Below are 60948 nucleotides of genomic sequence, written 5' to 3'. Positions count from 1 at the left end.
AGCTCTATGACTCCCTGACATGCATAAATACAAATGTTTATAACGTCAAACATGCACAAGTAAAGATGTTTATAACGTTAAACATGCATAAATATAAATGTTTATGAAGTTAAACAAATAAAACGTCATAAAACAAACAGTCCTCTCGGCTCTGCAGACACATATATTATTGGCTCTCGTAATGCGGATGTCTCCTCCCGTCCTCCAGGGGGCGACAACCTCCTGAGCCAACAGAGGACAAGAGCGTTGTGAGGCAAAACAAAAATGGCGTTGATAGTTTACCATAGTTGTTTGGATACAGTCAGCTAACTTTAGAAGGGGCTGTGTGTATAGTAGCATGGGGACTAATTTACTGATTGCGGGGCCACCTTACGGCCATGTTTTTTCCAGTGAAAAGTGGAGAAGTTCGTCACTCATTGAAGGCTTAAAAGGTAATGAAAGTAAAACAGCTCCGTATGTTTCATAGCAGCTCCAGTCTTTAATGCGCCTTGCTATGTCTACAGAATGTGATGTAACCACACGTGTAAGATTTAGATATTTTAAAGAAAAAAAGTCGCCCAGCAGAGGCTAAACAAGAACAATAGATTATTTAGGAATGGAAGAAGGATTAGTTGTAGCCCTACAACTTCAGTAGATGTTTGTAACTGGGCAGGCATAACTAGGGGTTATCGTTAAGATTTAGCAGCTCTTGGCCTCTTTATTTTGAAGTCCCATATGGCGAAAATCGGTTTTTCTAGTTTTTTGTTTTTGCATGTTTTATAAATGTTGAGATGTAAAATAACAGCCGGGAGATTATCGAGATGACAGTGTAAACTTGAAGAGCAATCTGAAACCAATAAATAGGGACAGGGTGGGTTTCTGTGTTTTCATGTCAACTGATGTTCTTAAACTTCAGTCTGTGTTTACATCTGTTTGCTTCTCTTCTGCTCTCTGTGATCATATATACTGTATTGTAATAGAGTTGAATTCCCAATAAAGCTGTTCTCAGTTATATATTTTTCTGTTTCAGGTGTCAAACAACAGAACAAATGTAAAATAGTGACTGAAATGCAGCCCAGTAACACTACATGTTAACCAGTAGTCACTTCACTTCAATTTCCAACCTTTTGCTCTGCTCTAAACATACATCAGTTACACACGAGAGCTGTGCTGAGAACACGGTGAAATGACCACACAGAGAGAAAGTATTATGCCGCAGAATGTCTTGGTCTCACATGCTCATTTATGTCTTTATTTGCATCTCTGCTCACAAAGAAAGTTTTTAAAGTTTGCTATCTGCAAAAGGAGGTAGGCCACAACAACAGAAAAAGTCTATGTTCATGTGTTCATCTTTATTCAGAGATGAAGAATTTTACAGACTCGGTGTAGAGAAGAAGCTCTTCTTAACATCCTCTCTTTTTGCTGTAGGTGGAGGTGTGAAGATCCTGTTTGAGAATGAACTCGGTGTGGTCGATTTTTACCTGTCCAACAAAAGCACCATCCTGTATGTGTCTGAGTGCGACATCATAGCAGGAAACGGCTACAAAAGGAAGTTGGTTCGCTACAGAAATGTAAGTTTAATTAGTGAGATCCAAGACAAAATAGTTTTGTTGTTCTGTCTGATACCAACTGTTTTGCTTGTGTTTTTAAGACCAGCAACAGCTTCCAGGAGCTGGTGTTGGTGGAGAAGACCAAGCTCAGCGAGCAGTACTTCCCTGCTGTGCAGAAGTTTGTGGTTTTTGACCTGGGTCTGTCTCTGCTGCCAGTCAGCGGACAGACTGGCGCCTCACAACTCATTACTCATATGGTAAGTATTTAATATTGTTCAACACAGTGGACCTTTAACAAATCCAAGATTCATCTGTTAAAACTGTCAAAAGTGTTGATTCAGCCCAGTCATCATTACTCTCTTATTTTGAGATTGTAGTTTATTAAAGAAATGTCCTGTTCCCTGTGTTTTATTCTGTATCTCCTCCTGTTCTTATTATCTGGGCAAGATTATCCAACCAGCATGGTTTAAAATTAGTTTTGGAATTCAACTGCTTACACTTAGCTCAGTTTGTGTTTTGATATTGATATTCTAATGCAATAGTTCCCAAATAAGGTATGGTCAGGGTTGATGGCAGATGTCTCAATCTGCAGGTCAAGTGTAGACATTGACTGTTCATTTATCTAACCTGAGTCCCATTCAGCTGTCTATTTGTGCATAAAAGAGTCAAACATAGACCCTTTGAGTGAAAAGGATTTTGCATGTAGCAACAGACTTTGTCTCTCATGCTGATTGTACAATGTGCTGTCATTGTCTCTAGGTTCTCCGTGAGAGTCAGGAGAACCCCTTTAGAAGGAGGAGTGAGTGTTGTCTGTTAGACCCGTTGGTCATGGGTGTGGTCCAGAAGGTCCCTGGGGTGGGCAGAGTCCGAGCTCAGGCCCTGCTGCAGAACTTCTCAAGCATCCAGCAGTTGTGCAATGCCACCCCTGCTGAACTGGCGCTTATCGTGGGCAAGGCTTGTGCTCAGCGGATCCACAGCTTCTTCCACAGACACACTGCTACTGGAAGTTAAAGGAGCTGTAACTTTTTCAATGACAGCTGGGCCAGCATCAGAAACTTGCAGAAACACTTTGACTCACATGGACACACTTGGTTTGAATTTTTGGGTTAAATTCCAACTTGACAGTTTTATTTAAAATGTACAAATATTAAGAAATGATATATTTTACTTTTAACTATTTGAACAGACATGTTGTCAAAACTGTGAAAATTATTTTATTTAAAGACCCTCTTCAGTGAAAATATTTATTTATTCCTATGTTAACATATCCATGTAGAGTTTTTATGTTCCGAAAGATGCATCATGAGCAAAAAAAAAAAAATGCAGTCAATGACATTGCTGATTTTTCCACCTTGAAACTGCAACATAGTGATGACAGTCTCAAAAACACGGATTCATACGCTACAAACGTAAGCAATCAATCCTGTCACCTGCAGGGTAGGACTTTCTGTACCTTAATTTTTCAGAGTTGGTTGCCAGTTTAAACATGTTTGGCTGAATTACTCCAATATCATAACTTCCTAGTTGAAGTGGTGTGCTTAAGCTGCAGCGAGTTCCAAGGGGTGGGTGAAGAGTGAGACAAGAACTTCATAGACCTCCATTTTCTAGAGGACATCTATTTGAGGATGAATACTGGGTGTTAGTTTTGCAGGTATTTGGTCATAAACCAAACTGGACAAAATGTGAGTTTGATCAAGTGATGCAACCAGATGAAAAGGCACGTGATCACTCAGCTTCTTGCAATTCATCCTGAGATAAATATAAATGTCTGTATACAATTTTACAGCAATCTGTGAAAAAGTCATTATTAGGTAGTTATTATTTTTTGTTTTTTTTTTTAAAAAAAGGAAAAGTCAGTCATATGCTATACATGCACTACCATTCAGAAGTTTGGGGTCACATAGAAATGTCCTTGGAAGAAACACGTTTTTTTTTTTTCAATGAAGTTAACATTAAATGAATCAGAAATACAGTCTAGACATTGTTCATGTGGTAAGTGACTATTCTAGCAGGAAACAGCTGATTTTTAATGGAATATCTCCATAGGGGTACAGAGGAACATTTCCAGCAACCATCACTCCTGTGTTCTAATGCTACATTATGTTAGCTAATGGTGTTGAAAGGCTAATTGATGATTAGAAAACCCTTGTGCAGTTATGTTAGTACATAAAAGTGAGTTTTCATGGAAAGCATGAATTGTCTGGGTGACCCCAAATGTTTGAGCAGTAGTGTATGTTGGATGATTTTTGCAATATGCACTAACATTTCTTATTGTGACAAATTTTTCATATTTGTACTCTGGAATAAATAAACTTCAATCATCTGTAGCCTCAGATCTCGGAATTTGTTCCTGTCATCTGTGTTTAGGTTCTTTTTTTTAGCTGGCAAACAGATATTTGTAGTAGAGTTTTCCCTCATCTGTTAATAATGCCCATAAAATCAATTTATGATTAATATTCATGAATAGGAATGTACACTTAGTCTACATTCGTAGTTATCAGAAGCCGCAGAATCACGATACATGACCATACAGTAACTTTGCTGTTCTTCATTCAGTATTAATGTCAGTGACTGACTGAAAGCTGTACTAAATGTGATTTGTTTTTATTCCAAGACTCAGCTAATATGTTGTTGTTTGAACCATTTTTCCAAGTAGAATATGACTTCAATTGATGATGTAAAGGAGACTCCCTGGAAATCAGTTTCCGGACTACTTGGCCTTGTCCTGTGTCATTTTAACATCTACCTGCCCTGGGACTACAGATGAAAATTAGCCCTCGAGGCTAAATCTGGCATATTTACATGTGGACATTTCTTGACTCATGTTGATTAATATGCACTGTCCCATCTTAAATAAATAAATACTTAGAGAAAAGTTTTCCTTTCTCTGGTTAGTCCCAGTAATAGAAATCCTAAAATCCCAAGACATTTTTGACTTTAACCTTTATGAAACACCTGCACATTATAACGCTACATGAATTTTACATGTAAAATAGTCCATTAAAATTTTAATGGAATGATATCACAAACATGTTTTTTTTTTTTTTGTTTTTTTTTTAAAGTTATTTTTTTGGCCTTTTTGTCAGCTTTATTAGATAGGCGCAGTGAGAGAGAGACAGGAAACAGGGGAGAGAAGAGTCGGGGGAAGACATGCAGCAAAGGGCCGCGAGCGGGAATCGAACCCGGGCCAGCTGCATCGGGGACCAGCCCCTGTACATGGGTCACCCGCTCAACGCGTTGAACTATACGGGCGCCCCACAAACATGTTTTTTGAGGAATAGCTGGAAAATTAAACGATAAAAACTTTTCTTTACAAACATTGCAAGAAAAACGACTTCAATGGGGCATTGACACAACTGATGCATTTAAGGGTTAATAAACTATGTTGACCTACTGTTGAGAGATGCTAAACATATTTACATTGTGCTGTTGCAAACTTTAATCAACCACGGATGATGCAAGGATTGGATGCATTTTACCCATCTTTTGAACTAACACAAGATTCCGTCTCGAATGGACACTTGGACCTTTGAGCTCCTCTCGACCTGCAGAGAGTAATCCGGACTGTTCGTGAACGCCTCATGGTGAGTCCTGGGTATTTAACATTCTACCCTGGACAGCGGCAGGTTGTTGCGCAAGCGCAGCCCATTCAGTCTGTGTGAATGCGGAGTGAGGAGAGGACAGGAGCACTGGGAGTACTGGGACTGGGAGCGACACAGTGGACTGGACGGACCGGACGGACCCGGGCAGGCGGACATGGATGGACAGAACGGCAGCAGCAGCATCTGCCCCCGGCCGCGCAGCGCCGCGACGGCCGGGAAGAAGAAGAAGAAAATTCCCGACAGAGTGACTCTGAAGAAGGAGATCGGGCTGCTGAGCGCCTGCACCATCATCATAGGTGAGGCAGGAAAACAAGAGAGCTGCCACTGGGGATCAGTTCTGCCTTGCACTTTATTACTGAGGAACTTTTCAAAACATCTTAGTCTGCTTTGACTTCTTCGACTGCCGCAGGGCTGATTTACTGACAAGTGCTAAAGTAAAACCCACCTTCCCCTGTGGTTCGGTGATAAATTGAATGATCAGAGGAAAAACATAGTTTGTGGCATGTGGCTCCAGATCAAACTGAGTTGTAGTGCTTACGTGGCTAAAATATATGTAGTCCAGAAGCAGGCTAGTGGTCAAGCAGAAGAACATTGTCTGCTGGAGCAGAAGAGCAGCAGGGACCTTTAAACACACCTAAGCACAGTAAATACGAGCATCATCCAGGCTGGACGGAGGGGGAGGCCTGCTCAGAGTCAGCTGCTGGCTGTTCAGCTCTGCTCACTCTCAGGTTCACACGTTTAAAGTCTGTCCTTAAACAGCTGTCCGGTTCAAACAGTCTGTTATTGTTCCTCATTATCAAGTAAGCGTCCATTTAACGAACCAAGTGGGCTGTGCAAAAACTATATTCAAAAGTTTATCTGAAGTCAACATGAGGCATCCAAATTAGTTTAGTAAATAGATACTCTTTAAAATTAAAGCCTTTTTAGTAGTGATGCACAATGCTGGATTTTTGCCCACTGGGTAAAGTGGGCCATCATGACAGAAAACTACTTTAACTTACATATACAACATGCCACATTAGTTTTAGGTAAGATTTTCAAACAGACTTGCGAAATGTTTGCCTACAAGAAGCAATAATATTTACTTTTAAAGCCTTCATTGTCAGATACTAAGAGTGATGCTGATATGATTACTTTTTTATGATACTTTTTAGTATACAATTTCCTCTTTTTTTGTTATTCCTGCCTTGCAACTAAAACACAAAGGCAGTGTTTCATATTAAAAAGAAACATGGAAGGGTTAAGCCCCCTGTGAGCTTTTCATTCATCCCCCGTCACATCCATTGAAACTTCATTCATTAGAAACAGTTTTATGTCCAGTGTAAACAGAAGGAAAGATTACAGCAAGCAAACCTGTTCGAGTGTTCATCTGAGCACTTTTGAACTTGCTAACCTGTCCTTTAAATGCACTTCACTGTGCAGGAACACAATGGAGAAGACTCAGAGTAAATACAAAAGACTGTAGGATAGAGTGGTACAGTCAGAGTGGCGCTGAAGTGATCAGGTGGCATGGCTGACTCCATGAAAAATGTGTTGCTTTAAAATCACAGACAGACAGTTGTTGGTTGTGTCCACAGCATTCACCTGTGGGGACCTCTGATGAGGCTAAAGAGGAAAATCTGCATTGTGTTTAGTTTTTTCTTCAGCAGCAGCAAAGCAAACATTATTATGAAATTTGCTTCAGATATTATGAAATCCTGCGAGGTGAATCCTCATGATATTTGGCACCTTGACTTCCTGGCTTTTTATCTATATTTGTACAATACTTTAGTGTATGAAAGGAAAACTTCCAAAAGACCAAAGTCAACACTTTGGTAAATCCCTGGAAGGGCAGGTCACTGCACAGATTTACTGGGGACAGTTTTCAGCAGCAGATTAATACACATTTGGTGTTGTAGTGAGAATTTGTGGCAACACAATGTTTTATGTGGGTTTTTAGGTAAAAATACTACTGTGTATGTTTATGGCAATGTACACTGTCACCCAGGGCAACAGTGGTCTGTATGTCCACTCAAGCTGAAAAGTCAGTTTTCAAACAATTAAAGCTGAGTCTGATAGATAGATAGATAGATAGATAGATAGATAGATAGATAGATAGATAGATAGATAGATACATAGATAGATAGATAGATAGATAGATAGATAGATAGATAGATAGATAGATAGATAGATAGATAGAAAACAGGTAGGTTAGTAACCAGATTATTATTAACATTAAAGGTTAGTATATACTCTAAAACACTTATGCCACATTCAGCCACACTATTCATTCTGTCCAATAATGATGAAGTAAATAAAATAAAGAAAAAACATCTGTTAACTGGGGTTGCACCTGTGCCTAATACTCATTTACAGTCGTGGCAGACTACTTATTTCGAGCCAGGCTAATATTAGGCTTATATTTTGTAGTCTGAACCTGACATTAGATGTTCTGACATGTCCGCTAAACAGAGTGTAAACCCTGTATATACAAAGAAAAACTGGATAGTAAGTAATGGATTTCAAGTTATGCCTTCTAGAAATTCAATTTCAGATCCCAGTTAGAATTCTGTTTATTCTGCTGTTTCAGTGTTTGTGATGCTTTGAAGCGTTTGCTCATCATTTTACAGCTGTTTGTTTTGTTATCACTGTGGATGGTGAAAGGTTTGTTGGGTCAGTGTGACTTACATTTTACTTCAATACTGACTGTGGCACCCACAGTTGCAAAAGCCCTGGTTTAGGTGACAGTACGTAACATCGAATAACACGTTTACAAGACTTTTTCCCAACCAGTGTTAAGAATCCAGGGATCGAAAGACAATCAAATCTAGAAATTTTATTGTCTGGTATGCAGTGAGGTTTACATATGTGTTAGGTTACTAGTGGGACCTTTGGAGGAATCTGTGGTTTACAACATGGAACAGTTTATTTCATACACTACCATTTAAAAATTTGGAGTCACTTAGAAATGTCCTTATTTTTGAAAGAAAAACATTTTTTTTCAAAGAAGATAACATTAAATGAATCAGAAATACAGTCTAGACATTGTTCATGTGGTAAATGACTATTCTAGGTGGAAACGGCTGGTTTTTAATGGAATTTCTCCATAGGGGTACAGAGGAACATTTCCAGCAACCATCACTCCTGTGTTCTAATGGTACATTGTGTTAGCTAATCATGTTGAAAGGCTAATTGATGATTAGAAAACCCTTGTACAATTATGTTAACACATGAATCAAAGAGTGAGTTTTCATGGAAAACATGAAATTGTCTGGGTGACCCCAAACTTTTGAGCGGTAGTGTAAATACATGGTTAGTGGTTCTAATCCCAGCTCTGCATGTCAAAGTATTGTTGAGCTATACAGAGAAGTTCACTGACATCTGTAGTAAGTGGCTAATTCTGCTTAGAAACCACATTACAGTGGCCTTTCTGATGTCTGACCTGTGACCGTCTTGGTTTTTGGTACTGGACCTCCTCCACAGTTGGCTTTTTTTGAGAATATCCTTCTCCAGAACAAGAAAAAGTCTTGTGTGCAGAATGCTGAAGCACCTTTCCATTCACAGAGAACAAGCTGGCTGCTCGGCACACAGGACCAGGCTCAGCAGCAGAAGTCATTTGTCTAAACCTAAATCTTTTTTCTGGACCATAATAGCTCCAACACAGTTACATTTTTTGTGTGTGTTAGAGGAAGCTGCAGAAACAAACAGTTGCAAAAGGTGAGTCGGTCACAGCCGACCTCTGCAGACTGGAGTGGATAATTTATGTCTGGTTATGTAATGGCTGTGTGTGCCACTTGGCTGCCTTCTGCTGTGCTACTGGTAGCGTTGTACTCTGAATGTGTTGGATCTGCTGGTACTCTACACTGCATACTGAGGCTCTGGGCAGGAGGGATTGTCCCCATCCTGAGTAATGGCCTTTACATCCTTCTCTAACTCCCTCTGCTATAGAGCTCTTTGTGTTTTAATGCCCTCTGTATAAACTCAGGGAGAACAGTTAGGATTGTGTAATTGAGGTTGCTCAAGAGTCTCACTGGTGTTTTTAGAGTGCAGCAGTAGAAATGTTTGAGATGTTCTGTGTGGTGTGTAGCATGTGAAAACTGAAAACTCCTCATAACAAGTCACATGTGGACAGCATGTATCTGCTCGGACATCTACAGTACTGCACTAGGAGGGCGGCGGTGTGTGGTCTACAAGAAACAAACATCCACAGAGAACGATCAGGCCACATTATGTATCCATTAATCACTATATACCATAGCTGCAACCATGACTAAAGGACAGATGTAACAACCTTAATAAATTGATTGAATAAACAATACACCTTTTAAGTGATAAAGCTTATTCATTGAAATACGTTCAATGTTTAAATGTTGCAAAATGTCCAATTCTTGAACTGTGTATGCGATATTTTAGTCAGACCCCTTCAATTACAGCAAAAAGTTTACACATCCATCATATCTAGACTGTGTCATTTCAAATCTATCACGGTGCTGTACAGAGGCAAAAATTACAAAGATTGTGTCTACTACTTATGAATCTGGCTGTATACTTTGCTACATATAATAAAAAGAAAAGTGTTCAGAGAGCGTAGTACTCTGCCAAGGCTGCTCAGTTGTTCTACGATATCTGACAGGTTAAATTTTTTAAAAATTTGTGGTCCGCAGCGGTTGATTTGTAGTAGGATTGCAATCATGTGATCATTAGCAAGCAGCTGACGTAATGTTCACTTGTTGTCATAGTTACAGTGACGCCGTGCTGCTATTTAGCAATGGTACAGAAATTTTGAACAAATCTGTGGATCCAGACAATAAGCCACATCACTGTCAAAATCAAATCACTTGGTCCTTGTGCCATTTCTGACCTTCACTGAAAATTTCATCCAAATCCGTTAGTCCATTTTTGAGTAATGTTGCCGACAGACAGACAGACAGACAGACAGACAGACAGACAGACAGACAGACAGACAGTCGTACGCCCATCGTAACATCACTCCGTTCCTTGGCAGAGTAATAAAACTGCCTTTAGGGTTGCATGGACTATTACATATTTATGGATGATACATTTAAAATGAACTAAGCAGTCATATGACATATGTTTGCCAAAGATACACTTTGAACTGCTGATCAGTCTAAAGGACTTCCATGTATTGACTTGATCCTTAAGAAGCACCAGATTTTTTATTTTCTTCCTCTTAATACTGCCATCTTTATTTTTCAGACTCTGTACAACACATGCTATGTTTTCTTAATTATCCATCCATCATCTATACACCACTTAATCCTCATTAGAGTCACGGAGGGGCTGGAGTCTATCCCAGCTGACTTAGGGTGAAAGCAGGGGACACCCTGGACAGATCACCAGTCTATCACAGGACTACACATAGAGACAAACACACACTCTCACATTCACCCTTACAGACAATTTAGAGTTACCAATTAACCTCAGCATGTTTTTGGACTGTAGGAGGAAGCCAGAGTACCCGGACAAAACCCACACATGCACAGGGAGAACATGCAAACTCTATGCAGAAAGATCCTATGAAGGCAGGGACGCGAACCGGGGATCTTCTAGCTGCAAGGCGAAAGTGCTAACCACCAAGCCACTGTGCAGCCCATTTTTTTAAATTCTCCCTATTTGTTGTGTTTTCCCTATGCTGCCAGGACATTTTGCCATTTAGATATTCTTCTCTCTGCGAAGCCAGTTTCACATCATTACTGACAAAATGGTGCTTTTAAAATATTTTTATTGCCTTTTTTGTATCTTGAAATTTGAGAAGGCCATTCTACCTTTATCCATTGGCAACTAAAATATATAACTGTTATTATCTTGTACCTTCTTTTCTCCTCAGGGAACATCATCGGCTCTGGGATCTTCATCTCTCCTAAGGGGGTTCTGGAGCACTCGGGCTCGGTGGGTTTGGCATTAGTGGTTTGGCTGCTGGGAGGCTGTATTGCTGCTCTGGGCTCCCTCTGCTACGCCGAGCTAGGCGTCACCATTCCCAAATCTGGAGGCGACTACTCTTATGTAACAGAGATATTCGGTGGCCTGATGGGGTGAGTGAAGCCTCTGCTGCACTTTTTGTGTAGTCAAGGTCTATGGTCATGTCAGAACATCACATTGTGTGGTAGATTGGAAATTTAAAAAGCAAGGTGGTCATTGCTTTTCTGTCTATGTAGTGCATTGTGGTAGACTTCTCTTGGTTTCCAGCAATGATTGTATACTTGTTTTTCTATGAATTGAGCAAAAATCTGAGACCGCTATAAAGGACAGAATAAATCTCTATAGATAATCAAATCATGCCACAAAATGGAAAACACACCCTAAAGCTGACTATAATATTTTGAACTTTATATGTGTGCATAATCTGATAAGTTTGCTATTGCATTTTTTTAAAGTCAGCCCCAACAATGACACTTAAAGTTGATGCAGGACTTAAATCAGAGTCACAATAAGTAATAGGCCATAACTTGTCCAAAATATATCACACTTGTTAATTTGCTAACATGCTAATGTGCATTATGCTACTGTGTTTGTTTGTGTTTTTGGTCAGTCTTTGTATTGAGGTTTTGGTAGACCATAACAAAAGCACAGTGCTGTGCAGGCATTGAAGAGGAATGAGGGACAAGTCAGTATCAGTTTTTCTAAAGCGTTAAGCAGGATGCAATGTCCATTAATCATTATATATGAGTATACGGGGAAGCATCCTTTGGCCAGAGCATCCATCCATCCATTATCTATACTCTGCTTAATCCTCATTAGGGTCGTGGGGGGTCTGGAGTCTGTCTCGGGTGATTCAGGGTGAAGGCAGGGGACGCCTGGACAGGTCACCAGTCTATCACAGGCCTGCATATAGAGACAAACAATCACTCTCACATTCACACCTGCGGATAATATAGAATCACCAATTAACCTCAGCATGTCTTTGGACTGTGGGAGGCAGCTGGAAGAAAATCCACGCTGCACAGGGAGAACATGCAACATACACGGAAAGATAACAGGCCAGGAGACGAATCAGTTATCTTCTATCTGTGAGGAACAGTGCTAACCACACTGCTTCCACCAAAGCAGCATAGTTCCTTAAAAAAGAAGGAATACAAAGGATAACACAGGTAGTTTGTCCACAGTTATTTGTGCCTTCCTCAAACAAAACAACCAGAAGGTCTTAATCCAGTTTGGTGTTTAATATCTAAGAAATGGTGTCAATAACGGAAGCTTCAAGACTTTTGCATTTGTCACAAAAGTCTATACCTGAATTATGCAAGGACAAGCACAGAAAGAGGTTAAATTGACAAGTGTGAGAATAGAATTCCAAATACCTTCTGATAGAGGCAGGCCTAAGTCCCGTCCATGGTGCTGTGAGAGTGTCCTGGAAGCACACCTTAGGCCTGAAAGCATGTCATAGAGTTTCATGAGATGGATTCAGTGAGATTTGTTGTTTGCTGTGGGCGAGCTAGACAGCTGTAGATTAGGGACCGACTGATATGGGTTTTTCAGGCCAATACCGATGCTGATTTTTGGTAATCAAGAAAGACTGATAACTGATGTGTGGAACCAATACAACTTACATGTTCTGGAGGTAATCTGTGGCTGCCTCCCAAGCCACTTTCTGTTAGCATAGTTTGAGCCACTGTGAAAGTAGCACATTTTCTAATTTGTGGTGACTACTCTTGTCTCTTGTGCAGATCATGTCTCTGCTAGGGAGACGTATCTGACAGAACAGATTGCTGAAGTTAGCCTTACTTTAGCGTGGCGTTGGCATTAGCCATGTGCCCAACAGCAAACCTCTCAATGATGCTGTGTAAGACTGGGGTGTTCACTGCAACTCCAGGAACATCTGCTACCTCACCTTCCAAACACAGCTTCACTCTGAAAATGTGCTTGTCTGTTCCTGTCTATGCACAGTAGCTGTCAGTGCTGATTGTGGCATGTAACCAGTCAGATTCGCTGTAGCTGGGACATTGATGAGATCACATAGAGTAGCGTATTTGATTTATAGATAAATGCTTAATGAAAATGACAACATTAATAAATAATAATGGACTTTTGTAGATAATTGAATAAATCTGATTTCGGAAGGCTGCAGTTTTTACTTATCTCCTAGAATGATGCTAAGGTGTTATCTATACACAGATCTTTGAGATGTACAGTACCTTTCCTTTGCCTTTCCTAAAGTACATAGTCCTGAACAGATCATTTCAAAAGATGTTTTGATGCAATGGGCTTTTAAGGGAAAAGCTACATTTGCCAGGGGTCTTAAGGAATGTTTAACTGCTGGGCTCCTGATTGATTTAGCTGATGGGGAAGGAAGTAGGGCTCCAAGCAGGACAGTCAGCTGGCTGTTTGAGAAAGAACAAAACGAAAGCTAAATGCTAGCATTATAGTGCTGCAATTGCAAGTACAGTACATGTAAGCAAGTTACATTTTCTATGTTCAGGTGCATGCTCATTATGAGTTTAACCTAAGTGGCATAAAAGCCCTCAAAAGCATCAAAAGGTCAAAGTTTTTCACCTATTTTTGTCTCATACTGACTTATGGAGATCTTCTGAATCTGTTTTATGTCACTGACAGTCCTTCTCTCTTCCAGGTTTCTCCTGCTGTGGAGCGCCGTCCTCATCATGTACCCAACAACGCTCGCTGTCATTGCGCTCACCTTTTCCAACTATGTCCTGCAGCCCGTTTTTTCAAACTGTGTTCCCCCATACATGGCAACAAGGATGCTGTCAGCCACATGTCTTTGTAAGTGTCTTCACCAAATAGGAGTCTTTGATTCATTTTTGTTTTTAATGAGTAGTTAACTGGGTTGCTAATCTTAAGTGTGGTGTCCATTGATAGGGAGGCTGTATTCAAACACAATAAGATCGCATGGTGACAAGCTACAACATCTCCACTGCTATTCTGATACAGTTTAAAGGGTTGAAGCATCTGGCTGCTGACTGCTCCACAGTGTGTTTGCATCATTCATGAAGGATGACATGCTGTCTTGTGGTTGTTCTGCTGCTCCAGTTGGTGGATGCTGATCTTTCATCTGTGCTACTACTTTCTGCAGGGGAATGTGGTCACATGTAAAAGTTCTCTTATGTAACTGCTGACTGAAGCGTTTCGGAAACCTGATAGTAAAAAATGCATTTCATCCCTGGGGGAGGGAGGGGAGCAGGACAGAAGAGAGAATGAACTCAAACCTGCTCTGTTTAAACATCTAACAAAATCCAAAATGATTTGTTGAAGTTAACATACACTACCATTCAAAATTTTGGGGTCACTTAGAAATAACTTTGTTTTTGAAAGAAAAGTAGTTTATCTCAATGAAGATAACACTAAATGAATCATAAATACAGTCTAGACATTGTTAATGTAGTAAATGACTATTCTAGCTGGAAACAGCTGATTTTTAATGGAATATCTCCATAGGGTTACAGAGGAAAATTTCCAGCAACCATCACTCCTGTGTTCTAATGCTACATTGTGTTAGCTAATGGTGTTGAAAAGCTAACTGATGATTAGAAAACCCTTGTGCAATTATGTTAGCACATGAATAAAAGTGTGAGTTTTCATGGAAAACATGAAATTGTCTGAGTGACCCCAAACTTTTGAGCGGTAGTGTATTTGATAATTTAACACAATTTGAGAAAAATGTGTCTGTTCTTTTTCTTTGCATATGACTAAACAAATTTTCGGGCTCCCAGATTTTTTATTTTTTTTTAACTGCAAGAGAAGATGCTTTTACTGGTACACTTTTGAGATATTTTACTTTACAGCATGTCATTTATTCAATATTTTGGATTTGGCTATACCATTTAGTTTTCTAGCTTAAAGCCTGACTGATGTGACGAGTTAGCAATGCTTCTTTTTTCACATGCTTAAAATGAAATTGTTTGTACAATCCTGACTGTGTATAGCCGTTCTGAAAGACCATGCTCGAAAGCAAAGTAAAAGGTGTGCTTTGATGGACAGGGACAAAGTGTAGTGAACAGTACGAATGTAGATTATGGCACACACTTTTGGACAGTCTCTTCTTGAAGTCATTTATGGTGGTAAAATTGGTTGTTTACACAAAAAGTAATGCAAGTAATTGTCTGAATAATGAGAACAGAGTCTGGGAGAAAGGTCTCACCTCTTCATTACTGACAAGTTTTATTAGTAAAGCTATGCTTCTCTTAGTTACTCCACCAAGGAACGTGGCGGAGTTATGTGATGGTCGCCTTTGGTTTGTCTGTCTGCCTGTTAGCAACATTACTTAAAAATGGACTAACAGATTTGGATGAAATTTTTAGGAAAGGTCAGAAATGACACAAGGAGCAAGTGATTAGATTTTGGCAGTGATGCAGCTTATAGTCTGGATCCATGGATTTGTTCAAGATTTCTGTATCATTGTGAGATACCAGCACGGTGTCACTGTAACTATGACTATTAGTAAACACTACGTCAGCTGCCTGCTGACGATCACATGATTGTGATCCTACTACAAATCGACTGCTGCGGACTTATTGGGACTTATCCATCCGAAATGATGCAAGGAACAATTGATTAAATTGTGGGGGTGTTTCTGAGTCCCATCAATTCCCGCCACCCGCTACATATTTAGGTCACACGATTTGGTATCCGTACATAATATACACATGCATAATATGTGTCTGTGCTCAGTGCAAGGTTATTTTGTTTGTGGATGCATCTATATTAAATGGCCAAATTCTATGTTGCAATGATCTGTGATCATCAATAACTAATAAACAAATGCTGCATTTCGAAAGAAAAATGCTGCTTTCTGACAATGGTATATGGGGCAGTGAACAACCTTGGTGGATTACTGCACTCTCTCAGTGCTTTTCTTGTTAGTAAAGCTCGGCTTCTCTTAGTTACTGTTACTGTCAAGCTTTACTGGTATACAGTTTATATAGTGGCGGTTTACCACTCAAAATTGTGTGAAAAGCAAAGCTAGAATAAAGCAGGCTCCTAGTTTGTGGCAAGTGCAGTAATACTTTAACATAGCCACCATTGGTACTGGGACCGCCTGATTTTCATCAGGACAGGAGATGTCAATAATTACAACACATTGAATTTTCAATCGATTTAATAAATTCTTGGTTAGTTGCTAATGCCAGATACAGATAGTTGACAAATTGAAAGAAAGGCTTGAACCCCTGACCTCTACAGTGAGGTGATCCAGTGGTTTTGTTATGCTGTGGGGGGCATTTTGCTGCCATGGTTTGGTCCTCTTAGAGTAAAAGGTCACAGTCAATCAATACACAGTAGTTCTGAGTGATCACCTCTATCTTACCATGAAACATTTCTGTCCTGATGGGAACATTTCTTCCAGGATGACAGTGCTCCCATAAGCAGGGCATAAAGAGTCACTGAACGGTTTAATGAGTAGGAAAATGATGTGAATCGTATGTATCGCCTTCACTGTCACCAAAGTCCAGCCCAGTAGAACTCTTGTGGGAGATTCTGAACTGATGTGTCAAGCAGTACTCTCCACCACCATCATCAAAACAGCAAATTAGGGGAAATCTCCAGCAACCCGATCATTGGTGGTTGTTGCCACAAAAGCCAGATTTAAAACCCTGTTATATTGTGAAATACAGAGAGATTTACCTAGCACTGATAGGCTTAATCAGCTGTGTGTGTGCTGTGTGCAGGACATTGCTTGGGACTATAGGGTGGTGACAACAGATACAAGCAACTGCAGAGGAGCCAAAGGATTTTTATATTAATCATTTTCATGGGAATCGGTTAAATGTACACTACTATTCAAAAGTTTGGGTCAAACGGGCAATTTCATTTTTTCCATGAAAACTCACACTTTCGTTCATGTGCTAACACAATTGCACAAGGGTTTTCTAATCATCAGTTAGCTTTTCAACACCATTAGCTAACACAATGTAGCATTAAAACACAGGAGTGATGGTTGCTGGAAATGTTCCTCTGTACCTCTATGTAGATATTCCATTAAAAATCAACTGTTTCCAGTTAGAATAGTCATTTACCACATGATCAGTGTCTAGACTGTATTTCTGATTCATTTAGTGTCATCTTTATTGAAAAAATGTGCTTTTCTTTTAAAATAAGGTTATTTCTAAGTAACTGCAAACTTTTGAACGGTAGTATATAGATAATAATTCGAATACTGTATAAGATAATTGACCATGGCGATAATTTACTGACCTGTACTTAATATAATAGAAATAATAATTGGGGAAAAAATGTAATTACATATTTATTCAGTTTGGCTTGTGTCTTGTCAACCAACACAGAAGGCTGGGACTTTATGATCAGTACCACGCTGGGTAAGATAACTTGGCCTTTAATACTGAGGAGGTGTCATGTCATATATTTATTCAGTCTAGAGAGATTGTGTTGGAGTGTGTTAGGCACACTAGCATCATACAGAACAATAAGAGAAATGCAAGGTCAGTTTCATTTTTACCCCTTGTTGCATCCCAATGCTTATTATAGGAAAACGTAGTTATACCAGTGACATAGAGAACAGTAAAATTTTGACATAATGTGTTTCAATTTTGCAGGAACAAGAATTTGTATATGAGAATTTAGAGGGATGTGTTTGCAAAAGTAATGATGCCTCAGGTAACGAGTATAACTGGAGTTGCTGAAGTGTAAACTTGATAAATCCTATGAACATGACAAAGTGGCTGACATTATCCTAAATTATAAAGTAGCAACATGCAGGAAAACCACCTCAGTGCAATCCTGAATTGGATTTTTTCTTATGTTACCTGTAACCTATAAATAATGCAGTTAGCTAATGACCTGTTCCTTGTCAGTGGAAGTGCTTCTTGTTAGATCACAAGAACACACTGCTTAATCCATTCCTTCCACTCTGTATTTTTGGATGCGAAGAGACTAAATAAAAATATACAGCTGTCGAAGAGGTCAAAGGTGATAAGCTCCACGCTGCCCCTCCAAAAAACTATGACGACGATGGAATCACCCTCAACAAGACCTGAAGTAACTACAGATATTACCAAGCATCCTGCTGGGCTTTGTGAGCTTTGATGGGATGTGACAGCAGCAGAGAAATTTATCACTCAAAAATTCACATTTGCATCAAAAAATTATTGACTAAAATGATACAGCACTGGGACTGTAACGACAGTCAGTCAATGCTTGGCTTCCTGGTGATACAGGAGGCCAAGCAAATGCCATGGAGGACTTCAGTCATACATTAGTCACCGTGAACCTGTCAGGCTGCCTAATTGCTCAGTGTATTGCCTGAGTAGGCCTGTTACCATTAATTCACGCAGCCTCTTTGTCTGATTAGTGAGTAAATAACGACTGGCCTGAAATCTTGTTGGTGAGGTGAAACGACAGGACTCCAGCGTGTGATTTCTCGCCTCTGACGCCATCATTCACACTTGTTTTTGGGACTGGATCCTGAAACGTGAGCTCTACCCAGCCTCCTTGAAGGGTGGGAGGGGGGACGCAGACGGTTTTGTTTGCCCTTCGCAACGGAAGTGGTTTGTTTTGTGGAGCTGACAGCTTGTCTTTGTGCCGGAGAGCGAGGCCACCATGAGAGAGAGTGGGGCAAAGTCAGTGACAATGATGGACGAGGTGAAACAATCATGCCCTCCCTCACTCGGCTGTTTCCCACATTCCTGCCTCCCATGGCAACTGCCTGCTGCCGCCCACTGCCGGCAAGAGCACCAGCACCTCAGAGAAAAGCTGAACCATATACTGCTACTGATATTACTGAAGCAGAAGTCCTCCTATTTGTCCTTAATTTGCACTTCTCTCTCTCAATACTAACAGAAATAAGGTGTTTTCTGGCTCTGGAGGAGTCCAAAAATAACCTTGATGATGTCACATTGTAGTCACATCATCGCAGTTTTAGAGACTATTAATTACCTGTAATAAAAAACAGAGACCATACTATGAATGAAAAATATCATCATTTTGAAATCTCTGAAGTTATCCAATTTTATGTGAGTGTAATAATAAATCACTACAAAAAAACAACCACTGTTGGTTCAAGATCATTACAATCACAAACCAAAGTTTACATACACTTGTAAAGACCTTGTTTATCATGGCAATCTTGGGTTTTCAATGACTTCAATAACTCTCAATTTTCTGCCCTCTCAATTTATTATTATTTTTTTTTATATATATTAGAGATCTTCTGGAAAAATGACAAAATCTGATGGTTAAAATATATAGATACAGCAATGCTAATATTTGGTTAATATTATTGGGTTATGTCCCTATACCTGAATTACGCACTCTTGGTAGCCGTCCATTAATTCTAACCTGAGTTAGCCATTTCTTTATGATTTCTAATGTGTCTTCGAGGTCATGTTGGATTACCCAACTGCATCCAAGATCCAACCTTCTGGCTGATGATTTTAGGTTTTCCTGAACTATGTGGAGGAAATCCCTCTTCTTCATTCTTCAACTTACTTTACGCAAAGCACCACTTGTACTTTCAGCATAACAGCTCCAGAGCATAATGCTACCACCACCCCGCTTGGTGGTAGGTTTGGTGTTCTTGGGGTTAAAGATCTCAGATTCAGAGTCAGAAAACTTTATTTGTACCCAGGGGACAACTGAAAAGGCACGTAGAGCAGGCAGTTAAACAGTGACGTAAGAAAAAAATGAGAACCGCTTCACGAATTTTCATGTCATCCTTGTGCGAGGCGCCATGCTAATCTTCTCTGTATCGATTCCAGTTTATTATATGTGCTGCCTGAGCAAGCACCTCCTTTCCTTCAAACATATTGCTGGTCAATCTGGCCAAATAGCTCAATTTCTATTTCAAGTCATAACTTCTTCAGAAGACCCGCTGTTTTTCAATGTATCACAAACAGAGAAAAGGGCACAGCGTGGTAATTAGTGTTTTCACCGAGTCAACCTGCACCCACGAGGCCCAGGTGGTATTATACGCTTGCAAGTGTTTAGTTTTTTGGTCAAGGAGGAAGGACACGTGAACTGAGTCACAGGCTTAACTTAATTACAAACAAAGATCTCACCTTTATTGATACTTTGTTAGTCATAACTATTGATTGATCAGTCAGTGTGCTGTGTGTGCTTTTGGTTTAAATGTGTTCTGATGTTCATGTGTTTCCTGCTCAGTGCTTCTGACCTGGGTGAACTGCTCCAGCGTTCGCATGGCCACCAGAATCCAGGACATCTTCACTGTGGGGAAATTGATGGCTTTGGGTCTCATCATTGTAGTTGGTCTGGTCCAGATCTTTAATGGTAAATCTTTCAGCCTGTGCCCTTAAGCATTACTGCTCCATTAAGTTAAAATAATAATAATAATAATAATAATAATAATAATAATAATAATAAAATTTTAAAGAAGATAAAAAAAAAGGTCTTGTTTATCTTTCAGGGCACTATGAGGCGTTGACACCTCAGGTGGCCTTTTCACTGGACAGGGTGCCTTCAGTTGGACAGATTGCTCTGGCCTTCCTGCAGGCGTCGTTTGCCTTCAGCGGCTGGAACTTCCTTAACTATGTCACAGAGGAGGTGGTTGAACCCAGACGGTGAATATTTACAAATCTCATCCCCTTCCCAGATCTCAGCTTGTCTCTGTTTTTTTCTGCTTGTTTGTTGCCATTCCTGGCTTTTAGAGGTGCATTTCTTGTCTAAATGAAAGCTGAAATGCATAGTTTGACAATTTGAAAAATATGTTCAGGAAATTATTTACTGGACTGTTTCTTAGCAGGAACGGTAGCTTCAAAGAGTCCCTGCTGCTCGTATGACAACTACTCAAATTTTTTAAAAAAAATCTCCAAAAAACAGTCTGCCACTTATCTGTCCTCTGTAAAACAACATATGGCATTTGTTTTTTTTTTTACAACATTTTAACAAATAAGATGATGTCAAGCTATTCCTTTAATAACTAAGGCTTTTTCCTATACATTGACCTTTCTGGTGAGTGATGTTCCATGTTGACCATTATTATCAGATTTGATTTTTTTTAAGTGTATAATACCATATTTAGAATATAGAAATCTATACATTATAATATGAGGGGACTTAGACTTTTTCAACATAAACACCCTGTAGTTTAACCATTTCTCTTCTGTTTTTTTAACTACCACGGGAGTCTGGTGCAAAATCAGTAGCAAATTTTTATTTTCACCCCAGTTTCCTCTTACATCTTTTGACCAGAGAAATTTCTTAGCTGTTCTAATCACACCTATAGTTAGGTTCCACCTTCACTAACCGCTGCCCACAGCTTCTACTGTTTCTGATGGTCAACTCACCTGTTTCCTGATGAGAAACAACTCAACATGAATATGTGATGTTTGAAGTTAAATGAAAACAAATCTTTCTTTTTTTAACTTCTTTTGCCTGTGATCAGCGCAACTTCTTCAGTGCATGTTTATTTGACGTTTGATTTTGACTGTATTATTTGTGCATGGTGTGTGGCGTCGCTCAGGAATCTACCGCGTGCCATCTACATCTCCATTCCATTGGTGACCTTTGTGTACACGCTCACCAACATCGCCTACTTCTCCTCTATGTCGCCTGAGGAGCTGCTGTCATCCAATGCCGTGGCTGTAGTGAGTAATGTGGCTAAACAAAGACTGGTGGCAAAAGTGTGCTTTTAAATTGCAATTATCACATCACAAAAAACAAGTCCTAGATCAGGAACATGGCAAGTATTTAATGGGAGCCACCACACTACTGTGCCACTCTTGTTGTGGACATGTACATCACTTTATGGCCACAGTTTACTGTCTTCCAATGGATACATGATAATGCACAATTTCACAAAGTCAAACTTTGCTGAAACTGCTTTCATGGAGCCTCTCCAGTTGATTTGAATCTCAGCTTAACTGTACTTGGAGCTTCGTGACTCCTCAGCAACAGCACTTGCTAACAGTAAGTCAGCAGATAAGCTGCTAGTGGAGCTGCCAGTAGCAGCATATATAGATCTAGCATGCTGACATAAATCTAGTTATTATTTTATTCAGTGTTTGGCATTTTTCAGTTTTGACCTGTTGGTGGTAATAGATGAAAAGTCTGGGACATATTTTCTTGAGTCTCATCTCTGCACAATTTCATAAAAATGTACACTACCGTTCAAAAGTTTGGGGTCACCCTGACAATTTTGTGTTTTCCATGAAAGGTCACACTTTTATTCATTTGCAAACATAATGGCACAAGGGTTTTCTGATCATCAATTAGCCTTTCAACACCATTAGCTAACACAATGTAGCATTAGAACACAGGATTGATGGTTGCTGAAAATGTTCCTCTGTGCCCCGATGGAGATATTCCATTAGAAATCATCCGTTTCCAGCTACAGTCGTCATCTACCACATTATCAATGTCTGGACCGTATTTCTGATTCATTTAATGTTACCTTCATTGAGAAAAATCTGCGTTTCTTTCAAAAATAAGGACTTCTTTAAGTCACTACAAACTTTTGAACGGTAGTGTATTAATAGTTCAGGACATCTTGATGTAGAACTGCTTGTTGGACCATTTTCATGGAACATGAGATATAGATACATATGCCATCTTTCAAAGCACAAATCAGCCACCCATAATTCATGTTGAATATTTAAATCAGGTCTGAACATGTCATTGATTCTCTCTGCTCTTCTACTGTTCAGACGTTCGGTGAGAAGCTGCTTGGAATGTTCTCTGTCATTATGCCGATCTCTGTGGCTCTATCTACCTTTGGAGGAATCAACGGCTACCTGTTCACTTCTTCTAGGTGAGCCACACTGCCTGTTTCTGCATACTCTGACAGCTGATACTGGTCCAACACAACTGCTGATGGTATGTCTGGTGTTTCTGTTTACAGGTTGTGTTTCTCAGGAGCCAGAGAAGGTCACCTGCCCAGCCTGCTGGCTATGATCCACTATAAGAACTGTACTCCCATCCCTGCCCTCCTGGTCTGCGTATGTAAAGTCTTTCATTGAAATCAGGTCAAATCAAAATTTATTGCAGTTATTTCTATTTTTATGTTTATATACAGTAGATATGTCGCTGATTTATATGTAAAATCACAGTTTTAAAACAACATTTGGTATAGCATTTCCATAAAGCACGATAACTCACAAATGAGACAGATTTTAAATGAAATCGTCAACATCATAACAAGTGGTCCTGGATCCTATATTTTCATAATACCACTCAGTAGTTGTCTTCATTTTTTGTGGGGGAGTTCCCATAATTACTATTTTCTGACTATTAAAAAGTCCGGGGGGGGGGGGTGGCAGAGAAGGCTATAGACCCGGTAAACCCAGAGGTGGCAGATGTGGATGAGATTCACCCTGAGATGATGAGAGCTCTGGACACTGGTGGGCTGTCTTGGCAGACATGTGTCTTCAGTATTATGTGGCGGTCAGGGTGGTAGCTGTGGAGCGGCAAGCTAGAGTGGTGGTTCGCATTTTCAAAAAGGGGGACGCGAGGGTGTGCTTCAGTTATCAGGGTATCACACTACTTAACCTCCCCAGGAAAGTTTATTCCTCAGATTGATGGAGAGCAATGTGGATTTTGTCTTTACCGTGGATCAATGGACTAGCTCTTTATCCTTGTGTAAGTGTGTGGGAGGCAAGATGAAAGTAATAGTAATACGCAAATAGCAGTAATAAAACCCTAACTGACTAGATGTAGAGACAACATTGTCAATGCACAGTTTTTAAATCTGCACACATTCGTCATTTTTGTGAGTGCATACAAGTCACTAGCAAGGAGATCTTTCTGATTACTATCACCCATCCCATTTGGTGTTAATGGGGCATTAGTCTCTCCCTTCTGAGACTACAGAAGTAACATCACAAAAACATCGTCAGGGTTATTTTATCGTACTTGATAAAGCTCCTACATGGCCGCAAAAAACCTTCTGCAATAATTTCATCAGGCTGAATAGCGCTAACCATGAGCTGTAAATGAACTTTGACACTTGAGATCATCGTAATTTTCCCTTGATATTGATCACATTGTCATACCTTGCTGTGGTTTACAGTGTGCTGCCACTATTGTTATACTCTGCATTGGAGAAACACACAACCTGATCAACTACGTCTCCTTCATCAACTACCTGTCATACGGCGTCACCATTGCAGGTCTGCTGTACTACCGCTGGAAGAAACCCAACCTGTACCGACCCATCAAGGTACAATGAACAAACTGTCAGAAGTTATCCATCATCACATTTACCTTATTATTACCTATTACCTGTTAGCATCCCTAATCCATGAAGTATTATGAACTTGCTAGCACATATTTGTCTTGATTCTTATTCAGGTTAACCTTCTGGTTCCTGTGTGTTATCTGATGTTCTGGGCGCTGCTGCTGGGATTCAGTCTTTACTCAGAGCCTGTGGTTTGTGGTGTTGGTCTAGTCATCATGCTTACCGGTGTGCCTGTGTACTTCCTTGGTGTCCATTGGAAAGAAAAACCAAAGTGCATTTACAACTTTATTGGTGAGTTTCTAAAGAATGGTCGGTCAAAGCATTTTATTTGTATTATGCCTTCTCTAACTTTTCTGATATTTGACTTCTGACTTGTCTTTCTGCAGAGAGGGCGACATACGTGGGCCAGAGATTGTGTTTTGTGGTCTTTCCTCAGATTGACCCCATTGAGATTGCTAATCCTTCAGAATGGACTGACCGGTCATCAGGCAGGAGCAGCTTGTCTGCCAATTCTTAAAACTCTTCTCTGAATACATGAAGATCTTTTTTCTCCTGTTTTTATTCTGTCATTCTGTAAGTCCAGACAACTGTTCCGGCTATTGGAGCTTCCTGTCTGACCTTTGACCCTGCAAGACTCTTTTTTTTTTTCCTACAGTAAAGTGGAAATGCCTGCTGTTCTGTGTGGGCTGCTTGCACTTCTCTACTAAGTCTTCAAGTACACCAACCTAATGCCAACAGTGTCATGTTGTGAAAAAGACCTTTATTCTCCTTTTGAATCCACTTGTTGATTCTTCTGTAACATGACAGAACAGTGATTGACTGACAATGCATGGTAATTTCTTCTGAATGTTGTTGGTATTTTATTGTGCCTTAAAGTCTTTTCACACCAAGTCCATAACAGATTTATCACCAGTCTTCTGAAAACAGCAAGGAAAATGCACATACACATTATAGTACGCCTGATGCAAATACTGAAGAAACCTCAAAGCACACATGTCATCTTGTGCACAGTCGACCACAAATTCTACAGTCCTGTTTTTACTCTTCTTTCTGTCTGACCGCTTTTAGTATCATATAACCCTTTTTCCACCTTTCCACCTTTTTGAAGTTTCACCCAGAGCAAATCGTACTGGAACAAGGGGTAGAGACAAGCTTTCAGGTGTATGGATCCATACAAATTACAAATGTGCATCACCATCATCATTAAGAGTCACACTGATAACTTTGGGTTCTGTGAGAAAATGTAATTTCAAATCACATTGGCAGTTAATAATATTAATCATAGTTTTTATATCAAAAAATTGTTAGCACAAATTGGTGGTTTTAACTGAAATGTCTTGGCGACTATTGAATGAGTTGCCATTTAATTTGTTGCAGACTTTAATGTCCACCTCTAGGTAAATCCCAGTAACTTCAGTAACTTCAGTAACTTTTTATCTAGCACCACCATAGTGTCATTATTTTCCTTTCCCACATATTTTCATCCTCATTTCGCCTTTGTGTTTAGTGCTAATTAGAAAATATAAGATGGCAAATATGGTTAATAATATACACTACTGTTCAAAAGTTTGGGGTCACTTTGAAATATCCTTATTTTTGAAAGAAAAGCACTTTTTTCAATGAAGACAACATTAAATTTATCAGAAATACAGTCGAGACCGTTAATGTGGTAAATGACTATTCTAGCTAGAAACAGCTGATTTTTAATGGAATATCTACATAGGGGTACAGAGGAACATTTCCAGCAACCATCACTCCTGTGTTCTAATGGTACATTGTGTTAGCTAATGGTTTTGAAAGGCTAATTGATGATTATAAAACCTTTGTGCAGTTATGTTAGCACATGAATGAAAGTGTGAGTTTTCAAGGAAAACATGAAATTGTCTGGGTGACCCCAAACTTTTGAGCAGCGCTGTATGTCTGTTAAACATGTTAAGACATTGCCCTTGTCAGTGTGAACATTGTTTTCATGCTGATATTGGCTTTTTTTTCATTTAGTGGCAACCTTTTGCACACACTAATTCAACCAGCTCAAGACCTTCGACACAATGACTGCACATGGCATGAATGATAAAAATGCGAAGGACTAGGAAATGCAATGTATTCCCATATCTGTTAGGTTTACTGACATTTATGAGAGATGTTAGCTGATGTAAGGTGTCCATATTTGTATTGTTTTGTAGTTGTAATCATAAGTTTAAGTTTGACATAAACAAGATGGAAATTCAGAACATTTCATTATGAGATGAGCACTGCAATGATGTCACCAACCTAATAGATGAGGGACATGGCTACCACTGGTCAAATGGCTATAACAGAAGTCAGGCAGGAGGGACCAAACAATATACGCATATGTAGATTACAGCTAGAAAGACACATTTTTTTGTATTTGTGTGTGTGTGTGTGTGTGTGTGTGTGTGTGTGTGTGTGTGTGTGTGTGTGTGTGTGTGTGTGTGGGTGGGTGGCTGTGTGTGTGTCGGGGGGGGGGGATTCTAATGGTGAATCTCTCGATTGCTACAACACCATGGTAACTGATGCTCAGCAGGTATCCTGCTTTAGTGCAAGTTCTGGTCAGAGTTTGGGATTTAAGTCAGCTGTAAAAAGCGCCAGCCTGTCACCAATTCTTTTCCAGATCATACTCTGAGAAATACAGACTCTCTCAGCTGAGGGAATATGCTGTATTTGCAAACCTATGAGCTGTACTTTAGTAATTACATTGAAGAAAACCATGCAGTTACAGTATTACAAAAAGTTTTGTGTTACATTACCACGGCAATCTAAATGCATTTAATTGGTGATGCAGAAAATGCATAAACAAATATTCATGTTTTGTCCTGAAATGTTGCCAAGTCTGTTCTGTTACAGCTAAGAGAACACACATTAGAAAATCATTTATTCTGTTGGCCTTTCTCACTGACAAGATTTAATCAGTAACATTAGTTTCACTTTAAATTGGCCAAAAATGCTATTAATTTCCACATATCCTTCATTATAGGACATTCCAGACTTAAATGCACTTGTTCATGTTTAAGAACTCTATTGTGCAGCTGTCACAGAAATAAGCGGCTGCACTGACAGGCCACTGAATGGGAAATAAATATATTAACTTGCACGACTGACCATATTCTATCAGCATTCCTCTTGACTGAAGTAGGTGACACATGATTAGTCCATTTTGTGCACGTGAATCTTATGGAGTCCATAAAGAAAGCCTGAGTTATCAAAGAACACAGATTATCACTGTTGTGACACCCATTACCTCTGAATGGGGTTTTAGGTTTTGCTGAGCTGTGTAACATGAAGAAAGCCTGGCTATGTCAGTATTGCTTCATAGTACATTCCCTTGGAAATCGTGCACAAATCTAGATCATGACTTGATAAAATATTTTATACAAGCCAAGCTATACCTGCTTCTTGAAGCTTGCCTCTGTTATGTCTTACTTTTCTTACATTTCTTGGTGAAATTATCAGCTTTTCAAACACTACTTCTTTCAGTTCTTTCAGTTTTTTTAACTTAAGGCATCATTTGTGAAGAGTTTAAAGCTGTAATTAATGACTTTGTTTATAGTTGATAAATCACTTACTAATGTTTTACTGTTATAAGACAACAATTATGGAAAGTTTTACATGGCAAAATTGTGTTAAATCCTCTTCAAGCATGTCAATTCTTCAAAGTCAGCAGGGAGAGTCTCCAAGTCATCATGATTCTAGTTATGCATTTTCAAAAGCAGTAATTTTCAAACCCGATTTTCTACAAACTGGCAATCACAAAATGTTGTTGTTAATCATTGCTTCTAACTGCTTTCCAAAGCATTAGTAAGTGGTTTATTAATTAGCAGTAGAGCCATAAATTACAGCTGATGAACAATTAATATATACTAGTGTGCAAGACATTCTAGACATGAATGTGTTCATGTAAAAATAGCTATTTAGTGTAAATTTCAGACTTGGTGTGAAAAGTTCTTGACTGAGAAAAAAATCCATATTCAAATGTGGTTTATTAACTGATTTATTATATTAGATTTTAATATATTTTGCAAGTGTGTTTGCTGTGTGTTTTACATTTGATTATTTGCATGCGCTTTGGTCTTCCGTTGTCTGTCCCCTTGGTATTCAGAATATAAATTGCTGTACACAAACCAGATGGTGCACGAATCACCATCCCATTCAAGAGACCAAGGTCTAGCTTATTAATCTATTGCTAAACAAGTAGTTGTGTTCACTTTATCTGCAACTTTCACCCCAACACCATGGTTTGGTGGCATGAAATGACTTAGTGATATATGCTGTGGTTATAACCACACGTAGAAATACTTACAAATCCTTGCAGCCTTCATAATGTTTTTTGTTTTTTGTTTTTTTTTTTTTTTAACAAAGAAAGCATCTAACATAATGTGGCACCTTGTATTATGTATGTTAAATCATGCTAATGCAGTAAGCAAATGAGACACAAATGGTTCTTTTCACTAATATTACCCATTTCAGTAGCACTTGTTTTGGTAAGGACTGAATCTCTGTGATCCGGTGTTCAAGTTGGCCCTGTAAAGTTACAGGTCCAACTTGTACAAAGTCAACTTTCTATAACCTCTGCCTGTTTGGTCACTTATTTTATGATTTCATATTGTGGATATACAGCTGGCTGCACAGTGGCTTGGTGGTTAACACTTTTGCCTTGCAGCTAGAAGATCCCTGGTTCGCGTCCCTGCCTTCCTGGGATCTTTCTGCATGGAGTTTGCATGTTCTCCCTGTGCATGTGTGGGTTTTGTCCGGGTTCTCCGCCTTCCTCCCACAGTCCAAAAACATGCACAGGTTAATTGGTAATTCTAAACTGTCCATAGGTGTGAATGTGAGTGTGATTGTTTGTCTCTGTATGTAGCCCTGTGATAGACTGGTGACCTGTCTAGGGTGTCTTCTGTCTTCACCCTAAGTCAGCTGCAACTCTAATGAGGATTAAGCGGTGTATAGATAATGGATGGATGGATATACAGCTTAACATCAGCCTTTTTAGACCTTTAATATTATTATTTCATACCTGCCCAGTTAAATGACGACTGCACACTCTCTAACTTGCAAAAATGAATTTATTTGCAACATTTCAGTGCTGGATCTTCATCAGGCAAATGGTTTGGTGCAAAGAGATCTTAAATAGGGAATGCCTGTGGCTTAATTTCCCACAATATAGATTTCAAAGCCATATACAAAGTAAGACTAATGAATATATCTCAAAATTGTTTGTATTGAGTGAGTAAATTTCTAGGATATGAATGCATAAAATCCTCAATGGCCAAAACTGCAACGCCTGATGAAGGTCTAGCACAAAACGTCACAAATAAATGTATTGTTGCAGATTAGACAGCGTGTGGGTGTCTTTTTGAAACTTTTGGAAATGCTCTTCTCTCTCCTATACACCTGTCTCATGACATAAATGTGCAAAGAGGTGCTGTAGGATATATCACTTTGCACAATGCAATAATCAGTGGTACTTTTTTTTACATGGCCCTTGCATGTTAGTTTAGAAAGAAGCAGTGGGATGTTGGCCATGTTTGTAAAAACAGCCAATACTATTAGCCAGTTATAATCCCAAGTTATTTTATCCTTACATCCGGTTTAAAAAGTTGAGATTACAAGTTTAAGACTTAGGACTTTGTTGTTATACATGCCAGCAGGCTAACTGTGTAACCACAAGCTGTGTCCCAGTTCCATAGAATATGCTACCTGTACAGTACAGTGTACCGTTTTACAGTACACAAAATCTACATACTGCTTCATACTGACTGGATATTAAACAGTATGTGCAACATCAGGCTTTATTTTAAAGAGTAAGCATTTTTAATTATTTACATCTGTGAGTAATTCTTCCATTTCCTTTGTATTTTGCCCTGTGGGACATGTTAAGAGTTGGCCTACATTAGAATCAAATTTCTTTACACAGCATACTGGTGTTTTAAAGTACTTACTATACACTGTAAGCACATTAAATACACACTATATACTGCAAACATGCTTAGAGTTCATATGTAGTATGGAACTGGGAATCAGCCTCAGTTACTTAAGGCCCAGTTTATAAATGTTTCCTCTTTGTTGCTTTGGCTTTTGCTTGAATATGGAAAGAGGTGACTCTGAAAATATTTCTATGTTTTGATATTTTAATTAATTACTTCAGTTATAATAGATTCCCCCATCCAGAGGATCCCTCATTTGCACTCTCTCCAGCAGCTGCCATTTAATTACAGAAGCACACCATTAAACTTTCTGCAATCTATTTTCAAGCTTTGGGTTTGTAACAAGAGAAAATTGAGAAATAGGTCAATTCAGTTGTCATAGGTGCAGCCTCTACTGAAGATTGTTTGTGATCACTTAGGTGTGAACACTGAACAGAATGTAAATGCTAATAGAAAATACAAGTCTGGTAAGATGTTCAGTCAATCAGGTCATTGGCTCTCTAGAAGTGGAAGGTCAAAGAATTCTGATGTTTGGCATCATTTAAAAATCTCTGAAGCTTTTTGGATGTCAGGCCAAACAACTTTGAGAATCTACAACAAATCGTATTTCCTTTTAACTAGCACTTCTAGACATGCAATAATAATTAGCAAAAATGTATTCTGATCACATTGTTTTACTTATCAAGTCTCATTCCTCCTCATATGATTGTTTTCCAGCTTTTCTGATACCTTTTTTGTAACAAAATTATGTACATGAGTGTAGATGGGGTTAATTCTGTTGTCAGGTAAAAATAAAATGTAAAAAAACCCAACAAAACAAACAAAAAAACACATAAAATCCTGTTGTATCCCCTTTCAAGAGGATGGGGAAAATCACAGCACAGGATCTGTGGCAGCTGGGGTCTTCACCTGTCTCACTTTGTCTTGAAATACAGGCACTATTACGCTGTAAATTTTTTGTAAAGCCTTCAGTGTTTACAATGGGATCATCACGTGGAATGTTAACTTGGGTGTGTTTTACAGCACTTTTTTAAAAATGAGTAAATAACTCTAGCAGCACAATAAATCAAGAATGACTTGGAACAGGACTGGTGGTGTTTATTTATGCTGATGGATTGATGTGATACCCAGGGATCTGAGGCTATAGCCCCAATGCTTCGTGAATAGTAAAAATATAGCTCTGGATCCATGCATCTGTCTATCCAATCATGCCTTAAAGCCCTCAAAAAAATATGACAATTGTTCAAAAACACTGTGTAATATTTTAGTGTTTGTAAAAATCTGATCTATTTATTTAAGTCAAGAATAACTTTTTGTCACATAAAATTGTTGACCTGCTGCCAAAAAGCACCCCCACGTCATGGTGCTGCCACCACCATGCTTCACTTTAGGTGGTGTGCAATTTTGATCTCATCAGACCAAAGCTGACTTCAAAGTCTGTAAAGTTATTTTTTCAACAGTGGGTTTCTCTTGCTACAGCCAACAGTGGTTGTAGTATGCACAGTCAATGCTGAAACATAATAAAATGGGATTGAATTGTTGTAGCCACTGTATAGGCAGGCATGGCAACGGCAAATTTTGTTTTCAGCTGAAAATGTTCGGTATACAATCTTCAGGGGGGGTCCAGGGGGGCACAGCCCCCCTGAAGCCGAGAGGTTTTCAGTAAAATAGCGGTGACTCAGAATGAAAAACATGCATAGAATTACAGAAGACTAGATTGTAATGAATAAGTTAATTTAATGAAGAGTTAACTTACTTTTTCTTCAATGTTGTCTCACTGCATTTAGTCCTACTATTTTTTACAGTTCTGTAAGTCTTTTAACACTATTTACACTGGAGTTCTACACTGATCACAAAGTCGATAAAAACTTCATGATTCCACCGAAAACGATCCCAATAGCTCAAAATTCCAACACGAACGTGCCGCCATGAATTGTAACAAAAGAATGCATCGAGCAATTTGACTGGTCCAATCGTTGGCAGCCAACCAATTTCCACCAACCAGGCCTTTTACAATGCAGCAGGAGCTAGACTGGTTCTCTTCGTCTGTTACGCTGCGGGAGAAACGCCGAGCGCTTCTCAAAAACCGGGAGCAAGAGTAACAAAAACATACCCCACCCCCCCTTAAATTTTCTCAATGGATTTGGACGATTCACAGAAATTATCAATTTGAAAATTAAAACGGCGGATTTCCGCGGAACGGCGGAAAATTGCCATGCCTGCTCGTAGGATATCTCTCTTCTCCCTGTTCTCTCTGAGTGTTATCTGCTTGGGTTGGACTTGCCTCAATAATCTCCACACTAGGCTCTTTACTGTCTTCGGGCTGTCCCTGACCCTGGTTAACTACCTGTGGTGGTGTACCTCCATAACTCTCAGTGTCATCCCTCATGTCACACTCTGTCTGAGTCTGACTATTTGCGCTGCCTTTTGTGATTAATTTCACGAGTCTGTGTTTTAGGACTTTTCCTGTCTCAGGATAATACACGTTGTATGCTGGGCTATATTTATCATAGCCGACAAAGATCCCTTTGCCACATCTAGAATCCAACTTCTTCTTTTCCTGCTTATATACGTAACATTCAGAGCCAAATACCTTCATACGAGATAGGTTTGGTGTTTTCCTGTGAAAACATGGTAAGGTGTCTGCTCTAGGCGTTTACTGTAACACCTGTTGCGAATTTGAGCTGCTGTCTGTACAGCATAGGTCCATAATTGCTTTGGGAGGTTACTCTCCAATAGCATGCACCGTGACATTTCAAATAAGGTTCTCCACCCTCTTTCAGCAGTTCCGTTTTGGTGAGGTGAGTAGGGCGCACTTGTCTCGTGCCTTATCCCTTTGCTCCTAAGTAAAGACTGGAACTCCTGCCCGGTAAACTCCGTACCGTTATCTGATCTTATGCACTTTATCTTTCCATACGGAGCTATGTCTGCTCTGAATTTCTCTGCAGCTTTTGTCGTGTCACTCTTTGCTCTGATAAAGTATGGAAACATCATCCCACTGTAATCATCAGTAAATGCTATTGCTGGCAGGCACTCACGTTCAGCATGACATCACTACGTAGGCTATCTAACATGGCTTTGCCACTGTTTATCAAATATGCTTAACAATGAGGGTTCCCCATGGTCAGCAGCATACAATAATGCACGGACCCCAAGTTTTCGTGGGTAGTTTTTAAAAATACCTCTCTTTACGACAGTTACTTTGCATCAGTATGTGTTGATAGCCATACTCCTAACTCTCCTGAGAAAGCCACTAAGTTTTAATATTGATTTCAAAGTTCATGGACCTGTGATGACTGTAAAAACAGTGATGTTTGATTATTATTTTCTTGTCCACTTTTCTTTTTGTCTCTCCAGTTAATGTGGCTGTGTAAAGACTGTGGTGCTGAGGAGTCTAAAAGATCAGAAATTCTTAAACATTGCAGATTAAGTCATCATCATTTGGGGCGTGGCCATTGTATTAATTGCGTGTATCCAAATTGTCCATGCATTTTTAAGACTTGGAATTCACTTTTGACATACTTATCCAGGAATCATTGTAATGCTTTAAAGCGCACTGACAAATTTACTTTGTCCTGTCAGTTATGTGGTTTTAGTGAACTTGGAACAGAGAGTGATTGTTTTGCACATATAACCTAGCATTTGAAAAACCATGAGACAGTTACTTGTATGTTCAAAGGCTGTTATTACAAATCCAACATTTATAGTACATTCAAGTCCAGCAGAAGTCATAAGCAAAGCTTACAGTCAATGGCAGATTTTAAAGACGAAGTAGTCAGAGAAAGTGTTGTAGCTGAAACAGCAGAGCCTGGTGTTCCAGACAATGAGGAATTCAGCGATAGCAGTCAGTCTGATGATGTAAGTACAACAAAGGATCAGAAAGATATAGTAGAACAAAAACTTGCAGCTGTGTTATTAAAACTTGAAAATATTTTTCATGTGCCCAGTGCTGCATTTGATGAATTGCTGGAAGAACTGCAGTATTTGTTGAGCACAGCGCGTTTTCATAGTACAACAAATTTAATACAAGACACACTGAATAGTTATAGTCTGGAACCAGTAGCTCATGAGTGGTTGGTGAAATGTGCAGCTGGACTCTGGGGACATGTATAAGGCCTGCTGCTGAGGGACACAAGCTTGGCCCAGAAGAAAGACTTCATGTCAGGCTCCACTGCTCTGCACTGGACTGCCAAGGATGGAAACAGCCAGATGATGCACGAGATCCTGGACTTCTGCAAGAAAAGAGGCACATGTGTGAACATCAACAGCAAAGCACATGGAGGATAGGTGATTCCCCTAATGATGCACAACTTCACCCTCATCATGTATTTAGAAGTTTCATCTAATGACGTGTGGATTTAAAATCATAGTTTAAGCAATAAATGTAAAATCTGTTGGGTTGCAGATGTGAAGTGTGTCCAAATCATTAGTCAACTGACACTAAAGAAGAGATTTTCAAAAAGCACCTGAACTCAACATCAGAACACTTTTAGCAAGGTGTTTTTTTCATTTTTATTTTTTTTTTTTAGCAGAAAAGCTGGATTGGATCGTACTAAACTTCTTATGTTATCACCATAACACTCATGTAAGAGAGTATTTGGGAAGTACAAGGGAGTTTTAAGGTTTCATTCACTATGTTTCAGACTATATGTGTTGTGCACAAACTTATTTCAGCGCAAAAAAAAAAACAAAGCATGTTTTAACTTTCTTTGTTTTCCTAACAATTTGCTGTTATTTTCCAGATCCTAACCACAACTTTGTTTTGAAAAATCAAAGTGAATATCCAGTAAAATGTCAAATAAAGTAACAAGACAACAACAACAAAAAAAAACCCAATACATAACGAACAACAACAAAAAACAATACATAACAAAGAAACACACAAAAAGTCTACATCAAAAATCAATATTTTTATAAATGGTAAATTCTTTAACATCAGTTCACTGTAAAATTACATTATTTCTTACTGTATTTAAATCAGAAAAAAATATGATCATTTTGGAGATATTAAGTACTAATTCGCATGTTGACTTTAAAAAAAAAAAAAAAAACACAAGCAGAAAAAAACATACCCTAACCCCAATCCTGCTGTGTTTGATAAATTATAGATATTATCTAGTAAAATCTAGATAAAGTATAAAATAAAAACAGGCCAAAACTGTACAGAATATCCACATCAAAAAGTGATATTTTTACAAACAGGAATTTGTTCTTTTACTACATGAAATTATGCTTATTTTTCTGCATTTTACTTCGCTAAAGATATCAATATTTTACAGATATTTATCATTACTATATATGTGGGTTTTTTTCGGGGGTTTTTGGGCTTTGTTTTTTTTTTTTTTTTTTTTTTTTACAGTTTTTGACCATTATACCATATTTTTAATGTGTTTTCCTGGCATCCTTTCTGAATAGTATTTTTTTTTAAACATTGTAGGTAATCTTCAATTCAATGTCCAAAACACACCCTCTGAGTCACTAAAATAAGAAACAAAACAAGGAAGAAGATGAGAAACCAGCTGACACACAGTAAGTCAGTGAGTAAATCCTCCTGCACATAACTCACCTCTGTGTGGAAACAGAAAAGTTTAATTCCTGGCCATTCACAGATTACACCTCAACATTAGTGACTGGAAATGAAGCAGTGAAACCAGTTTCACATATTTGCCCGAGATAAATTTGTGTGTCATGGACAGGAATCCTTCCGCACAGTGTCGTACCTCTGAAGCACCACTAGATGGCCATGATGTGCAGCCTTAAAGTGTATATTTCCCTGAGATCCATGCAGAATGTTCTCCCTTTGTTGTGGAATTTTTCTTCAGACAGTAAATTAACACTAAATATTTGGACACTGTTCATACATATGCATTTTTTTGCATCCAACCTCCTGCTAAGGAGATGCTGTTTTTATTTGGAGGGGGAAGGGGAGTGCTTCATTCAAGAGGTTTATTACTCTTCAGTGACCTTATTTTCTCACCAGATGATCTCACTGCTAACCAAGATAATCTGTAGTCTCCGAGACATCAGGCTTACGCTACACTTCTGCGTGCTTCTTCACAACCCAAAATCCAATCTGCAATTCCATTAGCTCTGATTCCAATTCTGATATCAAGGCAAGGATAGTGAAAAGTGATACTATTATTTTAACCAGTTTGATGTGTTATTAAAATGTCTCTAAATGCATCAACATTGATTGATTTGTAAGACATTATGTGTTCAGTTTTTCTGTCTGCTGTTAATTAATCACATTTCAGCATATTACAACAAGATGTTTAGTAAGAACAATGGTGTGTGAATGTTAATCAACATTGTGACCACTGAGCATATGCACACAACAGCAACGAAGCAAAGAGCTCATCCACTAATAAGCGAACAAGATTTATTTTATTTTTTTTTTTTGCATGTCAAAGAACGAATTACATCTGTCAAAAGAAAGATTTTGTATGTAGACATTATTCATAGTTTTGCCCCGTTTTTTCTCAATTCATTTTTATTTGCTCATTTATCACAGTGAAAATATGTAAAGTAAGTTTTGATTTAAAATGTTTAATTTGTCATGTTAACACATGTTGAGTCCATGTTTGCAGTTTTTATATTAAGACATGTTGAATCCACATCTGTAGCTTATATTTATTCAGCTCTCTGCTTTAATGTTTCTTTGCTGACTGCTGATGAAAACAAACACAGAGCACATGGCAACAGTGACGTCATGTGTTGTGTTCACGTCATAGCGTGGCCTTTGGAACGTCAGTTCTGACGTCATAAAAGGTCAAACCCTTTTATAAGAGGAACTACAGCAGAATTCAAACTCACTGAAGAGTCGACGTTTGATCTAAGCAGAACCTTCAACACAGAAGATGGCCCGAAAGGCAAAATCCCGGGAACAGCATATTGAGATGATCCCAGCAGAAACCCTGCGTCCACTGATCAGCTACACCCTTGGAAATATTCCCTCAGAGGAACGGGAGATGCTGATGGTAGGGAAACCTGACCCCATGACCAGAAATCTGCTGGAAATATTGATGGCAGAAATTCTTTGGTTTTACATCCAGAACATCTTGAATTACACGGAAGCTCTGGGAAGACAGATCACAGAGGAGGAAGTGTCGGACGCAATAGCCAGCACTCTTCCTCAGAGCTTTAAAGAAGCGCTTAACTTGCAGGACGGTGTCAGCAGCGAGAGCGCTGAGAAGCTGAACAAAATGATCGCGGGGGAAGTAATAGAAGGTATTAAATTCTTATCCTCCTGCCATGATTTCCTGGGAGCTTTGTCGAGAATACCGTCTCCGACACTGCTGAACGCAATGGCGGATGCGGCCGTTGAAATGATTAGCTCCACGAAATCACCGAGTTCAAAGAGCAGCACAGATGTGGAGGGTCCTCTGTCACCGGACACCGTCGAAGACACACCACCGATTCCCAAAAAGGCGTGCGTGGATATGATGGTGTACAGGACCGTCGCCAGGGTGTTTCAGAAAGCAAAGCTGCCCTACTTGTTTGACGTCCTCCAGAAGGACTTTAAGTGGCTGGTGGATGATGTTTGGTCGCATCTGCAGGATGAAGACATCGATGTGCGGTCCGACAGGTTCCAGGAGCTGCACAAAAGCATCTTCAAGGATCTGCTGAAGCGTTGGGGCAGCCTGTCCCAGATCCTGGTTCTTCTGAACCAGAAGATGCCTCAAATGTCGTCCTGCATCGCGTCCTCCATCAGATGCCAGATGAAAAAGAAGAGATCTGCTTCGTACAGATTCTTCAGCTCTGTGGGCAATGCTTTGTCCAGACCTTTCAGAAGGAATCTCTAACCACTGGAAGGTAAAAACTGTTTTTTTCTTGAATGAAACTTTTCTTCTTTCGAGATGAATACAGTTATAAGGGGGGCGTTTCTGGAGTTTTGTTAAAATAATAATAATGGTAATTAGTGGGAACGCTAACAATGATAAGAATAATCATTTTTTATAATATTAAAAATGCCCTTAATCATCAAAGCTAAACTTAAGATAAAAAAAAGCAAATTAAACTCAAACTAACCCTAATATTAAAACTAAACTAAACTACACTAAACTAAAATTAAACAGAAAAAAAAATCAACACTTCAACCAATCCCTCCCTGGCTTGTTGGTCTAGTGGTATGATTCTTACATAAATTGTAAGAGGCCCAGGTTCAAATCCTGGACGAGCCATTTCAGTGTTTTGGGGGAAGTGGTGATTCTGCTGGCAAAGCTAATAATAATAATAATAATAATAATAATAATAATAATAATAATAATAATAATAATAATAATAATAATAATAATTCCTTGCATTCCGAGAGGTTCCTTGCACCGTTGGTGCTCGGACCGATAATAATATAATATAGTAATAATAATATTAACAAGAATTATCTTTCTAAAACTGCTGCTAGTGTTGTTGTTTTTTTGTTTGCTTTTTCTTAACTTTCTCATCAACAGCATTAACAATAAAAATAATAAACCTATGGATTTCAAGCGGTTTCTTACACTGTTGGCATTTGGATCCAAATAAAAAGAAAATAATACTATTAATGAACTTACAATAATTAAACTTAAGCAGCAACAAAAATTGTGAGGTCCATGTTCAAATTTTGCACTGAGATAGTAAACTATTCGGATAGTTGTTTTTTTTAATAGACTCTTTAATCTCTAAATGTGAGTATAAAGAATGAGTTTTGTGGTAAACAGTGTCCTGGCTGCAGCCCGTTAACGGGGCTGAGCCAGATTAAAGCGGGTGGGTTTATTTGGAGAGGCGCTGGAATTGCAGGTTGGTGGAGGACAGCAGAGAGGGGAGCACAGACACATTATCCTCTCAGGCTTTACTTAAGCTATCTGCTGCATCTTTTCATATTTCTGATCCGGCAGCACTAAAATGACCTTGACCCAGGAGTCTATTCTGTCTTTTTTACTGGAACACGGAGGCAAAGTGAGGCACTCTGAGCTGCTGAACAACTTCAGGAGTCACATCAGCTGCAGCGATCCCGCGGAAAAGCAGCACAATAGGGACCTTTTTAAGAAGTTGCTGAACAGCGTCGCTGTGGTCAAACAAATAGACGAGGTGAAGTTCGTGGTTGTGAAGAGAAGGTACCAGGACTTCGTAAAAGATTTGACGCACGATGTTGCGCAGAAAACGCAGCTGGATTGTAGTTTCTCAAGCCAAAACACGAGCTTTTCGTCTCCTCTTGGAGCCCAGTCAGCCAGGGCGGTTTGAAAACAATAATGCTTTGAAGACAATAATGTGCGCAATCCCTCCAGCCTAAATGGAAACTATTGCAGTGGTGCCAAATGTGCGCCAGTGGAGAGCATGCGGAAAAAGAGGCAGCTGTCAAGAAGTGTTAGCAGCGCGAATACGACTACTGTCAGAGTCCTGAACATCTCTGGAGATCAGGCGAGCAGAGCGGGCCGATCTGGAGCTGTGTTCACTGTCCTAGCGGTGAAATCCCCTCAGAGAGCCTCAGCAGCAGCAACAGCAGCAGCAGCACAGGACGGATCACATTCCCAAGTGCATCAGCTAAAAACTATCAGCTTGGGAAGCAAAGTTTCTTCAAGATCCGTGCCGGCTCTGAATTTGGCAGCTTGCAAGAAGGATGCGGCGAACATGCGGACACACGCGGAGAGACACGCCAAACATGTTTTTCTAAACTGTAGTTGTAATAACAATACTGCCTGAAGCATGTCCACTTCCACTGAGGTTGGTGGCCTTTTCAGCTTGTTAGTAGGACATGTTTCTGGCTGGCCTAGTCACGAGTAAATATTTCATGTTAAGATGACAGGTAAACTAGTTGCATCCTTCAGTATCGTTATGGATTTTGTCACTAATGGTGTCTGTGCCGACTGTAATCTGGAAATTATTGATCAGCTGTCTTGAAAACTTGCTTTCATTGTCCATTTATATTTGATATTTATTTACAGATTTTCTCATCTAATCTCGAACTTATTTGGACCTTGCATTGGTTCCGTACGTACATACATAATAGTGATAAGTCAACTGAATGTCTGTTTAAAATGAAATTGAAATAAATCAGTAAAGCCTAAATATTGTGTGCAAGGACAACAGGTGTCACGGAAATGGTCGTAAAATTTTTCATCAATAATTATCAACTATACAGCTAAAATAGGTATTTCATGAATTTGAAAATTCCATCAATAAATTGCTTATCTTGAAATGTATAGTTTTATGCTCACATTAATAAATTCATAAACAAATAACACAAATTAGAATTACAATTTATTAATAGAGCTTGTTACATCCCATGGGTGGTAATTAGGCCTTTAAGCATCGTTTTATCAGCTTAAGGCCTATAGTGCTATGGGAATTGTAAGTGAAGGAGCGAAAGGGAAGGCTATGTGACTCAGCAAAACAAATTGCTAGCTTCAGAAAATGCATATTCCTATTGGAATTCTGTTTTCAATTTGAGCTATTTATTGATGGGTTAATTAATTAATTAATTTGTGCTTTATTCTCAGGGTCGGCAAGGTTACATTGGAAATGTAATCCAATTACCATAATATTAAAGTAATGTAACTTGATTATTCAAAACCAAATATTCTACCAAAGACAAAAAAAAATAAAAATCTATAAGATGGAGGTACTTTTGTGTACCAAAGGCAAATTCCACTGCCTGTAGAATGTTCAGAAAAATTTTATTGAAAAAAATTACTTTTTCTTCTGAATGCTTCTCAAGATGAGACCACAATGCTACCAAAAACAATACTCCAAATGTATTTTGACACAAACAATATTTGTTAGACAATAATTAATACATTTTATTCTAAAAATGCAGGTCCATGAAATGTGGACGATTGTCAAAATGAAACACCACAGTATACACATTAATTTGCGCCATCTGGTCATGTTGGGTGTGATATGAAACTAGAGAGACTCAAAGCACAGCCTGTCCTCACCAACTCAAGTCAGCCTTCCAGAAAACATGAAGCAAAACTCTACATTTTGCCATTAAATTGTCAAAATTTGTCTCAATATTCCATCAATTCTGAAAACTTTTATTAAATGTACCTGTAAGCTCATCTTATTATTTCTGTAACTGTAATGTATTAGTTACTTATTTGTTTCCTGATTACATAATCCTGTTACAGGTAATCCAATTACTCCCAAACTCTGTTTATCAAATGCCTGTTTTAATTGCACAATTACTGATTAACTGGTGAATTGGTTTATCACTATTTTCATGACACCTGAGGTATTGCTTTATTTCACGAGTGTAGCGTTAGACATCTCGCAGCAGTCTATCGCGTATGCAGTCACCACTGTGGCTAACTAGCACTAGCTAATGGCTAATATTCACGGGAGAAAATAACGGACACTTCATTGTCTCTTCGGCCTGGAACTTTCTCTCATACACTGGCCATTTGTTCTGCGCATGCTCACAATATACATTCCGGTGCAGGCAGGCACTCACGTTCAGCATGACATCACTGCATAGGCTATCTAACATGGCTTTGCCACTGTTTATCAAATATGCTTAACACTCCCACTCAAAGACATGTTTATAGCTCTCTCTAGTGGTGAACAAAACCAAAAATACATAACTCTAAAATAAAATCTCTCACATCCTGACAGTGTTCTGAAAACCTCAAAAATAAAAATTTTACATCATTATAAAACTTTGCAGTTCATATTTCTATCCAGAAACATTCATATCTGCCAGTTCACATTACTCTCCAAACAAATATCCCTTGAACTTCTCAAATTTAGCCTTTGTCAATGGCTTGGTAAGAATATCCGCTACCATGTCTGCAGTAGGGCAGTATACTATGGATATCTTCCCTTCTGTGTGTGCAGACCGTACAAAGTGATACTTGATATCCACATGTTTGCTTCTCTGTCTGCATACTGGGTTCTTAGACAAAGCTACTGCCCCCTGATTGTCCTCGTATATCTTGACTGGTACATGCTGGTTACTACCATCCATTCCTCTAAGTAGTTGTACAAGGTACATACTCTCTTGAGTCGTGGCTGCTAGTGCCATATACTCCGCTTCACAAGTAGATAGTGTCACTGTTGGCTGCTTCCTACTCTTCCATGATATAACTGGACCACTCTCTGTTAAGCTGAAACAGTATCCAGTTGTGCTCCTTCTATCATTTTTGTCAGCTGCCCAATCAGCATCACTATATCCCTCAAGCTGTAGGCTGTCCTTACATTTTCGATAGTGTAATTCTTGATCAATTGTGCCCTTTAAGTATCTCAGTAGGTGTTTTGCTGCAGCCCAATGTTGTTGCTTTGGTTCAGCCAGATGTTGTGATAGCTTACTAACAACCCAGCTCAAGTCTGGTCTGGTGCATGTCATAATATAGATCAAGCTACCTACGATCTCTCTATATCCTGTTGAGTCAATAGCCTCACCGTCAAAATTTAACTTTTGCTCAGATGGAGTGGACCTTGGTTTGCATTCAGACATTCCAAATTTTGTTAACATCTTCGCTATGTGTCTCTTTTGAGTCATCTTGATCTCTCCCTCATTGTGACTAAAGTCAATACCTAGGAAGTGTTTTAGTGGACCCATATCCTTCATCTTAAACCTTCTCTTCAGCATCTCCTTTACATCACTGAGTAATGTATTGTTACTCGCTGCTATGATTAAGTCGTCTACCCACACTAACAGAATCACTTTCTCGTTCTCAGATTCTCTGCTGTAGACACAATGATCAGCATCATTTTGCACAAAACCATTCCCTGTAAGGTGATCATGCAGTAACAAATTCCAGTTACGACCGGACTGTTTTAAACCATACAATGACTTGTTGAGTTTGCACACTAAGCATTCTCCTGTTTCTGACCTAAACTTAAAACCTTCTGGCTGCTCCATATATACCTCACAGTCCATCGGAGCATGGAGGTAAGCAGTCTTTACATCCATTTGGTGTAAGGTAAGATCCTCTTGTACAGCCACCTGCATTAATGCTCGGACAGAGGTCATGTTGGCTGTGGGTGAAAATGTCTCTTTATAGTCAATCCCTTCCACTTGACCATACCCCTTTGCCACGTATCTGGCTTTACAAGTCTCAGATCCATCTGGGTTCTCTTTCACTGCATATACCCAGCGACCTCCCACTGCTTGTTTACCCCTCGGCAGTGGGGTCAGAGTGAAAGTTTTATTCTCTGTCAAAGAGTTCATCTCTTCTTTCATTGCATCAATCCCAATTTTTGATTTCTCAGAGTCCATAGCCTCTCTAAATGTTTTAGATACATCATAAGCTACTCTGTAGAAATAATCCACATTTTCACATTCATCATTGTTACACTCAGCTTTACATTGGTACTCCTTTAAGTACTCTGGGGGTTTTCTCTCTCTTGTACAGGCATGGCAACAGCAAATTTTGATTTCAGCTGAAAATGTTCGGTATACAATCTTCGGGGGGGGTCCAGGGGGGCACAGCCGCCCTGAAGCCGAGAGGTTTTCAGTAAAATAGAGGTGATTTAGAATGAAAAACATGCATAGAATTACAGAAGACCAGATTGTAATGAATAAGTTAATTTAATGAAAAGTTAACTTTTTCTTCAATGTTGTCTCTGCATTTAGTCCTACAATTTTTACAGTTCTATAGGTCTTTTAATGATATTTACACTGGAATTCTACACTGGTCACAAAGTCATTTCTAATGTCACAGTTTCCTCTATGGAGTCAGCTGTGTCAGTTTTTTTTTTTTTTTATATTTCCAGAACACTCTTTAAACACTATCAGGGATTCATGAGTCAAATACCCAATGTTTTGTTAAATGACTCAGATATTTTACTTATAGTGAGTACTTCTGATTCATGGCTTGAGAAATCAAAATGATTATTTTAAAGCAAACTGACCCACTCTGATAATATTTGACTCAAGGTTTCAAACTGTCATGAGTCAATTTCACTCAAGGTTATGGAGAGCAAAATGAACCACTGCACTATACTTTTTCTTTATTTCTTTTACTTCTTTTGTTTGTGAAGGTTAGCAAGATTAAATAAAAAATTAAACGCCAAAACATTAAAACAGCTGTTTTAAGAAAATTCCAGTTTGATAAATCAGTATTGCTTTGGTGTAATTCAGTCACCGGAATTATGAACCATAAAGGAGTTTGTGTTAAAACATGTTAAATCCCATTAAACACAAATACATTATTAGGGAATATAGAATTGTTTGGTTCAGACTGTTGACTCTTTTCCTACCAGTGTCTTAACAGACAAAATGAGAAGTTATGATGCAATCACATAAGTCACAAAATAGTTTATTAGTCAGCAGCAAAATCAGAACTATTTACAATGTGCAAAGTACAAACTGTGGTGGGCTTCTGCTACAGTGGAGGGCTAAAAGTAAAACTATATACAACTACAGGTGCTGGTCATATAATTAGAATATCATGAAAAAAGTTGTTCATTATTTCAGTAATTCCATTCAAAAAGTGAAACTTGTATATTATACTCATTCATTACACAGACTGACATATTTCAAATGTTTATTTCTCTTAACTTTGATGATTATACCTGAATACTAACAAAAATCCCAAATTTGGTATCTCTGAAAATTAGAATATTGTGGAAAGGTTCAATATTGAAGACACCTCTAATCAGCTAATTAACTCAAAACACCTGCAAAGGCCTTTAAATGGTCTCTCAGCCTAGTTCTGTAGGCTACACAATCATGGGGAAGACTGCTGACCTGACAGTTGTCCAAAAGACGAGCATTTTCATGATATTCTAATTATATAACCAGCACTTGTAAATCTCAAGTCTATGGGAGGTGGACTCGCTCACACTCGCCGGCTGCCCACTGCCTACCCAGCTGCCCCAGCACACCCAGGAATGACTGGTTGAAGGCAGCATTCTGGGCCATCTCCTCCCGCTGCAAGGCCGCTTCATTCTCTCTTGCCTCGCTGAGGAGCAACCAGATGTTCTCATCATGCTGGGCATGACTCCGCTCCTCCTCAGCCTGCATCTCCACAAGTACGCTAGGAAGGTCCAATTTTCTGTGGCCCCCTTTCCTCTTGCCTAGACCAAAGACAGAAAAGTGATCAGAGTCAGCTTTAATGGCCAAGTAAGTACACAATATACACGGAATTTGGTTTCGGCTGTTGGTGTCACACTAGGAATATGGAAGAGAATAATAAAAAATAAACAATAGAGGAACAGGGAGGAAAAAGAAATAGTAGTAAAACAGAACACAATATAAACAGAAATGTACAGCTAGACTGGAATGTATGAACACATTAGCAAAATGGTAATTGCTATAAACACAGTAGTGGTGATTTTTGTGTACAGGGATCTGTAGCGCCTGCCAGAGGGGAGGGGGGAGACAGTTTATGTCCAGGGTGAGTGGGGTCTCTGATGATGTTTTCTGCAGTCCGTACTATGGGCTGTAGTCTGTTTCTGTCCTGCTGTGTGGTTGATCCAGAGGTGCACAGGACAGATCGGATGACTGCAGTGTAGAACTGGATCAACAGCTCATGTGGCAGGCCATGTCTCCTCAGCTGTTGTAGGAAATACATCCTCTGCTGAGCCTTTTTCAGGAGGTCTTGAGAGATTGTAGTCCCCAGGAGCTAGAAGGACTCCACAGCTATGATGTGATGTGCTTAGCCACCCGTCCATCCATTTTCAATCATGATCATGTCTTTGATACTTTAATAAACTTCTGGCACTCTTCGCTTTAACCAAAGCACAAGCAGTAACTCCTCCACCACAAACAAAAACGACGTGGTGTGAACTTCATTTCATCCTGTGCACATTTTGGAGTTGGCAAGAACAGCTGTGTTTTCTCATTTTTATGTATATTTTCATTCAGTTTCACAGCTACCTAGTGACTATAAGAAGAATGGTTGCAATACTACACTGCACCAGAACGTAAATTCAATGGAAAATAAACGCTGCTGCATGTGTTCTGTTTATGTCACTGCAGCTACATGTAGCTTTCATCAGGCGTTCCTGAGCTGGCTGCTGCACAGTTTGCATTTACACCTGCCTGAATTCTTGGTCGTTGGTCTCACTGTTTTGATCATGCTTGCAGGCATTTACACCTGAGTAATAATAATAATAATGCGAAAATCAACCATGCTCTCTGTTTACCGTGTCTTACCAGTGATAAGACGTTGCTGTGACGTGCTGGTGTCGGTGTCCGAGCTGGTGCTGGAGAGGAGCCGCTGCAGCTGGTGGAGAGGAGGCAGGGGAGCCGGGGGCTCCGCGACGGAGGTGGAGTAGGCTTCGCATGTGGAAAGGGATTCTTGAACAGAAATAAACACTCACCCTAAGTACAAGAAAAACACGGCATGCTGACTGAAGTATTAGCTTCTGAGAGCTAAACGTTAGAAACAGCAGCACGAAATACAAGCAGAGCACGGAGTTAGCGCCGATGGCTAACTGGCTAGCGCCGATGGCTAACTGGCTAGCGCCGATGGCTAACTAGCTATCTTATTGTCTGCTACAGGAGACAGCGACGTTACTTTCTAAAAAATACTTGTTTGCTTAAAAGAGGCTTGCCACCAATGGAATAAGTGATGTATAAGTTTCTTGAAGTCACAAAACACTCACCGCCCTCCAACGTCTCCAACAATGCAGCGGCTGAGTCTCCCTCCTGTTGCTGGCGGTGTGGTGCCAGTAAATAGCTTCCATTAAACCTCTTCCAACACCTCCTGGTTGACCCACGCCGGCCGTTGTGGTCCTGGGTGGACCGATGGTCACTTTTGAGCTTTTTCAGCTTCTCCCTACACTGCTTCTGTCCTCTTTATATACAATCTACTGCAGTGACGTGCAGTCACGGGAGACAGGTGAGGCCGTGCCTCACCTGTCATCACGGAAATATCAAATTAAAAAATAAACAGTTATATTTATTTAGTGATTTGTACTTTAAAGTTCTTCTCCATTTAACTTCACCATTTTTTGATTTTTTTTTTTCAAAATCGCTGAATTTTCACATTTACCGTTCAAATACTAAGTAGAGACGAGCGGTGAGGCAGCAGCCTCCTGAGCCGCACCATGGATTGCGCAATGACTATGCTAACTGTGCTGGCTTGCTCTGCAGTGAGACCGCATTGCTGTCCCTCTGCATATTCAAACACTTTTAGTATATGAACTAAATTTCTACAGTTTAGCTGGTGTATATAATGTACAGTGTTTATTTTATTTTTATCAACAACTGTATGTGTGTAACATATTCTTGCGGTGAGCGATCATAAAACCGCTGCGAAGAGGCACTAGGTGAGGCACGCAGTTCTTCTGCCTCATGATAGGGGGCGCTGGTGATTCCAGAGATTCCCTCGGCTGCAGAATAATAGAATTAGTGACAGCAAGCTACAGTAAACAGTTAGCAAGTCAAGTGCAACCATCCATTTATTTTTTCGTATTGCTTGGCCTTATTTTCAAAATGGAGGATTACATATCTAAATTGAAAGAATTTTCTAAACTGGACTTTCAATCGAAGCAGGAGATAATAATTAAAGGAAGACCAACACCGGAGCTAAAAGGTTTGCTTCAGACAACGGTGTTCCAGTTTAACTGGTGATCAGGTTAACTGGCGATAGTTTCCGTCTCCACATGTTTCGTCCGCAGATTCGTCACGATCAGACCTGGATTTACGTGAAATAAAGATACCAGATAAAGAAGACCTCGCTGAAAAACGTCGGCATCACTACTTAACAAAGTCTATAACCATGTAAATATCATCTACAGACAGTAAAAAATGTGCGGGCCGAAATAAAAAACACGTATTTTTCAAGTACGGTGAGAGGATTCGAAACCACGTAATCCAGCGACAAAATTACGAGACCACTGTTTTACTCATTGTGCTACCGATCAGCTCGACAAGCATTCTGCTTCATCCATATGGATCACTGTCATTCTGTCAGGTGTTTAACACCTGGTGATTGTTCAGGAAACACGTCCATGTTAACTGGGGATAATCACAATTAACACAGGCTTCCTGGTTAACAACGGGTCAGACAACTATTTATTGTCTCACCAAGAAAACCCACAACATAGAAGCACGTCCACTGCTGTGTTGTGTGTTAGTTTGTGTGTTCAGTGGAACAGATCCAGAGCAGAACTTGAGGTTTAACTCGGGTTTGTTCTCAGAAACACTCAGATCTTCAGCAGCCTCCCATCAGAACAACATGCAGCACGACATTAGCTTTATTTGCCAAAATGCATCGGAACAAACTGAGACCGCGTTGTTTAAACTAGTCACTCAGAAAACAGTAAAAACTCGTTCAGTCATCCACGTCCTAACCGTCATTCAGAGCACGTTAACCACTGACAATATTAAAAAAAAAAAAAAAAAAAAAAAGGGAAGGGAAGTAAAGGGATTTGATCTGGTCAAAACAAACAATGGTTTATTCGCCCTATCAGGGAGCCATGAGCACCTATTGCATGTATTGAAGTGACTACAGTCACATTTGAACGTTACAGCTACAGATATTCCTGTTGGACTCTGAAGATATTGTGCTGCTATATTTGTATATTTAGCCTACATGTACTCTAAGGTGGATTAGGAACATGTCATCAAATACTGTCAAACACCACAATTCACTCTAGTCTTCCTCTGCGACATCATTAAAAGTATCTTCTGCCATTTCTAAACCAGCCAGGGTGTTTGGGAAGACACAAATCACACAAATATATTGTTTGTTTTGACCAGGTCGGATCCCGTTACTTCCTTTTAAAAAAAAAAAAATTGTCAGTGGTTAACGTGCTTTGAAATGATACCCCCTGGCTCTTCTAAAAAAAAAAACAAAAAACAAAAAAAAACTGGCTTAAACGTTTAATATATCACTTAGTCATTTATGCTAGAAAGTGTTATCAAAAAAAAAAAATCTCACAGGTGTAAATGTCTCACTCTCCTAATATACACTCCCCACTGGAGAACCCCCTCCTCCTTCTACTTTTCTCTCTCTCCCTCTCTATGTCTCCCTTTAGCTCTCTCCCCCTCTCACACACTCACCCCCCACACTCTCACTCACACTCTATGTACCCCCCATGTTTATTGTGCCTGTATGTTTTATAATGTGTTTGTTGATAGTTTTTCAGGCAAATATGTGCTATTATATAATGTATATATAGATCCTGACCTGCTGTATACATCTCTCTCCAACACTCACAGCTCACAGACAGCAACAGACAGCTCACAAGGACACACACAGATGTTATATTACATTACTACATACTCAGTGACAGAACATCTTCTCTCTCTATGTTCAAGTTTAATATCGTAGCCTGGAATGTTCATGGCATACGCTCACAAACAAAAAGAGTTAAAATCATGGACTATGTCTCTAAATTAAAAGCAGATATTTTGCTCCTCCAAGAAACGCATTTACTACAGTCGGAAGAAAAATGTTTATCAGACTCGAATTATAGTATTATCTTTTCATCTTGTTATAACAGCAGACAAAGAGGGGTCTCCATTCTAGTCCATAAGAGAATTCCATTTACTTTAAATAGTACAGTAACGGACTCAGAGGGCAGATATATTATTATCCAGGCAACAATCTGTAATAAATTATATTCTATTGTAAACCTCTATGCTCCGAATAATGACGATCCAGCCTTCTTTCACACTGTTTTCTCTCACTTAGCAGACTTATCTGCTAACTCAACAACTATTATCGGTGGTGACTTCAACATAGTTTTAAACCCTTCAGTATATCGATCTAATAGTCCAATACATGTAAAACAATCACAATCAGTTAAAGTCGTCCATGATTATATGAAAGATTTTGGACTAGACGACGTCTGGAGACTCAAAAACCCTACAAAGGGGGACTATATGTTTTTCTCTCCGGTGCACAAAACATTTTCAAGAATTGACTTTTTCCTCTTAAATAACTCTATCGCACATAAAGTTACCACTAAAATCCACCCAATCGTTATCAGCGACCACGCACCAATATCTCTCAGCCTGCAAACAGATTCCATCCCTAAACCTCCTCAGACTTGGCACCTCAACATCTCTCTACTCAAAGACCCAGAATTTGATCGAGTAATAAGGAGTGAGTGGGCAGACTTTCTAAAAAACAATGACTCTAATGACTTACCCCCATCTTTGCTTTGGGAAACTGGAAATAGAAATCAAACAGTTAACAGTATTTCCCCGGAACCCTCTTCTTTCTGACCATTTTATGATAACATTTCAATTTACAACAATAGATTGTATAGGAGTTAAGAATAAATATCATTACAGTAGATGTCTGTCTCACAATTCGGTGACTAAATTTAAGGAAATAATACCCTCTCTATTTAGTCCAGCACCACTTACTGATATAATGGAAGGGAAATATTATAATTTTACCCCCACAGAAGTGGATTATATTGTTAATAATGCTGCAGCCTCACTGCGTACAACACTTGATAGTGTTGCACCTGTAAAAAAGAAAGTTCTATCTCAGAGAGGACCTGCTCCTTGGTATAATTCCCAGCTGCGGACTTTAAAGCAGGCGTCCCGAAAGCTGGAAAGGAAGTGGTACTCCACTAATTTAGAGGAAGTTTATGTAGCTTGGAAAAAAAGTCTAGTAATTTATAAAAAAGCTCTTCGTAATGCCAGGACAACATATTATTCATCTTTAATAGAGGAAAACAAGAACAACCCCAGGTTTCTCTTCAGCACTGTAGCCAGGCTGACAAAGAGTCAGAGCTCTGTTGAAACTTGTATTCCTTTAGCTTTGAGCAGTAACAACTTCATGAGCTTCTTTACAAATAAAATTATTACGATTAGAGAAAAAATTAATCTGGCCCTTCCTGCAAATGTCACAGATGTATCATCGAGTACAGATACTTTAGAATTGGCTGTAAGACCAGATGGATATTTAGAATTTTTCACCCCCATACATCTCTCTGAACTCATTTCAATAGTTTCTACATCCAAACCATCAACATGTCTTTTAGATCCTATCCCAACTAGACTGTTCAAGGAGGCTTTACCTTTAATTAATTCCTCAATGTTAGATCTGATTAATCTCTCTCTAGTAACAGGTTATGTACCACAGGCTTTTAAGGTTGCTGTAATCAAACCTTTACTTAAAAAGCCCACTCTAGATCCAGATGTTTTAGCCAACTATAGACCAATTTCCAACCTCCCATTTCTCTCTAAAATTCTGGAAAGAACAGTTGCAAATCAATTATATGAACATTTACAAAGGAATAGCCTGTTTGAAGAGTTTCAGTCAGGCTTCAGAGTGCATCATAGCACAGAAACAGCTCTGGTGAAAGTTACTAATGACCTTCTCATAGCGTCAGATAATGGACTGGTCTCTATACTTATTTTATTGGACCTTAGTGCAGCATTCGATACAATCGACCACAAACTTTTATTACAGCGACTAGAACATTCTATTGGCATTAAAGGGACAGCACTGGACTGGTTTAAATCCTACTTATCAGACAGGTTCCAGTTTGTGCATGTCAACAATGACTCTTCTGAGCATACTAGGGTTAATCATGGAGTTCCTCAGGGTTCTGTCTTAGGACCAATACTGTTCACATTATACATGCTTCCCTTAGGCAACATTATTAGGAAGCACTGTATTAATTTCCATTGTTATGCTGACGACACTCAATTGTATTTATCTATGAAGCCAAATGAAACTAATCAGCTAGCTAGACTGCAAGATTGTCTTAAGAACATAAAGACCTGGATGACCTATAATTTCTTACTACTAAATTCAGACAAGACTGAAGTCATTGTATTTGGCCCCAAACATCTTAGAGAATTGCTTTCAAAGCATATAGTTACTCTGGATGGCATTACATTGGCCTCCAGTACTACTGTGAGGAACCTCTGTGTTATCTTTGACCAGGACATGTCCTTTAACTCGCACATAAAACAAATCTGTAGGACTTCCTTTTTCCACCTGAGAAATATTGTGAAAATCAGGAACATCCTGTCTCAGAGTGATGCAGAAAAACTAGACCATGCATTTGTTACTTCTAGGCTTGACTACTGTAATTCCTTATTATCAGGTTGTCCCAATAGCTCTCTGAAACATCTACAGCTGATCCAAAACGCTGCAGCCAGAGTACTGACGGGAGTTAGCAAGAGAGATCATATTTCTCCTATATTGGTTTCTCTTCATTGGCTCCCTGTTAAATCTAGAATAGAATTCAAAATCCTTCTTCTGACATATAAAGCTCTTAACAACCAGTCTCCGTCATATCTTAAAGACCTGATAGTACCATATTACCCTAGCAGAACTCTTCGCTCTCAGACTGCAGGCTTACTTGTTGTTCCTAGAATCTCTAAAAGTAGAATGGGAGGCAGAGCCTTCAGTTATCAGGCACCTCTCCTGTGGAACCAGCTCCCAGCTTGGGTTTGGGAGGCGGACACCCTCTCTATTTTTAAGACCAGGCTTAAAACCTTCCTTTTCGACAAAGCTTATAGTTAGGGCTGACTGGGTGACCCTGACGGGGTGAGCTGGTGTTTTCATTTGCACAACTGACTTCCCCTCTTGACGTCCCTTTAGTTCTGCCCCTAGTTATGCTGCTATAGGCCTAGGCTGCTGGGGAACCTCTCTGGATGCACTGAGCCCTTCTCTAACTACCTATGTATTTACTATATATACCATTATTGCATTACATTCACTCTGTTTCTTTCTGTGTCCTTTCTCCGAGTGTCCCTGGTCCCAGAGCTGGATGCTGGATGCTTCAGATGTGTGGCTGTGTTTTATGGTCCTTGTGTCCCACCCCCCCACCTCTCTATCTCTACCCCTCTATCTGTATCCCTCTATCTCTACCTCTACCCCTCTATCTCTACCTTTCTACCTCTTCTGTCCCTCTCAACCCGCCCGGCCAGCAGGCAGATGGGTCCCCCCACATTAGAGCCGGGTTCTGCTCGAGGTTTTTTTTTCCCTGTTAAAAGGGTGTTTTCCTTGCCACTGTCGCCTTTTGGCTTGCTCTGGGGGTCAGGCATATGGGTTCTGTAAAGCGTCTCGAGACAATTTGACTGTAATTGGCGCTATATAAATAAAATTGAATTGAATTGAATTGAATTGAATTGAAAGGCCGTAATCAGAGGTAAAATAATATCGTACTCCTCATACAAGAAAAAAAAAGATCTACAAACAAAAAGAAATTGAAGAAAAAATTAAACAACTTACAGAGAATTATGCAATAAACCCAAGTGATCAATTATGGTCCGAACTACAAAATGCAAAACTAAACCTCGATAATATCCTATCCAAGAAAACAGAGTTTTTATTACAACAACTAAGATATAATGATTTCGAACACAATAATAAATCAGGAAAATTTCTGGCGAACCAACTCCAGCGCAATAAAGAAAAATCCTTCATAACAGCAATTCAGGATCCCTCAGGAAAATATACTCAGTCACCTCAGGAAATTAACCAGACCTTCTATAATTATCTCATTTATCAGGTAGAGATTCATCCTGAAACCTGCAGAAAGATGTTAAATTTATGAGAAAAATATCAGAATTATAATATTTATCAGGTTGAGATTCACCCTGAGAGATTTGAAACCTGCAGAAAGATGATAAATTTAGAGGAAAAACATAAGAATTTTAAAATTTATTGGGAAGAGATTCACCCTGAGAGATTTGAAACCTGCAGAAAGATGCTAAATTTATAAGAAAAATATCAGAATTATAACATTTATCAGGCAGAGATTCATCCTGAGAGCCCTGAAACCTGCAGGAAGATGCTAAATTTAAAGGAAAAACATCAGATTTATAACATTTATGGGGCAGAAATTCATCCCGAGAGCCCTGAAACCTGAAGAAAGACATTAAATTTAGAGGAAAAACTGAGAAATTACAACAAAAGCTGCAGGAAGACATCAAGTTTAGAGGAAAAACATCAGAATTATAACATTTATCAGGTAGAGATTCACCCTGAGAGCCCTGAAACCTGCAGGAAGATGCTAAATTTAGAGGAAAACATCAAAATTATAACATTTATCAGGTAGAGATTCATCCTGAAACCTGCAGAAAGACGTTAAATTAAGAGGAAAACATCAAAATAACAACATTTATCAGGTAGAGATTCATCCCGAGAGCCCTGAAACCTGCAGGAAGATGCTAAATTTAGAGGAAAAATTGAGAAATTACACCAAAACCTGCAGGAAGACGTCAAGTTTAGAGGAAAAAATTAAGAATTATGACATTTATCAGGTAGAGATTCATCCTGAGAGCCCTGAAACCTGCAGAAAGATGATAAATTTAGAGGAAAAAGTGAGAAATTACACCAAAACCTGCAGGAAGATGCTAAATTTAGAGGAAAAACATCAGATTTATAACATTTATCAGGTAGAGATTCATCCTGAGAGCCCTGAAACCTGAAGAAAGACATTATATTTGGAGGAAAAACTGAGAAATTACACCAAAACCTGCAGGAAGATGCTAAATTTAGAGGAAAAACTGAGAAATTACACCAAAACCTACAGGAAGATGCAAAATTTAGAGGAAAGACATCAGAATTATAACATTTATTGGGCAGAGATTCACCATGAGAGCCCTGAAACCTGAAGAAAGACGTTATATTTGGAGGAAAAACTGAGAAATTACACCAAAACCTGCAGGAAGATGCTAAATTTAGAGGAAAAACTGAGAAATTACACCAAAACCTGCAGGAAGACATCAAGTTTACAGGAAAAACATCAGAATTATAACATTTATCAGGCAGAGATTCATCCCAAGAGGCCTGAAAGCTGCAGGAAAACGTTAAATTTCGAGGAAAAACATTAGAATTATAACGTTTATCAGGTAGAGATTCACCCTGAGAGCCTTGAAACCTGCAGAAAGATGTTAAATTCATAAGATAAATATCAGAATTATAACATTTATCACGTAGAGATTCATCCTGAGAGCCTTGAAACCTGCAGAAAGATGCTAAATTTATAAGAAAAATATCAGAATTATAACATTTATCAGGTAGATTCACCCTGAGAGACTGGAAACCTGCAGGAAGATGCTAAATTTAGAGGACAAACATCAGAATTATAACATTTATCCAGAAGAGATTAATCCCGAGACCCCTGAACCCTGCAGAAAGACGTGAAATTTAGAGGAAAACATTAGAATTATAGCATTTATCAGGTAGAAATTCACCCTAAGAGCCCTGAAATCTGCAGGAAGATGCTAAATTTACAGGAAAAACATCAAAATAAAAACATTTATCAGGTAGAGATTCATCCCGAGAGCCCTGAAACCTGGAGGAAGATGCTAAATTTAGAGGAAAAATATCAGAACTATAACATTTATCTGGTAGAGATTCACCCTGAGAGCCCTGAAACCTGCAGAAAGATGCTAAATTTAGAGGAAAAACATCAAAATAACAACTTTTATCAGGTAGAGATTCATCCCAAGAGCCCTGAAACCTGCAGGAAGATGGGAAATTTAGAGGAAAAACTGAGAAATTACACCAAAACTGGCAGGAAGACATCAAGTTTAGAGGAAAAACATAATTATAACATTTATCAGGCAGAGATTCACCCTGAGAGCCCTGAAACCTGCAGGACGATGCTAAATTTAGAGAGAAAACATCAAAATTAGACCAAAACCTGCAGGAAGATGCTAAATTTAGAAGAAAACATCAAAATTATAACATTTATCAGGTAGAGATTCATCCTGAAACCTGCAGAAAGATGTTAAATTTAGAGGAAAACATCAGAATTATAACATTTATCAGGTAGAGATTCATCCTGACACCAGCAGAAAGATGCTAAATTTACAGGAAAAACATCAAAATAACAACATTTATCAGGTAGAGATTCATCCCGAGAGCCCTGAAACCTGCAGGAAGATACTAAATTTAGAGGAAAAACATCAGAATTATAACATTTATCAGATAGAGCTTCATCCTGAGAGCCCTGAAATCTGCAGAAAGACGTTAGATTTAGAGGAAAAACTGAGAAATTACACCAAAACCTGCAGGAAGATGTTAAATTTAGAGGAAAAAAATCAGAATTATAACTATTATCAAGTAGAGTTTCATCCTGAAACCTGCAGGAAGATGCTAAATTTAGATGAAAAACATCAAAATAACAACTTTTATCAGGCAGAGATTCATCCTGACAGCCCTGAAAACTGCAGAAAGATGCTAAATATAGAGGAAAAATTGAGAATTACACCAAAGCTTGCAGGAAGACATCAAGTTTAGAGGAAAAACATCAAAATAACTTTTATAAGGGAGACATTCACCCCGAGAGCCCTGAAACCTGCAGGAAGATGCTAAATTTAGATGAAAAATATCAGAATTATAACATTTATCAGGTAGAGATTCATCCTGAAACCTGCAGGAAGATGCTAAATTTCGAGGAAAAACATCAAAATAACTTTTATGAGGTAGAGATTCATCCTGAGAGCCCTAAAACCTGCAGGAAGATGCTAAATTTAGAGGAAAAACATCGAAATAACATTTATCAAGTAGAGATTCACCCGGAGAGCCCTGAAACGTGCAAGAAGATGCTAAATTTAGAGGAAAAATTGAGAAATTACACCAAAACCTGCAGGAAGACATCAAGTTTAGAGGAAAAACATCAGAATTATGACATTTATCTGGTAGAGATTCACCCTGAGAGCCCTGAAACCTGCAGGAAGACGTTAAATTTTGAGGAAAAACACCAGAATTATAACATTTATCAGGTAGAGATTCACCCCGAGAGCCCTGAAACCTGCAGGAAGACATTAAATTTTGAGGAAAAACACCAGAATTATAACATTTATCAGGTAGAGATTCATCGCGAGAGCCCTGACACCTGCAGAAAGATGCTAAATTTAGAGGAAAAACATCACAATTATGACATTTATCAGGTAGAGATTCATCCCGAGAGCCCTGAAACCTGCAGGAAGACGTTAAATTTAGAGGAAAAACATGAAAATAACAACTTTTATAAGGTAGAGATTCATCCCGAGAGCCCTGAAAACTGCAGGAAGATGCTAAATTTCGATGAAAAATTGAGAAATTACACCAAAACCTGCAGGAAGACATCGTTTAGAGTAAAAACATAGAAATAACAACTTTTATAAGGTAGAAATTCATCCTGAGAGCCCTGAAAGCTGCAGAAAGATGCTAAATTTAGAGGAAAAATTGAGAAATTACACCAAAACCTGCAGGAAGAAATCAAGTTTAGAGGAAAAACATCAGAATTATGACATTTATCTGGTAGAGATTCACCCTGAGAGCCCTGAAACCTGCAGGAAGACGTTAAATTTTGAGGAAAAACACCAGAATTATAACATTTATCAGGTAGAGATTCACCCCGAGAGCCCTGAAACCTGCAGGAAGACATTAAATTTTGAGGAAAAACACCAGAATTATAACATTTATCAGGTAGAGATTCATCCTGAAACCTGCAGGAAGATGCTAAATTTCGAGGAAAAACTTACAAATTACACCAAAACCTGCAGGAAGACATTAAATTTATCTGAAAAATATCAGAATTATAACATGTATCAGGTAGAGATTCATCCCGAGAGCCCTGAAACCTGCAGAAAGACGATAAATTTGTCAGAAAAATACCAAAATTATGACATTTATCAGGTAGAGATTCATCCTGAGAGCCCTGAAACCTGCAGAAAGACGTTAAATTTAGAGGAAAAACATCAAAATAACAACATTTATCAGGTAGAGATTCATCCTGAAACTTGCAGAAAGACGCTAAATTTATAAAATATCAGAATTATAACATTTATCAGGTAGAGATTCATCCTGAGAGCCCTGAAACCTGCAGAAAGACGTTAAATTTATAAGAAAAAAAATCAGAATTATAACATTCATCAGGTAAAGATTCATCCCGAGAGCCCTGAAACCTGCAGAAAGAAGTTAAATTTAGAGGAAAATATGAGAAATTAAACCAAAACCTGCAGGAAGACATCAAGTTTAGAGGAGAAACATCAGAATTGTAACATTAATCAGGCAGAGATTCACCCTGAGAGCCCTGAAACCTGCAGGAAGAAGTCATATTTATGAGAAAATCATTAAAATTACAACATTTATGAGATTAATCCACCATCCACGCCGTGTCCTACCCAGGTAAAACTGCCCCCTAACCTACCCTTACGAAGGAAAACTACCCCCAAACCTCCCCTCTTCTGGTAAAAGTATCCTCAAACTTGCTCTCCCTGGGTAAGACTGCCCACCAATCTACCCTTACCAAGGAAAACTGCCTAAAACCTGCACTCCTATTGGCCTGTGAGATGAAGATGAAGACGAGGGTCCTGGTGCTCAGATGAAGATGAGGGTCCTGGTCTTCAGATGAAGATGAAGATGAAGACGAGGGTCCTGGTGTTCAGATAAAGATGAAAATGTGGGTCCTGGCATTCAGATAATGATGAAGATGAAGATGAGGGTCCTGTTATTCAGATAAAGATGAGGGTCCTGGTATTCAGATAAAGACGAAGATGAGGGTCCTGGTATTCAGATGAAGTTGAGGGTCCTGGGATTCAGATGAAGATAAAGATGAAGATGCGGGTCCTGGTGTTCAGACAAAGATGAAGATGAGGGTCCTGGTGTTCAGATGAAGACGAGCGTCCTGGTAATAAGATGAAGATGTAGAGTCATGGTATTCAGATGAAGACGAGGGTCCTGGGAATGAGATGAAGATGAAGACGAGGGTCCTGTTGGTCAGATGAAGATGAGGGTCCTGGTGTTCAGATAAAGATGAAAATGAGGGTCCTGGCATTCAGATAATGATGAAGATGAAGATGAGGGTCCTGTTATTCAGATAAAGATGAAGATGAGGGTCCTGGTATTCAGTTTAAGACGAAGATGAGGGTCCTGGTATTCAGATGAAGTTGAGGGTCCTGGGATTCAGATAAAGATGAAGGTCCTGGTGTTCAGATGAAGATGAAAATGAGGGTCCTGGTGTTCAGATAAAAATGAAGATGAGGGTCCTGGTGTTATGATGAAGATGAAGATGAGGGTCCTGGTGTTATGATGAAGATGAAGATGAGGGTCCTGGTGTTCAGATGAAGATGAGGGTCCTGGTGTTCAGATGAAGATGAGGATCCTGGTGTTCAGATGAAGATGAAGACAAGAGTCTTGGTGTTCAAGTGAAGATGAAGGTCCTGGTATTCAGATGAAGACGAGGGTCCTGGTCTTCAGATGAGAAAAAGAGTCTTGGTGTTCAAGTGAAGATGAAGGTCCTGGTATTCAGATGAAGACGAGGGTCCTGGTCTTCAGATGAAGATGAGAGTCAAGGTCTTCAGATGAAGATGAACATGAAGACGAGAGTCTTGGTGTTCAGGTGAAGATGAAGGTCCTGGTATTCAGATGAAGATGAAGACGAGGGTCCTGGTGTTCAGATGAAGATGAAGACGAGAGTCCTGGTCTTCAGATGAAGACGAGAGTCCTGGTGTTCAGATGAAGATGAAGACAAGAGTCTTGGTGTTCAAGTGAAGATGAATGTCCTGGTATTCAGATGAAGATGAGAGTCCTGGTCTTCAGATGAAGATGAGGATCCTGGTCTTCAGATTAAGATGAACAGGAAGACGAGAGTCCTGGTGTTCAGGTGAAGATGAAGACGAGAGTCCTGGTCTTCAGATGAAGACGAGGGTCCTGGTGTTCAGATGAAGATGAAGACAAGAGTCTTGGTGTTCAAGTGAAGATGAAGGTCCTGGTATTCAGATGAAGACGAGGGTCCTGGTCTTCAGATGAAGATGAAGACAAGAGTCTTGGTCTTCAGATGAAGACGAGAGTCCTGGTCTTCAGATGAAGATGAAGACAAGAATCTTGGTGTTCAAGTGAAGATGAAGGTCCTGGTATTCAGATGAAGATGTTAGTCCTGGTCTTCAGATGAAGATGAGGATCCTGGTCTTCAGATGAAGATGAACAGGAAGACGAGAGTCCTGGTGGTCAGGTGAAGACGAGAGTCCTGGTCTTCAGATGAAGACGAGGGTCCTGGTGTTCAGATGAAGATGAAGACAAGAGTCTTGGTGTTCAAGTGAAGATGAAGGTCATGGTATTAAGATGAAGATGAGGGTCCTGGTCTTCAGATGAAGATGAAGACAAGAGTCTTGGTGTTCAAGTGAAGATGAAGGTCCTGGTATTCAGATGAAGACGAGGGTCCTGGTGTTGAGATGAAGATGAGAGTCCTGGTCTTCAGATGAAGACGAGAGTCCTGGTCTTCAGGTGAAGATGAAGACAAGAATCTTAGTGTTCAAGTGAAGATGAAGGTCCTGGTATTCAGATGAAGATGAGAGTCCTGGTCTTCAGATGAAGATGAGGATCCTGGTCTTCATATGAAGATGAACAGGAAGACGAGAGTCCTGGTGGTCAGGTGAAGATGAAGACGAGAGTCCTGGTCTTCAGATGAAGACGAGGGTCCTGGTGTTCAGGTGAAGATGAAGATGAAGAGAAGAGTCTTGGTGTTCAAGTGAAGATGAAGGTCCTGGTATTCAGATGAAGACGAGGGTCCTGGTCTTCAGATGAAGATGAAAGTCCTGGTCTTCAGATGAAGATGAAGATCCTGGTCTTCAGATGAAGATGAACATGAAGACGAGGGTCTTGGTGTTCAGGTGAAGATGAAGGTCCTGGTATTCAGATGAAGATGAAGACGAGGGTCCTGGTGTTCAGATGAAGATGAAGACAAGAGTCTTGGTCTTCAGATGAAGACGAGAGTCCTGGTCTTCAGATGAAGATGAAGACAAGAATCTTGGTGTTCAAGTGAAGATGAAGGTCCTGGTATTCAGATGAAGATGTTAGTCCTGGTCTTCAGATGAAGATGAGGATCCTGGTCTTCAGATGAAGATGAACAGGAAGACGAGAGTCCTGGTGGTCAGGTGAAGATGAAGATGAAGATCCTGGTCTTCAGATGAAGATGAACATGAAGACGAGAGT

The 60948-nt window shown here is 39.3% G+C and overlaps 2 protein-coding genes and 1 non-coding gene across 3 annotated transcripts; 2 read left to right on the top strand and 1 right to left on the bottom strand.

Annotated features, from left to right (window-relative positions):
* Positions 1-248: 248 nt before the first annotated feature.
* On the top strand, positions 249-3856 carry faap24 (FA core complex associated protein 24). The gene is made up of 4 exons (XM_023263416.3): positions 249-431; positions 1408-1550; positions 1631-1786; positions 2289-3856. The coding sequence occupies exons 1-4, from the start codon at positions 338-340 to the stop codon at positions 2538-2540; spliced, it is 645 nt and encodes a 214-aa protein (XP_023119184.1). The 5' UTR covers positions 249-337; the 3' UTR covers positions 2541-3856.
* A 1318-nt stretch (positions 3857-5174) lies between these two features.
* On the top strand, positions 5175-31254 carry slc7a10b (solute carrier family 7 member 10b). Its single transcript, XM_023263381.3, has 11 exons — positions 5175-5427; positions 10959-11163; positions 13695-13846; positions 20195-20320; positions 20457-20610; positions 21513-21636; positions 22696-22799; positions 22890-22986; positions 24057-24206; positions 24338-24515; positions 24611-31254. Exons 1-11 carry the CDS (start codon positions 5286-5288, stop codon positions 24739-24741), a joined length of 1563 nt encoding a protein of 520 aa, XP_023119149.1. The 5' UTR covers positions 5175-5285; the 3' UTR covers positions 24742-31254.
* Positions 19713-19820, bottom strand: LOC111564075 (U6 spliceosomal RNA). The gene has a single exon (XR_002745747.2). It is a non-coding gene; the product is annotated as a U6 spliceosomal RNA (small nuclear RNA).
* Positions 31255-60948: the final 29694 nt, after the last annotated feature.

Source organism: Amphiprion ocellaris, chromosome 3 (genome assembly GCF_022539595.1).
Source record: "Amphiprion ocellaris isolate individual 3 ecotype Okinawa chromosome 3, ASM2253959v1, whole genome shotgun sequence".
In the NCBI taxonomy this organism is placed as follows: Eukaryota; Metazoa; Chordata; class Actinopteri; family Pomacentridae; genus Amphiprion; species Amphiprion ocellaris.
The sequence above is the reverse complement of the archived record's forward strand: the minus strand, read 5'-3'. Positions and strand labels throughout refer to the sequence as shown.

Coding starts and splice junctions, on each gene's coding strand:
- faap24 (XM_023263416.3), top strand. CDS start 338: ATGGGGACTAATTTACTGATTGCGGGGCCACCTTACGGCCATGTTTTT. Junction 432..1,407: donor ACTCATTGAAGGCTTAAAAG/GTAATGAAAGTA, acceptor TTTTTGCTGTAG/GTGGAGGTGTGAAGATCCTG. Junction 1,787..2,288: donor CACAACTCATTACTCATATG/GTAAGTATTTAA, acceptor CATTGTCTCTAG/GTTCTCCGTGAGAGTCAGGA.
- slc7a10b (XM_023263381.3), top strand. CDS start 5,286: ATGGATGGACAGAACGGCAGCAGCAGCATCTGCCCCCGGCCGCGCAGC. Junction 5,428..10,958: donor CGCCTGCACCATCATCATAG/GTGAGGCAGGAA, acceptor TTTTCTCCTCAG/GGAACATCATCGGCTCTGGG. Junction 13,847..20,194: donor GCTGTCAGCCACATGTCTTT/GTAAGTGTCTTC, acceptor TTTCCTGCTCAG/TGCTTCTGACCTGGGTGAAC.